General features: G+C 43.5%; 2 protein-coding genes across 2 annotated transcripts; one reads left to right on the top strand and one right to left on the bottom strand.

Moving 5' to 3' along the window:
* Window positions 1-25,433: 25,433 nt before the first annotated feature.
* CDNF (cerebral dopamine neurotrophic factor) lies at window positions 25,434-57,137 on the bottom strand. The gene is made up of 4 exons (XM_072147310.1): window positions 56,950-57,137; window positions 42,302-42,429; window positions 27,631-27,772; window positions 25,434-26,444 (listed from the first exon to the last, which is right to left on the bottom strand). Exons 1-4 carry the CDS (start codon window positions 57,080-57,082, stop codon window positions 26,266-26,268), a joined length of 582 nt encoding a protein of 193 aa, XP_072003411.1. The 5' UTR covers window positions 57,083-57,137; the 3' UTR covers window positions 25,434-26,265.
* Window position 57,138: 1 nt separating this feature from the next.
* HSPA14 (heat shock protein family A (Hsp70) member 14) lies at window positions 57,139-70,825 on the top strand. The gene is made up of 14 exons (XM_072147309.1): window positions 57,139-57,303; window positions 57,744-57,824; window positions 57,910-57,992; window positions 59,732-59,780; window positions 61,375-61,480; window positions 61,591-61,681; window positions 62,264-62,368; window positions 62,556-62,717; window positions 65,510-65,665; window positions 66,670-66,772; window positions 66,965-67,180; window positions 68,437-68,613; window positions 69,012-69,082; window positions 70,634-70,825. The coding sequence occupies exons 1-14, from the start codon at window positions 57,247-57,249 to the stop codon at window positions 70,710-70,712; spliced, it is 1,536 nt and encodes a 511-aa protein (XP_072003410.1). The 5' UTR covers window positions 57,139-57,246; the 3' UTR covers window positions 70,713-70,825.
* Window positions 70,826-71,173: the final 348 nt, after the last annotated feature.

The raw sequence follows: 71,173 nt of genomic DNA, 5'->3' as shown, positions 1-71,173 counted from the left end.
GTATTATGTTCGAGATTAGTATGCTGTTATCGTTGAACGTGGATACGAACGGGATTCTAGGGGTACCTTCCTTTTTTTGGGCCGGTAATAGAAGTTCCTGTCTGTCTTTATTTTGTGCAGCAACCAGATTTTTGTCAATAACTCGTCTCGGGTAACCCCTTTGTCGAAATTTAGTGACCATTTGTCCTATGTTCTTCTGGTACTTATCGCTATCCGAGGAGATTCTTTTTACCCGTAAAAACTGGCTAAGGGGTAGTGAATCTAGCATGGGGCGAGGATGACTACTCTCGTAGCGCAGAAGGGTATTCCTATCGGTCGGTTTTGTGTATAGGTCTGTGGTGATACCATGGTCGGTAAGTATGACTTGTACATCCAAGAACTGTATCATTTTGGTAGAGTGGACTAATGTAAACTTAATGTCTTGGTCAATCGTATTTAGAAAATCATGGAACTCAAGAAGTCCCGTGAGTGGGGCAGTCCAGAGGAGGAACACGTCATCTATGTATCGCCACCACGGCCGGACATGTTGGAAGTGGTAGGACACATAGACGAACTCCTCCTCTAGCGCAGCCATGACGATGTTTGCGTAGCATGGGGCCATGCTGGCCCCCATGGCGACCCCTTTCTGTTGAATAAAGAAGTCGTCGCCAAAGAGAAAGTAGTTGTTAAATAAAACCAATTGGAGTAATTCAAGAATAAACAGTGCTTCTTGCTCATTAAAGCGTGATTGCCGAAGGCATTTTTCTACCACTCTTAGGCCGAGTTGGTGATTAATAGACGTATACAAAGAAACGACATCGAATGAGGCAAGAATGATAGTGGATGTGTCTTCTATCGGAGTGTTCTGTAATTTACATAAAAAATCAGATGTATCTTGTACATATGAGCGGCTGGTCACTGCGAAGTCCCTGAGTACCCGGTCTAGAAAAATTGTGATGTGAGAAAAAATGGAATCATTACCGGACACAATCGGGCGTCCAGGGGGATTTTCTAGGTTTTTATCTATTTTGGGCAAAATATATATAACCGGGGTCACCGGGTCAGTGATCAGAAGGTATTTGTGTAGCTCTTCGCTAATTATGCCTGAGTGCAAAGCCTTATCTAGGATGGATCTGATCTTTCGTCCTAGTTCAAATTTGGGGTCTAGAGAAACCTGCTTATAGGTAGTTGCATCAGCAAGTTGGCGACGAATCTCAGATATATATTGGACTGCCCCACTCACGGGACTTCTTGAGTTCCATGATTTTCTAAATACGATTGACCAAGACATTAAGTTTACATTAGTCCACTCTACCAAAATGATACAGTTCTTGGATGTACAAGTCATACTTACCGACCATGGTATCACCACAGACCTATACACAAAACCGACCGATAGGAATACCCTTCTGCGCTACGAGAGTAGTCATCCTTGCCCCATGCTAGATTCACTACCCCTTAGCCAGTTTTACGGGTAAAAAGAATCTCCTCGGATAGGGATAAGTACCAGAAGAACATAGGACAAATGGTCACTAAATTTCGACAAAGGGGTTACCTGAGACGAGTTATTGACAAAAATCTGGTTGCTGCACAAAATAAAGACAGACAGGAACTTCTATTACCGGCCCAAAAAAAGGAAGGTACCCCTAGAATCCCGTTCGTATCCACGTTCAACGATAACAGCATACTAATCTCGAACATAATACGTAAACACTGGCGGATTTTGGCCAGTGACCCCTCCGACATTCCGGAGTTCAAAAATCCTCCACTTCTGTCATACAGACGGTCCAAAAACATCAGGGACCGCCTGGTAAAGTCAGATGTTGGCCCTTTGAGGAAAACTATACAGAAAACCCTAACTGGCGCATCCAGAGTGGGTAGTTTCCCCTGCCGCTCATGTGTCAATTGCTCACACATTATTAAAGGAAACAATTTTACTCACAATAATGTCACATACAAAATCAAACATTATCTGGACTGCAAGAGTGACTTTGTGATTTACAAGTTGTCATGCCCATGTAACCTTATTTACGTGGGAGAAACCACTCTTGACCTAAAAACCAGACTGACACAACACAGATACACCATCCGGAAAAAGAGACTTGATCTACCAGTGAGTAGACACTTCTCCGAAAAGGGCCACAAAGAATGTGACTTGAAATGTCAAATAATTGACCACATCCCCCCCCCCCTAGGAGAGGGGGAAATAGGGAATCCATATTAAGGAAAAAAGAACTAGAGTGGATATACCGCTTACAGTCATTACAACCACAGGGGCTAAATATTGAATTTAACCTAACCAATATCATCTAATATGCTTAACTATACAGGTTGATGTCCCTCAGTACACCTTGATATGTCCTTACTTGGCTTCTCCAAAAGTAATAAGTGAATTTATGTAGGGGTTATCCCCCTCCTGACCCTACTATACTAATCTTGTACTTTTGTTTGTTCTACTCTAGATCCTCCTACGGTTGGACCCGGAGACCCCACACGTCTGCAAAATTTCTCGACAATTCAAATTGGTGCCGGCTGCATCGAAAACTTCCTCCCGGAATTCTAGTGACCTCTTCTTCCTACTGTTCTTCTCCTCCTTATTACGCTCGCTGATAGTGAGAACCGATGGGACGATAAGGAGACACATGCGGAACTGCCAACTCGCGGCTCTGTAGTGCTTCATTAGTCCCAGCATCTACACACTGTTCACACAGTGTGTGTCCGGTTCTTGCTGCGACTTCTACTTATACAGACCTGGTCTCATGTTTTCCTCTTGCAATAAGAACCGACGGGACGATAAGCGGGTACATAGGGAGCTGCCACTTAGCGGCTCCTCAATGTCCCACTTGTCCCATAATTACTCACTGTTCACACAGTGGGTTCCGGTCTCCATAATAATTCTTTTATACTTACCTATATACAGCACTTCTATTCTTCTTTTTGGTTCCCTGAACCAACATGGCCGCCCAGCTCCGATGAGGTGCCGTGCGCATGCGCGGCTTGCGGCCGATCAGGTGACACACCTGACTTCCGGTTTCCACCGGAAGTGACCTACGAGGCGCTGTTTTCCCGGTTTGGTATGTTTTCCTTAGCAGCTACATCCTAATTTGCATGAATTTGATCAATGACGATGGGGCGGTCCTATACTAGTAGCGAACTACTACTGTTTTTAAAATACACTGCACTTTAATGTTTTCACTGTAGCACTTGCACTTTACTTGTATATATCCATCTATGATGTATCACATTATTGTATAAAGAAAATTATATCTGTATTTATTCATGGCACAAACAATTGTCTGACCAATCAGAAAGTGGGTTGGTCCATATATAGAAACGCTGGTCACTATGTTGTATGCTTGAAAAAGGTGGATACACCGAAACGTCGCATCTGAAATAAAGATCACCCTGATTTAAAATCTACCTACTGGAGTGCTGCTGCCTTCCTCGTAGATAGATAGATAGATAGATAGATAGATAAAGTAAAAAGCGGGCAGCACTCCGTGGTTCAAATTTCAAAATAAAAGGTGAACTTTATTGAACAAGTGGCGACGTTTCGGTGTGTGACACCTTCATCAAGCAACAGACAAGTGACCCACATTGGATATATATAGCAAAACATAGTAAGTGATTAGCATAAAGAGGCGTGTCTTAAAGTGTCTGTGCAATATTGTGTTATTCATCATTGTACAAAAATATATATAAAAATACATTCAAAGATAAAGTGCATCGGTTTCAAATACATGTATATAACAATGTCGTTGTTCGCTGTACAATTATACAGTACAAAGTGTAATCATAAAGTGTACAAGTGCAAAGACTGGCATGTAAAGAAGGGGTTAAAATTACCCAAACCCCCCCCAGACGAGGTGGTAACTGTGAAAAAAATGAACTGAACTGGACTCATAGATCAAAAAATGACACTAAACTGGATTTTTAGACTAAACCCCCTCAAGCTGCATTAGTTTAACCTGGATAATGTTTTATAAGGAATGTATATAATCCATTTGTGATTGATGTTATATCCATGTAACAAGTGACTGAGATACAACATGAGTATTGATCTTTACTTCTTCAGATTAATTTGTTTACCATCTATATATGTTCAGATGATATTGAAAAAATTCCTTTGCCCAATCGGATGGATGACATCTCTTGGTGGACGATACTTAAATTTTTTTTATATATGAACCATTATGATGTTTTCTTTTGTTGTTGGTTTCTCTTTTACATCTTGTGCCCTGTGCCGGCTGGTTGACAACTATAACATATATCTATATAATATATCCATGGTTGTGTAGGGATTAAGCGCCAAATTGTGCCACAAAATACCCACATATATGTGGGACTGAGTAGGTTGCCAGCTGCAGTGGTTTTGGATGCCCACGCTGGAGGGTGTGAGCGTGATATATGCTCCATCTCCCCTGTGGGATCTTGCCACCTCCTTGGGATGTGATTATACTCACTAAATATCCCACTGACACGCATTCTTATGTGCTGTACCTATCTCTCATTAGGTGATGCATCACCATAGTGGGCACCTGGCGCAAATCACCTCGAATCTATGTATATTGCGTAGAGGTGTATATTACTATCTTGCCGCCATGGTAATGAAAGCGATCCTCTTATCCCCAACACTTGGGTTAATGTGTATGTGCTCATTTTTCCCTTTTAAGCTGTTGTCACAGGTCATTTGTTGTTCATTTTCTTGGCCTCAGTGCACACTGCATTGAGGGCTTGGTTGCCCTTTTCCAAGATGTCTTCTCGGCAGCCTCAGGGCACCACTGCACATGTGCAGGTTGGATTCACACACGCTAAGATTGTATCAGCTGTGGACCAGAAGCTCCCACCAAGAAAGTTCTCTCCAGAGCCTTTTGGGTAATTTTAACCCCTTCTTTACACGCCAGTCTTTGCACTTGTACACTTTATGATTACACTTTGTACTGTATAATTGTACAGCGAACAACGACATTGTTATATACATGAAACCGATGCACTTTATCTTTGAATGTATTTTTTATATATATTTTTGTACAATGATGAATAACACAATATTGCACAGACACTTTAAGACACGCCTCTTTATGCTAATCACTTACTATGTTTTGCTATATATATCCAATGTGGGTCACTTGTCTGTTGCTTGATGAAGGTGTCACACACCGAAACGTCGCCACTTGTTCAATAAAGTTCACCTTTTATTTTGAAATTTGAACCACGGAGTGCTGCCCGCTTTTTACTTTATTTATCTACAAGAGGATCAGGCCAGAACCTTTGGGGGCGCTGCACCCCTCCTTATTAGGAGTCCATAAGATTGTGCTGACTTGGATTTTACTTCTTCTAGATAGATAGATATACAGGTGATAGATAATAGGACTTGGATAGATAAATAGGTGACAGCTTCTCACATATTAGCTACTTCCCTGCTAGTCAGGGACAGGGGCCCCTTTGCAGGACAGCAGTGTAGCATGGGGGGACAGTGAATGGTGGAGAGTACAGGTGGAGGACTGCATCAGGAGAGATCAGAGCTCAGCCTGTTACTTGTGTTATCTCTGCAGCCTCCTGTGTGACCTGACTAATGGTGGAGGGAGGAGAGGGCTGCCATATTGCTATGATCCATGTTGGGAGAGGACTCCTCTGAGCTGCAGATAGTCATGTCTGGCTGCATTTACCTTGTATCTGCTGCTGTAGGCTCCTGTGACGCTGGTAAGCAGTGGACATCACAGCACAATCTCTGCCCCTCCTCCTCTCTCGCCTCCTATTGGCTGCAGTGTGTCAGCTGATCTCTCAGTGTGCAGAGGAGCTGTGAGCCCTGTAGTGGAGAACAGCTGACTGACTCCCTGTGCGCAGACTCGGCCAGATCAGCTGTTGCTCAGGAGGGGACACAGCTACCACCTGGGGGCGCCAGCAACTAGGACAAAAGGAGTTATCTCAGTAAGGCTACATTCACACTGCCGTTGCCCGCCCGTACCGTAAGTACTGTAAGTAAGCAAGTACTTCTTTTCAGGTGCACCTTTAATATACAGAGTGCAACACAATTCTGATGAGTCGCTGTATTAAATGTGTTGCAAACTCTGACTGAGCACTAACACGCCCCCCTTGAAAAAACTACTTGAAAATATTTGGCACCTTGTGAGCACTGTACATATTACCTTATATACTCGAGTATAAGCCTAGTTTTTCACTACAAAAATATGTGCTGAAAACCCAAACTCGGCTTATACTCGAGTAAACAAAATATAGGTTTTACCAGGTTTTTGTGGTAAAATTAGGGGCCTCGGCTTATACTTGGGTCGGCTTATACTCGAGTATATACGGTATATGTGCATTAACTGAATAATTGGGGACTGCATGAAACTCTCTAGGCAGAGCATCCCACATTTATCTATGGACAGCATAGGGGAGATTCACCACACACTGGCCCAGGGGTAGCAGTCACCCCCCCCCCCCCCTCATCGTGACGAATACATTAAGAGGCTTAGGTCCCTTGATGTATCTGGCAGGTAGTGCGGTTGGACCTGGCGTAATTTTTAAAAATTTTAAAATTTAACTTCAGCAACCAGGTTAGGTGGTTGACATTTTGGGGAGATCTATCCACACCTTGCCTACAACATTTTATCACAAAGGCATGTGTGTGGTGGGGGCAGGTCATAAATTTATCATAACATACAACAGATTTCTGGAATAAACTATGGGGCTTATTTACTAAGGGTCGCGCACTGCACTTTTGTCGGACTTTGCACCGCTTTCGAGATTTGCGCTGCATTGACGGGTATTTAACAGGTGTCTGCGCTGGGATTGTGTCACAAGCGATCAGATTTTGGCGCAGAAATCGGGTCCATGCCGTCATACGATCCGACTGATTCGGACTGAGCGTGGGATTTAACTTTCAAATAGTGTTGCAAGACAATGCAATTACATGCACCAGGAACAGCATCAGCGGACAATGCACTTTCTGCAAACTCCGTCGGACGAGTAAGTAAATGCCCCTATGACTAGAACGTACACCACCTGCAAGCTTGGACCCAGCTCCAGCTCCTGCTTACCATTTCTTCTTACCATCTCTCGGTCACAAATTTCTGTGTAATCTTAATTGTTTATGTGTTATTTTATAATGTTATATTTATCGTCATAATAAAGAAATAGTATTTAGAGAGAATTTCTATTTAACTAGTACAAATACTTATTACCAAACATATTTATGAATAAAATTATTTGCTATTCTATGATGTTATGTTTAACGTCATAATAAAGAAATACTATTTTCACTTGAACTATAACTTAACCTGATTACCAAACATATGGAATATTTAAGTTACATAATTTTTTTTTTATTGAAATCAATATTACTTTTGAACCGTGTAGTTAATAATGAAAATCCTTTTTTTCACACATTGTGACTTACCGTTGGCACAGTAATGATTGTAGGCCTGGGAATGTGTGTATGGATAGATACTACATCAGTGTCCACTTCAGGTCCTGATGCCTTAGCGTCATCATAAGAAGCTCTTTGTAAAGAACAATTCTTAATGCCATTCCTCTCTGAATGACAACATTGACTGAGGTTGTCCTCTGGAACACAGCCCATCTTTCTGTTTTGCCCACTAGATACATTTGTGCTTGGCTGCTTGATGACAACAGTGCCCATATCTGACTTTTGCACCTCAAGCGAATTGTTGCCAGCTGCGTCAAATGCAACATTTTCCCTTTCATGTCCAAAGCAAGTAAGAAACCCCGAACAGGGAAAAGCATGCATCTTGTATGCAAGATGCCGTATCTTCACCTGAATGTGTTCTGTAAGTGTCGCTGCTCCCTGTCCACTTGGGGGTGAGGTATCACCATTTCATCTTCTTTGAACATGAACAACAACTTCCTTCATGTTGGCATCCCAGATTAGTAGAATTCAAAATTAGAGATCTTGCTTGAGAAAGATCTACTGCCGTTCTGTAATCCCCTCAGACTGTGAAACAAACAGCTGCTTTGTTTTATCTCATTCCCTAGCTTCAGCCACAACAGCACTACCATTGAGGTAACCAGTGGGAAAAGTACAGAAAATTCCTTTCATCGTGCTCCAAGCTCTTAACAGCTAGTAAAATAACCAGCAAAGCAGCTTGAAAATTATCTCCGACTCCAGTGGTAGTTCAGGAAGCAAGTGACTGCATATGGAGTTACCTTGCTCCATGAGGATAGGCAGTGTAGCCTGATCGTTGTAAGCCTACTAGTCTCCAAGTGTGTATCAGTGACATCATAACAAAAGAATAACCTTCTCTTGTTACCCCCTTAAAATATGCATGAACAAAAATATATTGAAAATGATATTGGTAATGAAGATCAAGATTACACGTTTAGGGTCTGTCACAGCCCTGAATAATTAACCCCTAAACTGGAGGACTTGCATCAGGTTTCACAGTGCTGTGTGCCATGTTCATGAAAACTTTCACTGAATCAGGAACCATGCTATGCCATTTAGTTTCATTTCATGAATGGTCGTTCCTATTGTACAAATTCTGTAATCGGGTTTTCTGTAGTGAAAACGTATAGGTGTAGATAAGCATAAAGAAAGATGCAAACGTACATAGAGTATCTAACCAGTAATTCATTCCATTAACATTAAGTCATTACCAGGGTCAAACATAACGGTCAACTATTGTAAAACAGAGGCCACTTTTCTTTGTAACTTTACTATTATTTCGTAAGGTAGGGAACGAGCGGTAGAGCACATTTACTGTAATTGTATGACAGCAGTTGCAAAAATATGTTAAGTTGCAAAACAATGTGTTACTTCATATACACTGGAGATCAAAATTAAAGAACAAGACACAATTTCCTAAATGCCAAGGTCATTGTGTAGTCCTGTGTGAATAAATCTTAAAGCTAGTAAATAGCATTATTTTAAGCTTATTTCATAAATCGTATATATTCTAATAATACACAGAACACAGAATAAAAATGTAAATGAGATCATTGTAAGGGTGCGTCCACACGTTTTTGCAAGTTATTGGTGTTAGCCTGGCACCTGGTGCTAATTTCCTTAATTATCTGAGAAATCCTATCTAGCTTACAGTCAAACTTTCCGGTTTTTACTGACTTTGCATATATGGTGTGTGGTTCCAAAGTGACTGAAACCTTCCGGTAGCAGGTTGTCCAAATGAAGGCCAAAGGGGTGACCCTATCAGCCATACCAGGAGAAGTTGGTTATTCCAAGTCTGTTTCTATTTATATATTCTAGAATATTTCTAGAATATTGCATCTTTACAACATTACAGTTTCATTCAAGAACCCCAAGAGGGCTGGTTGCCCTTAAAAGACAAATGCAAGAGAGGACAGGATAATGTGGAAAATCTCCATGGGTAATCATTGCTACAACACTGTAGCTGGATTATTCGCCAGTTCAGCACTAAACAGGGTAAGAATCTATATCATCATACAAAACATAAATCAACTTCTGAAATTATGTTTTTTTTCTTTAATTGTCATTTCTGTATAGGCCTCAGCTCTTTGTCATCTCTGTTAAGCGGCAGTCACCCAGTCTAACCACTGCACACAGACATTCAGGAATCTGAAGAGTTGTATTTAGTTACTTAGGACAATGATAATATACAGTAAGCCTTATTTGGGTAGGAGACATTTGCCTTTTTTTTTTTTACAAAAGCAGATATTTCACAATTATTTTCTCAGAGGTTTACCTGTCTACTTGCCATATCCAGTATACAGTTGAAATCAATAAAGGACATTAATTAATTTCTTTTTGTGTTTTTTAGTATTTCATTTTGTCTAGCTCAGGTTATGGGAGATTTCTGCATGCACAAATTATGAATATCTAAAACATTCACGTGAAATAACATTATTGTATTGTAGTTCCAATCTAGTCTATTATCTATTGTTCACAAGCAAGTTCCATAGTATCATCAGATATCCTGTACCAGGCGGATTGACGTATTTCACATCCAAGTTTTCCTTCAAGCCCTTCTAGCTTGTCACCACAGGAAAGTTATATTGTTCCTCTTTTCCACTATGTAAAACACATTTCATATCCTCCAAACAGATTTGTTTAGACAAAAAAAATCATAGGGCAAAGTTTGAGAAAAGCTAGTGCTAAACTTTGTGAATTGACTTTTACATTGATATTATTAAACCACTCGGGGACCCAGAGCCAATGAAAAAACACACTTGATAATGGATATCAACAAGTCACACATATATCATTCATTGCTCTAATAAAGGAAATTCATAATTTATTTTAGATATTTCAGTTAAAGGGGTTGGACACTCTTTTACATAAGTTGCCCATGTGTCTTTACTGTCTTAACAGTTATCCCTGAATGTTTATCAAATGATCATGCATTCCTGCTACTTACTTTTGCGCTGTCTGCAGACTCTCCATGATTCTGCCTGAGCACTGATAAATAAAAGTGGCTGCAGCAACAGAAATATGATTCATCCTGTCTGTGAGGGCGGACCGTGATAGAGAGGAAGTTATATATATATATATATATATATACACACTCACCGGCCACTTTATTAGGTACACCATGCTAGTAACGCGTTGGACCCCCTTTTGCCTTCAGAACTGCCTCAATTCTTCGTGGCATAGATTCAACAAGGTGCTGGAAGCATTCCTCAGAGATTTTGGTCCATATTGACATGATGGCATCACACAGTTGCTGCAGATTTGTCGGCTGCACATCCATGATGCGAATCTCCCGTTCCACCACATCCCAAAGATGCTCTATTGGATTGAGATCTGGTGACTGTGGAGGCCATTTGAGTACAGTGAACTCATTGTCATGTTCAAGAAACCAGTCTGAGATGATTCCAGCTTTATGACATGGCGCATTATCCTGCTGAAAGTAGCCATCAGATGTTGGGTACATTGTGGTCATAAAGGGATGGACATGGTCAGCAACAATACTCAGGTAGGCTGTGGTGTTGCAACGATGCTCAATTGGTACCAAGGGGTCCAAAGAGTGCCAAGAAAATATTCCCCACACCATGACACCACCACCACCAGCCTGAACCGTTGATACAAGGCAGGATGGATCCATGCTTTCATGTTGTTGACGCCAAATTCTGACCCTACCATCTGAATGTCGCAGCAGAAATCGAGACTCATCAGACCAGGCAACGTTTTTCCAATCTTCTACTGTCCAATTTCGATGAGCTTGTGCAAATTGTAGCCTCAGTTTCCTGTTCTTAGCTGAAAGGAGTGGCAACCGGTGTGGTCATCTGCTGCTGTAGCCCATCTGCCTCAAAGTTCGACCTACTGTGCGTTCAGAGATGCTCTTCTGCCTACCTTGGTTGTAACGGGTGGCGATTTGAGTCACTGTTGCCTTTCTATCAGCTCGAACCAGTCTGCCCATTCTCCTCTGACCTCTGGCATCAACAAGGCATTTCCGCCCACAGAACTGCCGCTCACTGGATGTTTTTTCTTTTTCGGACCATTCTCTGTAAACCCTAGTTGTGCGTGAAAATCCCAGTAGATCAGCAGTTTCTGAAATACTCAGACCAGCCCTTCTGGCACCAACAACCATGCCATGTTCAAAGGCACTCAAATCACCTTTCTTCCTCATAGTGATGCTCGGTTTGAACTGCAGGAGATTGTCTTGACCATGTCTACATGCCTAAATGCACTGAGTTGCCACCATGTGATTGGCTGATTAGAAATTAAGTGTTAACGAGCAGTTGGACAGGTGTACCTAATAAAGTGGCCAGTGAGTGTATGTGTGTATAACACAGGTACATATATATGCAGAGATATGTCTAATGGAACATTTTTATTGAAAAGCGGCCAATCTTAAAGGCGTTACTATTAGCTAATGAGCCAAGTATGGCAGTTATTTCTAATATGGCAGCCTGCTGTGGTTAAACTGTAGGAAATGGTGCTGCTTTTTCAAGAGAGTCATGTGTTCAGCTCCAGCAAATAGATAACTTGACCACTGATATCTCTAAAAGGTACTCCCTGCTTATTTTGGTCTACCCCACAGAGAAGATCAGGTGATCATTATAATTTAACTTGACAATGTTCCTCAATAGACTTGTTGAAGGTAGGAATAATGCTTTAAAGCATGAATGCTACTTAGCACAATTGTGATTTAGACATCCAAAGTGACATTGGTTGAAATGCTGGAGCAACAGAGCATGCAACTTGTAACAAGCAGTGATGAGTGACTAATTGATACGGGACTGTATGCTGGTCTACCTAGTCATGAAAATTGGAGTCCCCTGTACCTATTTAAAATGATCACACACATTGGTGCACCATTTAAGGTATATTGGACTGTAATTGATAGCCTAGTCACTAGAGATGAGCGAACACTAAAATGCTCGGGTACTCGTTATTCGAGACGAACTTTTCCCGATGCTCGAGTGCTCGTCTCGAATAACGAACCCCATTGAAGTCAATGGGAGACTCGAGCATTTTTCAAGGGGACCAAGGCTCTGCACAGGGAAGCTTGGCCAAACACCTGGGAACCTCAGAAAAGGATGGAAACACCACGGAAATGGACAGGAAACAGCAGGGGCAGCATGCATGGATGCCTCTGAGGCTGCCTAATCGCACCATTATGCCAAAATTATGGGCAACAGCATGGCCATGACAGAGTGACAGAATGAAGCTAGATAGCATGTAAAACATCCAATAATTGACCCTGACACTATAGGGGACGGCATGCAGAGGCAGCGGCAGCAGGCTAGAGAGTGGCATGGCGACATACCCTAATTGGACTCAGGCTTCAAACCAATGGGTGTCAGAGAGGAACCAAAGGAGGTGAGCAAGAAGCGCTCAAATAATATCGGTACATGATAAAAGTTTGCCAGTATATTTTGTGGATTACACAGCAGGGTGGCGACAAAGTTAACATGGAAGCCATGAAAACAACCCAAAATTCTGCCTGACACAGCTCGTTTGATAAGGGGACCATGTATGCTTACAGTTCATGCCAGTCGCTGCACTGGCTGCCAGTCTCCTTTCGAATACAGTTTAAAATAATAATAACCCTCATCCATAAAGCTCTGTATAATGCTGCACCCCCCTACCTCTCCTCTCTTATCTCAGTCTATCGCCCAACCCGTGCTCTTAGATCCGCCAGTGATCTTAGATTAACCTCTACCCTAGTGCGGACCTCCCACTCGCGTCTCCAAGACTTCTCTAGAGCTGCACCAATTCTATGGAATGCTCTGCCCCGGACTATCAGACTAATACCTAACCTCCAAAGTTTCAAACGTGCTCTTAAAACCCATTTCTTTAGGCAAGCCTATAACACTCATTAACTGCATGAAGTTTTAACTCTTCTACTAACCCGTCCTGTGTCGTCCTCCCATCTGTTATCCAGCAACCAACAGGCACCAGACTTCTCTGCAGTCCCATTCACCCTGGACCTGGTATATAAGATGACGGCTGAGTGGTTCAAGCGACAGCAATTCCATTTATTATATTTTTTTCTATTCCCTAAGAAGAATGGCTTGACCATTAAATATTCTTTTACCTCGTGTTACCCCATCATCTTCATAAACCGTAAGCTCTGGCGAGCAGGGACCTCACTCCTGTTGTTCCATACAAATGTTGTGCTCTGTTACATTACATTTGTATTTGTTTCCTATGATTTGTAAAGCGCTACAGAATATGATGACGCTATATAAATAAAGATTATTATTATTATTATTATGGAGGCAGTGAACTAGTAGTAGATTAAAGGTGCTGCAACTATGTTAGTTGGATCTTGGGATGGAGCTGGCGCTCTGCAGCCAGGCGAGCTTTCGCCAATCCAAGCCCCTGTCTCTAGGCTACTCCCCAAACAGCACTTCTAAGAACCTTTTGTATAAGATCAAGTGTAGTAGCGTTCTTATAAGTTTAGGATATGGCGGGTGAGGGGAATGTAAACAGATGCGCAAGAAGCGCTGAAATAATATCCCTAAATGGTAAAAGTTTGCAAGTATATTTTGTGGATTACACAGCAGGGTGGCGACAAAGTTAACAACTTTGATGTGGAATGCCCTGTAATAGCTCTTGGGCGGTGTGCCTTTTATCGCCTAGGCTCAGCAGTTTCAGCACCGCCTGCTGTCGCTTAGCGACGGCACTGCTGCTGTGCCTAGAGCTACCGACTGATGGCGCCATGCCCACGGATGGTAATTCGGAGGAGGAGGAGGTGGAGGAGGGGTGGGAGGAGGTATAGTAGGCCTTTGAGACCTGGACCGAGGTAGGCCCCGCAATTCTCTGCGTCGGCAGTATATGACCAGCCCCAGGGTCAGACTCGGTCCCAGCCTGCACCAAGTTAAGTGTAGTAGCGTTCTTATAAGTTTGGGATATGGCGGGTGAGGGGAATGTAAACAGATGCGCAAGAAGCGCATGATGCGCATGGAGCTGGCGCTCCGCTGCCAGGCGAGCTTTCGCCAATCCAAGCCCCTGTCTCTAGGCTACTCCCCAAACAGCACTTCTAAGAACCTTTTGTATAAGATCAAGTGTAGTAGCGTTCTTATAAGTTTAGGATATGGCGGGTGAGGGGAATGTAAACAGATGCGCAAGAAGCGCTGAAATAATATCCCTAAATGGTAAAAGTTTGCCAGTATATTTTGTGGATAACACAGCAGGGTGGCGACAAAGTTAACAACTTTGATGTGGAATCCATGAAAACAACCCAAATTTCTGCCTGACACACCTCGTTTGATAAAGGGACGATGTATGGAGGCAGCTATATGGACGACTTTTGGAGGTAGCAATGGAGACAACGTGTGGAGGCTGCTATGGAGACAATTTAATTTGGATAGTGCCTGTATGTGGCAGTCCCAAACATTTTTCAAACCAGAGGAGCAGGTAGGTGGCCCTCCAGTAAAATGGAATAGATTGAGTGCCTGTATGTGGCAGTCCCAAAAATTTTTCAAACCAGAGGAGCAGGTAGGTGGCCCTCCAGTAAAATGGAATAGATTGAGTGCCTGTATGTGGCAGTCCCAAAAATTTTTCAAACCAGAGGAGCAGGTAGGTGGCCCTCCAGTAAAATGGAATAGATTGAGTGCCTGTATGTGGCAGTCCCAAAAATGTTTCAAACCAGAGGAGCAGGTAGGTGGCCCTGCAGTAAAATGGAATAGATTGAGTGCCTGTATGTGGCAGTCCCAAAAATTTTTCAAACCAGAGGAGCAGGTAGGTGGCCCTCCAGTAAAATGGAATAGATTGAGTGCCTGTATGTGGCAGTCCCAAAAATGTTTCAAACCAGAGGAGCAGGTAGGTGGCCCTGCAGTAAAATGGAATAGATTGAGTGCCTGTATGTGGCAGTCCCAAAAATTTTTCAAACCAGAGGAGCAGGTAGGTGGCCCTCCAGTAAAATGGAATAGATTGAGTGCCTGTATGTGGCAGTCCCAAAAATTTTTCAAACCAGAGGAGCAGGTAGGTGGCCCTCCAGTAAAATGGAATAGATTGAGTGCCTGTATGTGGCAGTCCCAAAAATTTTTCAAACCAGAGGAGCAGGTAGGTGGCCCTCCAGTAAAATGGAATAGATTGAGTGCCTGTATGTGGCAGTCCCAAAAATGTTTCAAACCAGAGGAGCAGGTAGGTGGCCCTGCAGTAAAATGGAATAGATTGAGTGCCTGTATGTGGCAGTCCCAAAAATTTTTCAAACCAGAGGAGCAGGTAGGTGGCCCTCCAGTAAAATGGAATAGATTGAGTGCCTGTATGTGGCAGTCCCAAAAATGTTTCAAACCAGAGGAGCAGGTAGGTGGCCCTGCAGTAAAATGGAATAGATTGAGTGCCTGTATGTGGCAGTCCCAAAAATTTTTCAAACCAGAGGAGCAGGTAGGTGGCCCTCCAGTAAAATTGAATAGATTGAGTGCCTGTATGTGGCAGTCCCAAAAATGTTTCAAACCAGAGGAGCAGGTAGGTGGCCCTGCAGTAAAATGGAATAGATTGAGTGCCTGTATGTGGCACTCACAAAAATTGTTTCAAACAGAGGACCGGGTAGGTGGCCCTCCAGAAAAATTAAATGCATGAAGTACTATAGCAAGAGCCAGTGGGCCCTGTCAAAAAATAGCCATTTTCCTCTGCTTTACTGTACAAAGAGGAGGAGAAGGAGGAAAATGAGGAGGAGGAGGAGTGGATCAATTATTCAGGTTGAGCTTCCTTCACCTGGTGGAGATTGGAAATTCTGAGAAATCCAGCCTTTATTCATTTTAATAAGCGTCAGCCTGTCAGCGCTGTCAGTCGACAGGCGTGTACGCTTATCGGTGATGATGCCACCAGCTGCACTGAAAACCCGCTCGGACAAGACGCTAGGGGCAGGGCAGGCAAGAACCTCCAAGGCGTACAGCGCCAGTTCGTGCCACATGTCCAGCTTTGAAACCCAGTAGTTGTAGGGAGCTGTGTGATCATTTAGGACGATGGTATGGTCAGCTACGTACTCCCTCACCATCTTTCTGTAAAGATCAGCCCTACTCTGCCGAGACTGGGGACAGGTGACAGTGTCTTGCTGGGGTGACATAAAGCTGGCAAAAGCCTTGTAAAGCGTACCCTTGCCAGTGCTGGACAAGCTGCCTGCTCGCCTACTCTCCCTCGCTACTTGTCCCGCAGAACTACGCACTCTGCCGCTAGCGCTGTCAGAAGGGAAATACTGTTTCAGCTTGTGCACCAGGGCCTGCTGGTATTCATGCATTCTCACACTCCTTTCCTCTGCAGGGATGAGAGTGGAAAGATTTTGCTTGTACCGTGGGTCCAGGAGAGTGAACACCCAGTAATCGGTGCTGGAATAAATTCTTTGAACGCGAGGGTCACGGGATAGGCAGCCTAGCATGAAATCTGCCATATGCGCCAGAGTACCAACGCGTAAGAATTCACTCCCCTCACTGGCCTGACTGTCCATTTCCTCCTCCTCCAACTCCTCCAACTCCTCTTCTTCTGCCCATACACGCTGAACAGTAAAGGACTCAACAATGGTCCCCTCTTGTGTCTCGCCAACATTCTCCTCCTCTTCCTCCTCATCCTCCTCCACCTCCACCTCCTCCGATATGCGCTGAGAAACAGACCTGAGGGTGCTTTGGCTATCAACAAGGGAATAATCTTCCCCTGTCTCTTGTAACGAGCGCAAAGCTTCCGACTTCATGCTGACCAGAGAGTTTTTCAACAGGCCAAGCAGCGGGATGGTGAGGCTGATGATGGCGGCATCGCCACTGACCATCTGTGTTGACTCCTCAAAGTTACTCAGCACCTGACAGATATCAGACATCCACGTCCACTCCTCATTGTAGACTTGAGGAAGCTGACTGACCTGACTACCAGTTCTGGTGGAAGTTGACATCTGGCAGGCGCTGCTGGTAAACTCTGGATAACATGGTCAGTGTTGAATTCCACCTCGTGGGCACGTCGCACAACAGTCGGTGAGCGGGCAGTTGGAGGCGGCGCTGCGCTGCCCTGAGAGTGGCAGCATCTGGGCTGGACTTCCTGAAATGCGCACAGATGCGGCGCACCTTCGTGAGCAAATCAGACAGATTGGGGTATGTCTTGAGGAAACGCTGAACTATCAGATTTAACACATGGGCCAGGCATGGCACATGTGTCAGTCTGCCGAGTTGCAGAGCCGCCACCAGGTTACGGCCGTTGTCACACACAACCATTCCCGGCTTGAGGTTCAGCGGTGCCAGCCACAGATCAGTCTGCGCCGTGATGCCCTGTAATAGCTCTTGGGCGGTGTGCCTTTTGTCGCCTAGGCTCAGCAGTTTGAGCACCGCCTGCTGTCGCTTAGCGACGGCACTGCTGCTGTGCCTAGAGCTACCGACTGATGGCGCCGTGCCCACGGATGGTAGTTCGGAGGAGGAGGTGGAGGAGGGGTGGGAGGAGGAGGAGGCATAGTAGTCCTGAAACACCTGGACCGAGGTAGGCCCCGCAATCCTCGGCGTCGGCAGTATATGAGCAGCCCCAGGGTCAGACTCGGTCCCAGCCTCCACCAAGTTAACCCAATGTGCCGTCAGCGATATATAGTGGCCCTGCCCGGCAGCACTCGTCCACGTGTCCGTGGTCAGGTGGACCTTGTCAGAAACGGCGTTGGTCAGGGCACGGATGATGTTGTCTGACACGTGCTGGTGCAGGGCTGGGACGGCACATCGGGAAAAGTAGTGGCGGCTGGGGACCGAATACCGAGGGGCGGCCGCCGCCATGAGGTTGCGAAAGGCCTCGGTCTCTACTAGCCTATAGGGCAGCATCTCCAGGCTAAGCAATCTGGAGATGTGCACATTAAGGGCTTGGGCGTGCGGGTGGGTTGCACTATATTTGCGTTTCCGCTCCAGCGTCTGGGGTATGGAGAGCTGAACGCTGGTGGATGCTGTGGAGGATCGTGGAGGCGACGATGGGGTTTTTGTGGCAGGGTCCTGGGCAGGGGGCTGACTAGCAGCTGACACAGGGGAAGGAGCAGTGGTGTGCACGGCCGGAGGTGAACGGGCTTGTTGCCACTGAGTGGGGTGTTTAGCATTCATATGCCTGTGCATACTGGTGGTAGTTAAGCTAGTAGTGGTGGAACCCCTGCTGAGCCTGGTTTGGCAAATGTTGCACACCACAGTCCGTCGGTCATCCGGTGTTTCCTTAAAGAACCTCCAGACTTCTGAAGATCTAGCCCTCGCCGCAAGAGCCCTCGCCACGGGAGCTTCACTAGTTGACACATTTGGCGCTGATGCACCAGCTCTGGCCCTGCCTCTCCGTCTGGCCCCACCACTGCCTCTTCCAACCTGTTCTGGTCGAGGACTCTCCTCCGTCTCAGAAGCACTGTGTTCACCCGGCCTCTCAACCCAGCTTGGGTCTGTCACCTCATCATCCTCCGATCCCTCAGTCTGCTCCCCCCTCGGACTTCCTGCCCTGACAACAACTTCCCCACTGTCTGACAACCGTGTCTCCTCATCGTCGGACACCTCTTTACACACTTCCACTACGTCAAGAAGGTCATCATCACCCACAGACTGTGACTGGTGGAAAACCTGGGCATCGGAAAATTGCTCAGCAGCAACCGGACAAGTGGTTTGTGACTGTGGGAAGGGTCCAGAAAACAGTTCCTCAGAGTATGCCGGTTCAAATGCCAAATTTTCCTGGGAGGGGGCAGACTGGGGGGGAGGAGGCTGAGGTGCAGGAGCTGGAGGAGTGGCGATTTCGGTGACATGGGTGGACTGCGTGGAAGACTGACTGGTGGTGGACAAATTGCTCGAAGCATTGTCAGCAATCCACGACATCACCTGTTCGCACTGTTCTGGCCTCAACAGTGCTCTACCACGAGTCCCAGTAACTTCAGACATGAACCTAGGGAGTGTAGCTCTGCGGCGTTCCCCTGCTCCCTCATCAGCAGGTGGTGTCTCACCCCGCCCAGGACCACGGCCTCTGACCCCTGCAGTAGTTGGACGCCCACGTCCCCGCCCTCGTCCTCTACCCCTAGCCCTCGGGTTAAACATTTTTAAAATGAGAGTTATAACTTTATTTTTTTTTTAACTTTTTTTTGTTTTTTTTTGTGTTTTTTGTTTTTTTTTGTGTTTTTTGTTTTTTTTTGAGTTTTTAAAACCAAACAATGCTATCCTATTGCTATGGCTATTTTCTAGCCAAGTATCAAAGCACACTACTATGCCAGATGAGATGACACTGAGTTAGTGCCTAATTGAAATCCAACCCCTACTAAATTTTCCCACTTCGGTCTTTGCTATGGATATGTGCGTCACTAAGCGCAGAACACAGCGGTCGCAAGTCTCACTACAAATTGCTCAGAATTGGCTAGTACATGCACTGCAGAAAGTACAGCCACCAGCAGATCAACCAGAAATCAAATATATAGAACGCTACTGTAGGCGTAAGTAAGCTCTTTGTATTCTCCTATGGCTATTTTCTAGCCAAGTATCAAAGCACACTCCTATGCCAGATGAGATGACACTGAGTTAGTGCCTAATTGAAATCCAACCCCTACTAAATTTTCCCACTTCGGTCTTTGCTATGGATATGTGCGTCACTAAGCGCAGAACACAGCGGTCGCAAGTCTCACTACAAATTGCTCAGAATTGGCTAGTACATGCACTGCAGAAAGTACAGCCACCAGCAGATCAACCAGAAATCAAATATATAGAACGCTACTGTAGGCGTAAGTAAGCTCTTTGTATTCTCCTATGGCTATTTTCTAGCCAAGTATCAAAGCACACTACTATGCCAGATGAGATGACACTGAGTTAGTGCCTAATTGAAATCCAACCCCTACTAAATTTTCCCACTTCGGTCTTTGCTATGGATATGTGCGTCACTAAGCGCAGAACACAGCGGTCGCAAGTCTCACTACAAATTGCTCAGAATTGGCTAGTACATGCACTGCAGAAAGTACAGCCACCAGCAGATCAACCAGAAATCAAATATATAGAACGCTACTGTAGGCGTAAGTAAGCTCTTTGTATTCTCCTATGGCTATTTTCTAGCCAAGTATCAAAGCACACTCCTATGCCAGATGAGATGACACTGAGTTAGTGCCTAATTGAAATCCAACCCCTACTAAATTTTCCCACTTCGGTCTTTGCTATGGATATGTGCGTCACTAAGCGCAGAACACAGCGGTCGCAAGTCTCACTACAAATTGCTCAGAATTGGCTAGTACATGCACTGCAGAAAGTACAGCCACCAGCAGATCAACCAGAAATCAAATATATAGAACGCTACTGTAGGCGTAAGTAAGCTCTTTGTATTCTCCTATGGCTATTTTCTAGCCAAGTATCAAAGCACACTACTATGCCAGATGAGATGACACTGAGTTAGTGCCTAATTGAAATCCAACCCCTACTAAATTTTCCCACTTCGGTCTTTGCTATGGATATGTGCGTCACTAAGCGCAGAACACAGCGGTCGCAAGTCTCACTACAAATTGCTCAGAATTGGCTAGTACATGCACTGCAGAAAGTACAGCCACCAGCAGATCAACCAGAAATCAAATATATAGAACGCTACTGTAGGCGTAAGTAAGCTCTTTGTATTCTCCTATGGCTATTTTCTAGCCAAGTATCAAAGCACACTACTATGCCAGATGAGATGACACTGAGTTAGTGCCTAATTGAAATCCAACCCCTACTAAATTTTCCCACTTCGGTCTTTGCTATGGATATGTGCGTCACTAAGCGCAGAACACGGCGGTCGCAAGTCTCACTACAAATTGCTCAGAATTGGCTAGTACATGCACTGCAGAAAGTACAGCCACCAGCAGATCAACCAGAAATCAAATATATAGAACGCTACTGTAGGCGTAAGTAAGCTCTTTGTATTCTCCTATGGCTATTTTCTAGCCAAGTATCAAAGCACACTACTATGCCAGATGAGATGACACTGAGTTAGTGCCTAATTGAAATCCAACCCCTACTAAATTTTCCCACTTCGGTCTTTGCTATGGATATGTGTGCCACTAAGAGCTAAACACAACGGTAGCAAGTCCCCCTGCTAATTCCTCACAAAATGGTACTAGATGCAAATTAAAATAAAAAAAGTAGAACGTTATTGTAGCCCTAAGAAGGGCTGTTGGGTTCTTTGAGAATCACTCCTGCCTAACAGTAAGCTAATAGAACACCCTAACGCTTTCCCTGACCAGCAGCAGCTCTCTCCCTAGCGGCATCCAGACACAGAATGATCCGAGCAGCGCGGGCAGCGGCTAGTCTATCCCAGGGTCACCTGATCTGGCCAGCCAACCACTGCTATCGACGTGTAAGGGTACCACGTCATGCTGGGTGGAGTGCAGAGTCTCCTGGCTTGTGATTGGCTCTGTTTCTGGCCGCCAAAAAGCAAAACGGCGGGAGCTGCCATTTTCTCGAGCGGGCGAAGTATTCGTCCGAGCAACGAGCAGTTTCGAGTACCCTAATGCTCGACCGAGCATCAAGCTCGGACGAGCATGTTCGCTCATCTCTACTAGTCACCTTAACAGTCTAATAGAGATATAATAGTGACAGGATGCATATTCAGACATCTCTCTATTCAATCATAGGACAACGGACACCCTTTTTCTTGATTGGTGAGGTGTCAGCATTTGGACTCTTAGTATTCACGGACCTATCACTATGACATTAAGCTTCATCTTAGCCAGAAGGCCCATAAGCGGATAAATATACAGCAGTAACAGAGTGTTTTAAATTTTCAAATAAAATTGGTTATCACTATATAATTAAAGGGTACATGTCAGCTGAAACTGACCAAATAATAGTCTACCAGCATGTTATAAAACAGATTAACACCCTCCTGAGCACGTTGTTTTCATAACCTAGAATAGGGGCATCTCCCAGAAAGTTAACTTTGAAGTGAGATATAAATTGTTGTATAACGTCATGGAGGTGGAGACTTCAAAATTAAAGCCAAGCTCTCGCCACCTCACAACTTCCTCACTGCTGTTATTGACATCATGAACTACACTTCTGGAGATCTGGTTAGTGATTACAGGGAAGGGGGTATTCTAAAATGAAGAGAGCTTGACTTCAGAACTAAATGCTGTGCCTTTATACATGCAATGAACATCTCACTTCAAAGTTGATTTCCTGGATGATGCTTCTATGCAGGTCCATGAATGAAATATGATCTGGAAGGTGCTAAGCAGTTTGACAACATACTGGTTGTGGTTTCATAGGTTAATTTCATCCGACAGGTTCCCTTTAGGTGTCACAGGTAGTCTTCATGTTCTCAGATAATACAAAAACAGGATACACAGTGAAGACCTTTTGACAAGGGTTGTCCTCTTATGGAAGATGTAGATGTAGAGTGGAGAAGGAGTTGTTATCATCTCAAAAAGGTGGTCTTTTGTTTGAATATGTATGTACGTTTCTCACTTCTATAGGTGTAGAATATTGAACATAGTTCCTGAGTCCAATAATCAATAATGGAAGTTCTATAGTGAGTATATAACACATTTATTTAAGCTATATTTATTTATTCCCAGAGGACACCTATAACTGCTTTTATCTGCTTCCAAATCAGACTTTCTCATGGAATGTGAATTATTAGTATCTATTAGTAGACTGGAGACCCAGACATTGTGCTCAGGCATGCACTGTAATTTCTTCCTAGGTCTTACTCAGCAAAATCTTTGTGCCTGGCAGACTGCATAAAATAAGGATTAGACATGAATCATAGCAATGAATGCATTATCATTACTCAGCCACTTACACTTAAAACAAATTATGCAGCATAAAAAATCCATATTCCAATATGGAATGCAAAATATGTCAGGGACACTCAAAGATCAAGGCAATTCTTTAATTGGTTATCCATGGCCTCCTTCCTCCTAAAATCAACTTTTAAAATAATGCTAATGAGCTTGAAGGGCACCTAATGGTGTTATCAGAGCCCCTCCATGCCGCAGCTTAACAGGCTTTTACAGTGACAAGGAGCACTTCCCCCCTCCAAGTGTGTGCTAAAGCGTTCTCTGCTGCAGTGAGATTACATCAGGCAGAGAGAAGGGTGAAGTGCTGAGGGAGCAGAGGGTGAGGGAGAGCCAGTTGGACAGCCTTTGAATCTAAAGCATGGATGGACTCTGGTAAGAGCCCAAGAGCTAGTCTGCCTCATTAGCATAATTTTAGTTGACTCAAGTTAATTAAAGTTGATTATTAGATGGAGAAAGCCAAGGATAACAAATATAAAGATATTTTCACAGTCACAGTGCCTGAATCTATGAGTAAGTGATCCTGGTTATCATGCTTGATTTTTATGGTAGATTTCCTTCAATAAAATCAGTTGTGCGGCTTTTAAAGATAACATACCTCCCAACCATTTCAGATCCAGCGGGACAATCACAGATTTTGGGCGGGCGGCAGGATAGCAGCGGGGAGCGAGAAAAGGTGATGCAGATTATTATTTTTTTTTTCAACAAAAAAGGGGCAGAGAGAAAGGCATATTAAGGAAGCGAAGCAGAAAGGAGGGGCACAATAAGAAGAACAGCAGAGAAGGGGGCGTAATATTAAAGGGGAGCAGAAAGGGGGAGCACAATATGAAGGACAACAGAGAGGGGGCGTAATATTAAAGGGGAGCAGAAAGGAGGGGCACAATAAGAAGGACAACAGAGAGGGGGCGTAATATTAAAGGGGAGCAGAAAGGGGGAGCACAATAAGGGAAGCGGAACGGAGGGCACAATAAGAGGGGGAGCACAATAAGAAGGGGAGCACAATAAGAAAGGGGGGTCACTCATTCTTCAACCTCATTCTTCAACCCAGAGGGTGGAAGGTATGAGATACCATAATACCATGGATTGTTACATTATTTAACCTGAATTGTGAGGTAAACATAACTTTCAGTATAACTATAATTATGTATAATATTCCACTGACTTACTGGTTTGACTTTTATCCCATGTTATGTCACTAGGCTTCTTGAAAGTCTGACATTGATCTATGTGGAAATAATGTAGTTATTCCACACTCCTGAAAGGATGGGATGTTCTGGAATGGTTCCATAGATCCAGGCACACACATATAGAGCTTTTGAAAGTATGTAGAACTCAGTTCTCAAGAAAGATGTGCAATACTATACAGCGCCAACGGCATAGATCCGACTTCCTTCTTCTCTTTCTCCAGTGGTAACATGTTTGGCAAAGTCTGACTTAAACTGAAACATTGTGTATTTGTTTTTCCGCAATAAAAGTTTTACATACTTTCACAACCTCTATATGTGTGTGCCTGGATCTATATTAAACATTGATCCATGTGGAGTTTATATAAAGGGGTTCTCAAGTGACATACAGGTCCTGCAGATAGGGGCTAACTTGCTAATCAATGGGGTTCTCAGTAATGGGACTCTGATGGATTATGAGAATGGGGGTCCATTGTACACCCATCGTACCCCAGGATGAAGAGAGCAGCCAGTCACCGCCATAAAGATGAATGGAGCAGCTGGCTCATGTGTGACCATCAGGGGTACAACAGACCCCTGTTCTCGTGATCCATGGGGGTCCCATCACTGAGACCCTCACTGATCAGAAAGTTAGCCCATATTCAAACTTATATGTCACTGGTGAACATCTTTTTTTTTTTTTTTTATATCGCTTTATTGGCACAGAAATGAAACGGTGCAACATCACAACACAAGGAGCATTAGCTGAGGTACATCAGATATAACAACATATATCTTTACACAATCATTTGTTATGTGTGATAACATCTGTACAAAAACAGCGATCCAATAAACCCCTCCCCAACCCATACATAGAACAGTAACCAACCTGGTCGAGTGGTGTCAAGAGAGAAATGGAGTTAAAGAAAAGGTAGTAACAATGGTTAGGCAACGAGGTAACCTACCACCCTATTTCGGGAGAATAAGGAATCCCTCCTGTCGACAGTGCACAGAGGAGTGCAGGAAGGGTGCCCAACTGTATTATGTAAAATTATAGTAATATCACCTACAGCGAGGTGAACATCTTTAATGGGAACCTGTATTTTAACTACCTTATATACTCGAGTATAAGCCTAGTTTTTCAGCACAAAATTTGTGCTCAAAACCCCTAACTCGGCTTATACTCGAGTCAACTAAAAAAATAAAGACAAAACTCACCTTTCTGACGTCACCCGTAGGTCCTCTTCTGTCTGAGACAGTCTGAGATCTATGGGGGACATCGGAAAGATGAGTACAGTGTTATTTTTTTTCCTACTACAGGGGTTGGGTAGGCTGTTTGCTACAGGGGTTGGGCAGGCTGTATGCTACAGGGGCTGGGTAGGCTGTATGCTACAGGGGCTGGCAGACTATATACTGGGAGGCTGTAACCAATGCATTTCCCACCCTCGGCTTATACTCGAGTCAATAGGTTTTCCCAGTTTTTTGTGTTGAAATTGGGGGTTTCGGCTTATACTCGGGTCGGCTTATACTCGAGTATATACGGTATACATTATTACCATATATTTTCAACAAGGTAACAGTCTTATTAAACAACCATAGTCTCATTAAAGAAAAATGTTCCTTTGTTTAATTCTCAATTTTTTACTGTATTTTGTAGTGTGATTTTTAAATTAGTTTTCCCTACAGTACAGACACAAACAGCTGATAAATAATTCTGATTACATGTAATTGCCAATTGAGGATGCACAGCCCAGTTTACATTAGTCATTATTATTCACTAACCTTTCTTACAGCCTTGGCTGTATATACATTCAGTGGTCATTTATTCAATCAAATATGTCCTTCCTAAAACCAACTTTATTTATCCTAAACCAAATCTCTAAAGAAGACAATTGCACATAAAATCTTAGTGTGGTTTGTTATAGAAATAATTTGTTTACAGAAGCAGTCCAGTCCTGATCTAGATTCTGTTTCCATATTACCTAGAGTAGATTCTTTAACCAATGTAAGTTTCAGAGATCTGCCTTTTGACTTTTTACAGCATACTTTGGAATCAGTTCCTTTATGAGTAGCACATAGTCAGTTTTCTCGATGCAAGCTATGCAAGCTTCTCCCCATCGGTCTAGTATCTTCTTCAAGTCTGCCACCTTCAACTTAGCGAGGTCCACAGAGTTTAGATCTATAATCTTATCTATGTGACATAATAAAAAGTGTAGGAGAAAATATTTAGTATCCATACCACACAGAATGTAAGATTGTACTTATATCTCTAAAATGAACAGAATTAATTATTGCTCCTTATATATATCTTATTCTCACCGATGAAGCCTGTATCCAACTGCATAGTGAAAAAGTGAAATTTTTAAAAGGAACCTATCACCAGGCAAATAACTATGAAAATAAATGGAAGCTTCCTACATGATGACAATAAGCAGAGATCTAGAAAACCAGGAACACTTACTTATAGATGCAGGAACCGTGACTGTAGTAATCTTCTTATATTTTTTTATCCATGGCCTACATTCTTCTAAAATCAACTTTTAAAATTATGCTAATATTCCTGAAAGGCATGAAGAGCCTCTATGCTGCAGCTTCTCAGGCTGTCTCCCCCTGCTCCCTCAGGACTTCACTCTCTCTGTATGTGATGTAATCTCACTGCAGAAGAGGAAGTTTTAAGCGCAGAGTGGGAGTGGTAAAGTACCCCAATATAGTGTAACAGCCTTTGAAACTATAGCATGGAGGGGCTCTGGAAATACCCCCAGAAGCTCTTCAGGCTCATAAGCATAATTTTAAAAGTTGTTTTAGAAGGAAGGAGGATAACAAATATAAGAAGATTACCAAAGTCATGGTGCCTGAAATATCATGCTTGATTTACTTTCATTTTGATGGGGCATTAAAAAAAATTCCTTTTAGGATAATTTCCCTTCACATATTAAATAAACTACCATACAATAGCACACACACACACAAATTGTGTTATTGTGTCTGTGCTATTGTATAGTATGTTTTTCAGTTTTGATATATGGTACAAACAATTTTGTATGTAGAGATGTGGCTGATGAATGTGGATGGAGCTTTCCAAACTGAAGCAAAAAATTTACTAAAGCCCCTGCGCCAGTTTTCTGTCAGACTTTGCACATTCTTTTATGTGCAAACTTCTTGCACATGTTTTTAAGAAGTGTCCGTGTCTGAGGAGGGCGCTAGATTCATTCAGAACAGGCGCAACAATTTCGGAATCCCTGAAAGAAGATAAAATCCACATCAAACTTTGGGTATATGCACATGTGTGCAGTGAATTTAAAACAGATTCTGAGGTAATCTCTACTATCATTATGCAAAAGTTTTAGTGCACCACAAGTGGCTGCCATGATACGCACCATACTTTAATTCACAGATCTGAAGGTCAATCTTCCTTAGTTTGTCACAGATTTTTTGTGCTGGAACGTGGGCACTCATTGGACGAGTAACTTCACTGAGAATCTTTGTAGCTGCATCATTTGTGGCCCCTAAATAATAACACTTACAAAATAGAATATTTGAATTAGAAGCCATTCATATCAATCAAATCATTATATAAATGAATAAGGAATAATAAAGAGGCATAATTACATCATTATATGTTGTAAAGAGACAGATAATTTATCACCATACGCTTAAAAGACTAACTGGTAAACCACTTGGTCGTGGGAGTTATAAATTAAAAAATAAATGAATAAATACTCATCCAACTCCGATGCTTTGCTCCTTTTGCACTGCCGCTGTTACCTTTGCCTATGGATCCCAGTAAGAATGGTGGTGTATTAGTAGGGACGTCAATGTTCTTGCACATCAGGGCCAGATTGTTGCTTTGCCAAAAGTTCTTTTTCTCTTGGTCCTCCTCCACCACTTGGAAGTTTTTTCTAACGTTTCAACACCTTCTAAATTTGCATCATGATGCCAGCATTGATTGTTATAAAAATAGTTTTAGAATTTGAGCATTATTACAAAGTACTGTTATTTTGATATTTTATAATACTGAGGTACAGCAGCTACATGGCATAATGATTTAGATCTTCTGTAATAGTATTATGTGGGCAGTGTAAACAGAGACCTGGCAGTGACATACGGCCCCGCAGGTAACTATAAGATGATTATTGTTTTACTAGCCCCCCAAGATCATAGATAGCATTTTTGAAGTCCCATAAAGTAGCTGTCTCCTCTGGCTGTGCTGGTTATTTCTATGAATTGGTAGAGTTGTATACAGGATGGTTTCACAGAGAGGAGGGGTTGCTGCACTTTGCTCACTCAGGGGGGAGAGGTCATGTGTTGCTCTATGTGTAGCTGGCAGTAAAAGATGAATATGTTCAGATCTGTGGATGCAGAAGTCTCCTACAGAAAATAGTGATTTCCCCTGTTACCCATTAGTCTCTCCATCCTAGTCTGTAATTCTACAGAACCTCTTTTGTCTCTTGAGACCTCAAACTGTGTCATATCTGTATGGTATCTTCATGGATTCCAAGACAGCCCAGGACTTGTTGCGCTCAGTGCTATCTCAGCGCTGCCTGGAATAAGAAGGTGTGGGCAGATCTGGATTATCATTGTAGCTCCGGCTCCAGGCCTGAAAATTCTTTCTATTCTTCCTATTAAGGGGAACCTGAAATGATCTACTTCGTTCTACTGTATTGGTGTTCTCAGGATACTTATACGACTGAAAACTGTGACAGAAGTTACTGCTTAAACTGCCATGCAGGCACTTCGCGATAAATAAAACAGATTTTGGTTATAGTTTGGGCACTTAGTCCCTAAAAGGTTTGCCATCACTGCCCTTGGGGGTCTGAAAACATTTTTTTTTAAATTAATTTAAGAGGGGCGTGTCCGGATGCCGAGAGGAGAAGCCACAGGTTAGCTCGGCTCCTTCTCCTGAAGGTCCGTTAGCCGCTTTCCAGCAGCCTACCTCCGAGCCATTGGCAACAAGAGAAGGGCCAAGCTCCCCACTACCCCTCTGAACCGGTCCGGGATGCCACAAGCAACCACACTGGTGGATTTCTTCATCCGGGCATTCACCAACAAGATGGCGCCGACACGTGCAGCAGCGCTGCACACAGAGGACACTCTCCGGCAGACTCCACCGCTGTGCCTGCTACTACAGCCCTCATCACCAGACCAGCACCTCAGGACCTCAGCTACCACCCGCCCCGGGACTGCAGGTACAGTGGGAGAAAGCAGGCCTTACCATGAGGCCGAACCGCGGCCTTCAGTACCAACTCCACCCTCTTTGCAGCCAAGTGCTGAGCAAGGAGAATGCCATGGCAGCCAGAACCCACACCCTGCCCTATGGAGCCAGCCGAGCTCAGCTGTAGGGCTTCAGGCACCCCACCAGCCATTACTTATAGACCTGATCCCCCCTCGGGCCCTGTTGGCCTACTGCCGCCTGTGCATGCAGGGGCTGCAGCTGCTGCGCAGTCTACACTACCCCTGCCTCAGAGGGACTCTGTACCCCAGTGGCACACTCCCGCAGGCCCTGACCTAGAAGTGGCAGAATATGCTGCCACCCCGCTAACCCTGCTGCCATCATCACCCCATCGCAGCTGGTCCCCTGCCTCTGATGGATCATTTGCCACAGAACCACCTGCTGACAACAGGGGGAGAAGGCATAATATATGTGTCCGGGCAATAGCAGAAGCTACAGGTCAGGAGAATGTATTTTCTATCTTACAAGGACTCTTCAACTCTATTCTGGGTAACCCCCCGACGCCCCCGCTAAAAATGGACAGGGCACATAGGGCACTGCCCCCAAGTCAGCGTCTAACCATCCTAGAGACATTATCTGCTGTGTTACAGACTTCCTGCTCAAAGAGGAAATCATGACTAAAGTCAGGCGGCTGCCAAGTGTGGACTATCATGGAACACAGGTCCATCTATTTCAAGACCTCTCTTGGGTCACCCTGCAACGGCGTAGGGCCCTACATCCACTACTGACGACTCTACAAGAACGTAACATCCCTTATGGCCGGGGTTTCCCTTTCAGTCTCAGCGTCCATAAAGACGGAATCACCGCAACCCTTTGAAGCTCGAAAGATCTGCCAGATTTCGGCAGGACACTGGACATTCCGATCCCTATGGCTACTCAAGTGGAACCCGTGTCTTCAACCCCTCCTTTGCCGCCAATATGGCAACTTGGATCAGCTCGGAGAACTTTTCACCTCCTCCCCGTCGGGCGCAACCCACCCCACGCTATGAACTTTGGCTATATTTTCCTTCATCCTCAACCTAATGTTTCTCCTTTTCTTTTCTCCATCTCCCTTTAAATAGCGTAAATGTGGTGTTCTTTTCTTCAATGCCAGAGGTAGGCACTACCATTTTGCATACATAGGGATTACCGGGGAGCTGGCTGCATTAGATACCACTCTCCCGGGATTTGCCATGACCCCCCTTGGCGGGCGTACTGGATGCCTTGGTGAGACCCCGATTTTGAGAGGTGCCCCCACCGCATCACGAAAGAGATCTGGGTACGCTTGTCTGCTGGACATTGACTGGGAACCACCTCAGAGGGGCCTCCTTAAAGGTCTAAGTTATGTCAAAACTTTGTGTTTCTTTGTTTACAGTTATTTAAATGTGTTTTTAAGTTTTTTCTGTTTTGTTGCATTCTCTAAATTTGGATCCGGTCTCGCTGCGGCACAACTGGTGGACAATGAAGGAGCAGTCTGGCATAGCGACACAGGGGTTTTACCGCAAGGTTACATTGATAAGCGCCCTTTCAGAAACTGTCTGATATGGTGAGATTGCTGTCTCTAAAATGCCATTTACTGTTGCAGGAGTTGAAAAGGTTATCCCCAGATATTGCATTCCTCCAGGAGACTCACTTTTCTAGTTTGGGCTCCTGTAGATTTGCAAGACGACAATATACCCAGACTTTCCTAGCATGTTCCCCAACCAAAAACCCCATAATACATACACGCGCATTGACTATTTTTTCGGTGACATTCCTATCCTTAGATCTTTAAATACATCATCCATTGAGCCAATCACATGGTCAGACCAAGCCCCTGTACTGCTTGACCTGAGCCTTACCTCTTCCCCAGCTCACCCTCTTCAATGGAGACTAAATGAAACATTGCTTTCCGACCCTGCACTGCGGGCTGAACTGCACCAATACCTGCAATATTACTTTGCAGAAAACTCTCCTTCTGCTCCCTCACACATGATACTGTGGGAGGCGCAAAAAGCTGTTATCCGCTGTGATTGTGATCTATGTTGCTTCCAGGAAAAAAGAGCTAGATTGCGTGAACATCTGCTTATGAGTAGCGAGAAACTGCTCTGCTACTCTCACAGACGCTTTTACGAGTATGGCAATAAGGCCCACACCCTACTGGCTAATCAACTGAGAACCCAGGCAGCTGATAACAACCCCTATGGCATAAAAGACCCCTCTGGGGAAATCCAATATAACCCAACAAAAGTAGCTCAACTCTTTGAGGATTTCTATAGCAATCTATATGCACTTCCCCCCAGATCTCCCGGGGATTGTACGGATGCGACTGACTGACTACGCTAATACCTAGCCCATGTGCTCTCTCTCTCTGCCCTCCTTGGGGCTTGTGTGTATGTGAAAACTAACCTTAAAAATAAAAATAAAGAGTTGATAAAAAAAAAAAAATTATTCAATCACCCCCCCATTTTCCTAAACAGTAAAAATCATAAACATGTCAGATCTGTCAAAATATAATATTGTTTATTCATTGCGTTTAACCCCGTAACGGAAAATAGCACACAAAGTAGAAAAAACTTGTAAGTGTGCACATATCCTCATATTTCAAACATTAGAGTAACATATTCAAATAGGACAATTGATAAGATATTCCAACTGATAAATTGAATGTTGTGTAAACAAGATGCCGAAGTTCAACAGCATGAAGGCTTATATTGATAAAAACCGCTAAGAATACGATAAAAGCTATTCAATTAAGGAAATACATTGGACTAAATATAGAAAGCCAGATACCTTCAGCAGGCTATAAATGGAAAAGATAAAGTGCTCTAATTTTAGAAGCAGGTTTATGTTTATTGTAGTGATTGCCAATGTTTTTGAAAGGTTTAACAATATATTTATTTGTATTAATATTAAATCTAACAACAATTATTATGTATTTTATCTTTATTAAAATATTATTTATAATAAATGAACTAAAATATGACACAATTACACGCATTAAACTAATGCAATCATTGAAATCTAAGGCTGTAATATATACTGTGTTATGTTATAATACTTAGCTAAACTAAAAGCTTTGTGCGCTGTACAAGACAATAAGTAGATTTATTATGTTTATTATAAAATTTTCAGCTTGGAAATGTCACCTGGGTCTAAGTATTCTATAAATAAACACTACAGGAAAGTACCTGCAACATACATAGTCTGTATTTAATTGACTACTTAACTGTACTTAGGATTTTATCAGAGGTTTGGTTATGTTTGGTCCATAAATTAAGAGCAGAAGTAAAGTAAATTAGGAAATAATATTTTTTTACAGTTTATGGCTTAAAGGGTTTTACTAGGATTAATACTGATCATCTCTTCTCTAGAAGGGCTATCAATGTTTGATTGGTTCCATGCTCTGCCATAGACGATCGCATGTAAACAAAATCAGCCTGTAGCAGGGTGCCGCCATCTTTGTTTACATCCGATATCGCGAGGGAAGATGAGGACGGCGAGCATCGGGGGAAAGATGGAAGGTGAGTAAAATTTTATTATTTTATATATGACTGTATATACCGTATATACTCGTGTGTAAGCCGAGTTTTTCAGCACAAAAAATGTGCTGAAAAACGTCCCCTCGGCTTATACACGAGTCTATTACCCCAAAAAAATTACCCACTTAAAAAAATAAAATTAAATACTCACCCTCCGGCTCCCCGATGTCGGCGCGACTTACCGATGTCCCCGATATGGGCGCGAGAAGAGTGAAGAGGAGCCCAGGAGAAGAAAGAAGACGGGACGCGCTGACATCGGGGAGCCGCGCTGACATCGGAGGGTGAGTATTTAAGTTTATTTTTTTAAGGGCCGTGGGGGCAGGCTGTATACTACTAGGGACAGGCTGTATACTACTAGGGACAGGCTGTATACTACTAGGGGCTGCCGTATACTACTGGGGGGCTGCTGTATACTACTGGGGGGCTGCTGTATACTACTGGGGGGCTGCTGTATACTACTGGGGGGCTGCTGTATACTGCTGGGGGCTGCTGTATACTTCTAGGGGCTGATGTATACTACTAGGGGCTGCTGTATACTACTAGGGGCTTGCTGTATACTACAGGAGGGCTGCTGTATACTACTAGGGGCTTGCTGTATACTACTAGGGGCTTGCTGTATACTACATGGGGGCTGCTGTATACTACATGGGGGCTGCTGTATACTACTAGGGGCTTGCTGTATACTACTAGGGGCTTGCTGTATACTACAGGGGGGCTGCTGTATACTACTAAGGGCTGCTGTATACTACTAGGGGCTTGCTGTATACTACTAGGGGCTTGCTGTATACTACATGGGGGCTGCTGTATACTACTAGGGGCTTGCTGTATACTACATGGGGGCTGCTGTATACTACTAGGGGCTTGCTGTATACTACTGGGGGCTGCTGTATACTACTAGGGGCTGATGTATTCTTCTGGGGGCTGGCAGGCTGTACTACTGGGGGGGTTTGACCAATGCATTTCCCACCCTCGGCTTATACTCGAGTCAGTAGTTTTTCCCAGTTTTTGGTGGTAAAATTAGGGGTCTCGGCTTATACTCGGGTCGGCTTATACTCGAGTATATACAGTAGTTATTATAGGGGGATTGTATATATTTATTATGGGGGGCTGTATATAGTAGTAATATAGTCTGCATATAGCTATTTATTATAGGGAGACTGTATATAGTTGTTATAGGGGGACTGTATGTAGTTAGTTATTATAGGGAGGCTGTATATTCTTATTTTAGGGGGTGTATACTGTTATTATAGGGGTTGTATATAGTTATTATAGGGGGACTGTATATAGTTATTATAGGGGGGTGTATAGTTATTATAGGGGGACTGTATATAGTTATTATAGGGGAATGTATATAGTTATTATAGGGGAACTGTATATAGTTATTATAGGGGGTGTATATAGTTATTATAGGGGGATGTATATAGTTATAGGGGAACTGTATATAGTTATTATAGGTGGCTGCATATAGTTATTATAGGGAGGCTGTATGTAGTTATTATAGGGAGGCTGTATATAGTTATTATATTATATTAAATTTGGAAAAATTATCGATTTTCTGAATTCAAAATGTTCTGCTTTTTTTGAAACAGCAAATACTAATAGCTAATATTTACCGAATGTCTGATTTATGTTGCCATGGTTTTTTTGCATCCTCTCATTTTTGTGGGATGTTATGGGGCTTTTCACATTTTCATAAAAAATGCTAAATCATTGTTTTAAGGGACCTGCTGTCACGGGTGCTCCCGCGATCCCTGTCTCGGATTGCGATCGCACCCGTGCTCCTATAAGTGCTCCCGTGGCCCCCGCTTCCCCGGACTCACCTGTCCCGGCTCCTGATCTCCGTCGGACTGCCGTGCGCGCGCCTCCCCGCCTCCTAGACAGGGTCGGCGCTATGGGTAGGCAAAGTGGGCAATTGCCCAGGGCCCCCTGAAAGATGAGAATGTCTTCTTTCAAATTAATCTTGAATTTTGTTTTTAGGGGCAATGGATCCAGAGATATTCAAGTTTAAAGTGAGAATATCAGGTGCCATTTTTATATATAAAAATCACTCCCGACGGCAGTTTAACAGTTAATATCTCTGTTTTCCTTACACTTAGAAACACAAATTTGGATTCATATTAAAGAGGAGACTCTCTTCTTTCATAGACAAAAAGAAGTGAGGTTCTATGTGTCAGAGAGCCAGAGATATAACCCGACAGCCGACAGCTACAGGGAGAATTTGCTGCACATAACGCACATCTAAACGTGACTTTTATTATCTCATTAGCTTGGTTTATGGATTTATCGTTATTTATTTGGGTTACCATTGTGTAAAGGAGAATACAATGATAGATCTGTGTGATGCTGAGTGCAATTTTCAGCAAAAATAGTTTGGTGTCCCCTGTGAATTTAACGTTCCCTTTGCTGCATATTTTGGTGAATATACACATGTGGGGTCTGTATGATCTCCTCACATCTTACTGTTTTAGGAAAGTATATTTTATCTATATAAGTATTCTGGATTTGTACATATTTTAGAGGAAATTTTGAATGATAATTGCCAAATGCATCGCCTGGTTGTCTGCTTTCAAAATTATATAGGTTTTATGGCGCCTTTACTTTTTATTGTCACGGTTACACCCGCGATCCTCGGTACGGATTGAGGGTGTACCCATGCCTGCTGCCGCGGTCCCCACTCCCCCAACTCTCACTTACCTCTCCTGGCTCTGGCCTGCACTCTTGCTCCCAGAGTGTAGGCCGCATGCTGTTTCCATGCAGTCGCTTGCTCCTGCTCCTGCGCAGACTTCTCCCAGCCTTAAAGGGCCAGCGTCCTCCTTATTGGCTCTGGCATTCCTGGCTCGGCTATATAGCCTGGCGACTCCCAGCATCCCCTGCCGGATCTTCATGTCCTGTTACTGAAGAGAAAGCCCTCTGTGTTCCCGAGTGTTTCCAGACGCCACTGTGGATTCTGTGATTCCCGTGTTCCGTGGTGTTTCCGTGTTCCTGGTTTCCTGTGTTCCCTTGTTACGTGGTATCCTATTGTGATCCTGTTATCCTGTGGCGGTCCTGCATTCCTGTGGCGGTCCTGCATTCCTGTGGCGGTCCTGCATTCCTGTGGCGGTCCTGCATTCCTGTGGCGGTCCTGCAATCCTGTGGCGGTCCTGCAATCCTGTGGCGGTCCTGCATTCCTGTGGCGGTCCTGCATTCCTGTGGCGGTCCTGCAATCCTGTGGCGGTCCTGCAATCCTGTGACGGTCCAGTATCTTAGTGTCCTTCAGAGGTCCTGCCAGCCGTTCTTCAGAGGTCCTGCCTGCCTGCCTTCCCGTGGTCCTGCCTGCCTGCCTTCCCGTGGTCCTGCCTGCCTGCCTTCCCGTGGTCCTGCCTGCCTTCCCGTGGTCCTGCCTGCCTGCCTTCCCGTGGTCCTTGTGTCCCTACCTTGGCTGCCACCGCGGGCCTAGTCGCACCCGCAGAGCGACCTGGTGACCCCCGCCGCAGCAAGACCATCCCTTTGCGCCGGACTCTGGCGAAGACCAGGAGTTCACTTAGACTCCGCTCCCGGGTGCGGCTAAGGTTGTTATCTCCCGCGGTGGTCCAGGGAGTCCACTTACTTAGTCCCAAGGGACTAATCCCCATAGACTGTGACATTTATTCTGTTTTATTGCTATATTTTGCAGGTTGTGACTGTCTTAAAATTTGTAGCTGAAAAGCAGATATCTAGTTATTACAGTTTTAGTGATATTACCGTATAAGCCGACCCGACTATAAGCCGAGACCCCTAATTTTAGCACCTGGGAAAACTGGGAAAACCTATTGACTCGAGTATAAGCCGAGGGTGGGAAATGCATTGGTCACAGACCCCCCCCCCAGTATATAGCCAACCAGCCCCCTATAGTATACAGCCAGCCCAGCTTGCCCCCAGCAGTATACAGCCAGCCCAGCCTGCCCCCAGTAGTGTACAGCCAGCACAGCCTGCCCCCAGTAGTATACGGCTTGCCCCCAGTAGTATACAGCCTGCCCCCAGTAGTAAACAGCCTGCCCCCCAGTAGTATACAACCTGCCCCCCGTAGTATACAGCCTGCCCCCCAGTAGTATACAGCCTGCCCCCCAGTAGTATACAGCCTGCCCCCCAGTAGTATACAGCCTACCCCCCGCCCCCCCCCCCCCCGGTAGTATACAGCCTGCCCCCAGTAGTATACAGCCTGCCCCCAGTAGCATACAGCTTGCCCCCAGTAGTATACAGCCTGCCCCCAGTAGTATACAGCTTTCCCCCCAGTAGTATACAGCTTTCCCCCCAGTAGTATACAACCTGCCCCCAATAGTATACAGCCTGCCCCCAATAGTATACAGCCTGCCCCCAATAGTATACAGCCTGCCCCCAGTAGTATACAGCTTGCCCCCAGTAGTATACAGCTTGCCCCCAGTAGTATACAGCCTGCCCCCAGTAGTATACAGCCTGCCCCCAGTAGTATACAGCTTGCCCCCAGTAGTATACAGCCTGTCCCCAGTAGTATACAGCTTGCCCCCAGCAAAAAAAAAAAAAAACTTATATACTCACCCTCCGGTGGACCGGATGTGCAGCGCTGCTCCCCCGAAGTCTGTGCGGCTCGTCTTCAGGCTTCCGCGCCCGTCTTCTTTCTTCTGCTGGGCGCCGCCATTGCTCTCTCCCGGCCGGCGCCTAGTATGACGCGCCGCTGCTGATGTCATGCTAGGCGCCGCCCGGAGGGAAAACATGGCGGCGCCCAGCAGAAGAAAGAAGACGATTGTGGAAGCCTGAAGACGAGCCACGCGGACATCGGCGGAGCAGTGCTGCACATTCGGGCCACCGGAGGGTGAGTATATAAGTTTATTATTTTTTAAGTATTTTTTACTCTTTATAGCCGGATATTGACTCGTGTATAAGCCGAGGAGACATTTTTCAAGACATTTTTTGTGCTGAAAATCTCGGCTTATACACGAGTATTTATGTGAACATATAAATATGGGACATTTGTGAACTGTACACATGTCCATCTATTACATTTAGGAGATGTGTAGGTAAATATTTTCTGTTTGGAGCACATTTTTTGCTATCAAAGTAAAATTTTAAGTATTTTTTATAAAATGTTTCAGTTTAAATCAAAATTGCATGAAGGCGCCTATTGAAATTTTGAAAATGGGGCAAGTGTCTGCTTTCAGAAAATATATGGTTTGTTGGGTTTACTTTAATTCTTTTTGCGGTAATTACATTTTAATTGTCAACATTTAATTTTTGAATGTCAACATTGTAAAAATTGCTCTGGTCAATAACGCGACAAAATATCCAGAAATTCCGGGCGCTGAAAGGGTTAATACCCTTGGTTAAATTCCCGGGTGAAGATGCTTATTATCTATCTTCTGTCTATATATCGGTCATCTATCTGTCTAGTTACCCATATCCTATAATCTGACCATTTATATATGTCGCTTTTTCTCTATCTATTTACTAATCAATCTTCTATTTCTCTTCTACTGTATTTATCTCTCATATCCATCTACTGTATATATCAACTACTATAAAGTTCTGCATCTAGAAATCTCTATCATCTTTCATATTTATCTTCTATTATAATGATTATAATTAATAATTCTTTATTTATATAGCGCACACAGATTACACAGCGCTGCACAGAGCTGCCAGATCAATCCCTGTCCCCATGGGGCTCACAATCTATTCAACCTACCAGTAATTTTTTAAAGTGTGGGAGGAAATCAGAGGACCCGGAGGAAACCCAAGCAAACACAGAGAGAACATACAAACTCTTTGCAGATGTTGACCAGCACTGCAAGGCTGTAGTGCTGACCATTGAGCCTCCGTGCTGCCCATAAATCTCCCTATCATCTATCTCCTATAAAATTCTCCCATATTACAGTTTGTTTTACCATACTAAAGGCAGCCTCTTACTGACTGTGACTGGTCATAAAATTAGTTTTATTTTGGGGCCCCACTTTTAGTTTTGCGTTCCTGTGTATTCCTGCGCTCCTGTGTATTCCTGCGCTCCTGTGTACTCCTGCGTTCCTGTGTACTCCTGCGTTCCTGTGTACTCCTGCGTTCCTGTGTACTCCTGCGTTCCTGTGTACTCCTGCGTTCCTGTGTACTCCTGCGTTCCTGTGTACTCCTGCGTTCCTGTGTACTCCTGCACTCCTGTGTACTCCTGCGCTCCTGTGTATTCCCGCGTTCCTGTGTATTCCCGCGTTCCTTTGTATTCCTGCGTTCCTGTGTATTCCTGCGTTCCTGTTTGTTCCCGCTCCTGAGTCCTGTGTTGCCGTGTTACCTAAGTTCCTCCGTGTTGCTGTGTCCCGTGTGCCTGTGTTCCCGTTCCCACCTGCCTGGACCTCCTGTTGCTGACACCGGACTTGGACTTGACGTTGCAACTCTGCCGCCTGCCCTGACCCTGTGCCTGGACCTGACTACGAGATTGTCATCCGCTAAAGCAGTGATTTTCAACCAGTGTGCCGTGACACATGGTCGGGTGTGCCGCGGGGAAAGTTCCCCAAACTATGGTGCCCCCTGTGTTTTGTTTCCCGACAATGTGCAGCGATGCGCAGTCACGGCTTCTTACAATGTAGGAGACGTGTACAATAACACAAAAATGACGTCACCGAGGCCGGCGCATCATCCTGAGAGCGTAGAGACTCTCGCATTTGCCCACCGCCAAGGTAATGCCCACCAAAAATGCTGACTATATGAGCTTTTGCCTGAGTTTATGAACTGTTGGCAGAATACTCAGCATATGAGCTGGTACTTTTAGTACTTCAGCAGTATACTGCATATAACAACGAGAAATGTAAATTGAGAAATACTATAGTCATGAGGCTGGAGTACTACAAGTACCAGCTCATATGCTGAGTATATGAGCTGGCACTTGTACTCTGGCCTCATGGCCATAGTACTTCTCATTGTACCCCTTTATATTGCAGTATATGAGCCACATAATAATCAGCACCATATACTAAAAACAGGGAGAAACTGAGAACTGTTGAGGAAGAGCTTCGTGTGTGTCTTTCCACCATTCCTGCCAGGATATCCCTTTTGTGTTTATCGAAACAGGCCCAGGTTTCACAATGAGTGAGTAAAATAAATTTAGAATCTATATTATCAACTATATGTATAATATGACTGTTTTAGTGTCATTTTGTGCTATTTTGGTTGGTGGTGCGCCCCAGGATTTTCTAAGTATAAAAAGTGTGCCGCGGCTCAAAAAAGGTTGAAAATCACTGCGCTAAAGTACCTCGACCTCGACTGCCACCGCAGGCTAGTGGCACCTGGGAACGACCTGGTGGTATCCTGCCGCAGCAAGTCCAACCCGCTTTGCGGCGGGCTTTGGTGAATACCAGGTTTCACCTAGACTCTGGTCCCAGGTGTCGGCTAGTTCCACCTCCCGCGGTGGTCCAGAGGATCCACTGATCCTAACACCTGCCTTAATAATAGTAAAACCCCATAACTTACCCCATTATAGAAACTACATCCCTCAACGTATGTAAAACAACTTTAAAGAAGTTTTTTTAACCCTTTAATTGTTTTACAGGGTTTAAATCAAAATCATGTGCAATTTTGAAATTTTAATTTTTTTTGTCTAATGAATGTATTTTACAAAAAATGTACACATTCTCAGTGGATAAAATACCAAAACACTCCAAAAAGTTTGATACCCAATTTCTCCCGAGCATAACAATACCCCATATGTGGTGGTAAACTGCTGTATGGGCAAACACCAAAATACACTTTAAAAATATTTCATTTTAGTGGATCATTAGCTTATTGATGAGATTTTATCTTTTATCTTTACATCTTGAATGTATGGAGGAAAAGAAAATTGTGAATTCTGGTTTCCTTTCGTTTTGTATTTTTTTGGGCCATACCATAAAAATAATATGTTATGTGTATTCTATAGATCACTACGATTACGGTGATACCATACTTACATAGTTTTTTATATATTTTTTACAATTTTACTGAAGGCAAACTAATATAGAGAAAATCTCATTTATTTTCTTATCGCCATCTTTTCAGAGACAGAACTTTAAGTTGACAGAGCTGGTTTAGGGCTTATTTTTTATGGTTGAGTTGTCCTTTCAGTGGTACCATTCTGGCACAAAAATAAACTTATTTTGATCACTTTTCAGAACATTTTAGTGAAGGGATTTTATTAAATATTTTCATTTTTGGCAAATTTTTCGGGTTTTGTTTTTACGTCATTCACCAAGTGGGTCCAATAATGTTTCCGAGTTTTTGCTCAGATTAATACGGACGGGTGCGACGATACCAAATATGCAGGGTGAATTTGTGTTTTTTTTGTACTTTATTTGATGTGTATAGGGAATGTTGGTGTTTGGGGGACTTTTACATTATTTAATAATTATTCTTATTAAAAAAAAACTTTATGAAGTGCTTTAAACATTTTCTTTTTACAGTTTGGCCTGAACAAGTGATGCTCTGATCAGGGCCGGCTTTTCCAAATAGATTACGCAGCCCCAGGGCACTGGCAGACCCCCGGGGCTGCCATTGGAGCCACGGAACCCCCGGTAAGCGCCATGGGAGGGGAACGATCCACTCTAGAGGCCCCTTACAAGCCGTGTAAGGGGTTAAAGCCCACAGTTGGAGGAATCTCTAATTGCAGGTGTGATAAATAGAGGCTGTATAGTGAGGGGGGGGGCATTATATTCATCAGTGTTGGTAGTCACTGGTTGGTTAGGTGGTACTTTCAAAGGTCCTGAAATGTCTCTTGTGAACAAGTGTGTTGGGAGCAGGAACAGATGTAAGAGGATTTCATGGGAGAAAGGTCCATCTCACTATCAAGTTTGCATTTTCCACAGTTGTTCCATTTTCTTACAAGCTTTGTTTTTACTGTTTTCACCGTGCTTTTTATTTTTTGGATCATTATGGTCGCAGAGATACCAAATTTATAATTTATACCAAATTTATAGTTTTACTTTAGTTTAGTATATACCGTAGTTCAGTTTGACCACTGCACTTAAATAGTCAGCACGGACTGCAGATGTTGGTGGTATGAAACAGCAGATACCCACTATGTGCAGAGAGGTCTCAGCCCCATGGTGCATTTTTTTAAAAGGTTAATTTGATATAAAAAATATTCTTCCTTCTCTCAGCATGAGGTAGTGCTGTAAGAACTTGTACCGTGTGAGGTCATTGTACCTGCCTTAATGTTACATCTGAGAAAGCATGTCATTTTCATACAAAGCAGGAAAGCAGTTTGCATATTCCACTGCTGATCAATGTGTTCTGTACATGGGCCATGGGCCAAGTGTGCTTTGAACTCCAACCATTCAGATAGATGGGATCAAATATAGACATGATTCTTACCAGGCGGTTTTCTTTTCCTGTAGCATCTCTGCATGTGTTGATTAATTCTCTCTCTATGGTAGCTGGAGTAAAGTCAATATTTCCTTCTAGTATAGACTGGTAAAATCTGTGCAGAAATTCCTTACAGACTAAAGACAGAGATAAAAGAAAGACATTAGCCATGATTTTGCTACCCATCAATCTGGGAAGAATTATACAGTCATTTCCACATAATTTCACAAAACACAGTTTCTACAGTGACAAAACATTACTCACAAGTGGAAAACATGCAGCACACAAAAGTTGAACTGTGATTATACCCAAAGAATTATTTTATGGTTCCCCTAACCCTAGATAATGCACTGTGCCCATTATAATAGCAGTAGTAGCAGCAACAGTACCACTGCTTGTGTAATGAACAGGTTGGGAGTGAAAAGCAGAGAAAGGTAGAAAGGGTGATTGCCACTTGCTGCACCAGGCTGTGTCTGTGCCATTTTATCTTTAGTTCCCCTGAAATTAGCTTGAACTTGATATACTTATTTTCAGGTCAAGAGAGGGAGAGTGAGTACTGATACAAAGCCCTTTGCTGTCGCTGCCTACTTGACGACCACCTCAGATGACAGGCATAAATAAGAACAAGGGAAAAGTACATCAGAGACTAAATTGTAGTCACAACCAGATGACAACAAAGTACAAAACCAAGGGGTAAGTTGTGGTCAGTAAACAAAGCAGAAAGCTAATAGGTAAGCTAATAGCTGGCAGTGAAATCAAGTGCCAATGAGGTTTTATAGCTGGCCAATAAATTTACTGTTAGCAACTCAGCCAACCACTCATGGTTTAAACCCTCACTTGCCTCTCAGAGCATCACTACAACAGGAGATCTGATACAGGGAAATAGCAGGTAACTGCCACATGTATGTAAGCTAAATAACTGGCAGGGAAATCCAGTAGCACAAAAGCTTTATAGCTGGAAAATAAAATTATTGAGAGCAAATGAGCCAACTGTCCAATGTTTTAACCCTCATTTTCATTTCAGAGCAGCAGTCCAAACAAGAGATATGATATATGGCAATAGCAAGTAACTGCCACTGCCCTTTTTATTATCATACTACAAATAAAGTGGTTGTTAAAATAGAACTACTGTGTATTTAGGAATTGTTGCATATTTTGATTTTCTATGCTGAGCCAAAAATGAACCTTTACTTAAAGGGGTTAACAGGATCTTCCCTCAGACATGCAATGGTGTGCTGACCTTGGGTCACTCCTCCCAGGAGTCGGGGATCTTCTTGAATCCTGCGACATCATGGATCTCCTCAGCAAAGCAGGTAGAATCCAGTCCCCTACGCACATGATGTACCAACTCTCAAGAAGTGGAGGCCACATGACCCAGAGTCAATATTTCATTTCATCTCTTTGAAAAGATTCTGCTTTCTAGTCCATGTTCAATTGTTTTAAATTCTAGGGAAGACTTGGATCGGACATCGATCTGCAGTAATTACGGTGCTGTGTTTTGATGTTTCCCCAGATACAAATTTGGGGTTTTATGACATCTGCAATACTTCACAGCCACATATCCACAATGTAACAATTAACTATTTTGAATGATTAGTTGCTATGTGAGTTTTTATGTGAGTGCGATTGCATGTCTTTCCTTGTCCAATGATGTTTACTTCACAAATCACAGGCAGATCTACCTAGTGCACTGCCCAAAACTGACCATCAATGTATATTCATGAAGTGGTGTCTATAGTGTGGTTGAAGTAGTGGAGAAATGTATTAATTAATGATGTGGTAATCCTGATTCACATGTCTGAGGGTCATGCACTAATTACAGCTGTTTAATGGGGCTTTGGGGCCATCAATATATGCATTACTGAGTGTTGTTATTAGCTAACTTGGTTATCGCTTCTTAGTTGCTCTAGGATTAAAAAAAAATGTCTGGTCTGGGGGATCAGCATGCATTGCCATTACACTGCCGTGAACTGATGCTCTTTCTTTCCTGGTGTGAGAAAAACTTAGGCAGACATTAAAACCTCTTGCCCCAGTGGGGCAGATTTATCAAGCTGTCTGAAAGTCAGAATATTTCTAGTTGCCCATGGCAACCAATCACAGCTCAGCTTTCATTTTACCAGTGCTCATGAATATTTAAAAGGGAGCTGTGATTGGTTGCCATGGGCAACTAGAAATATTTTGACTTTCAGACAGCTTGATAAATCTGCCCCACTATGATAAATCTGATATGCAAAACGCACCCATAGAACTGCATAATGATAAATCTGCCTGACTCTCAGTCATGGGGTTTAACCAATGTTAAAGTTGGGAGCCCAGGACCCACCAGTGAAATTTATTCTGGGGGTTCACCTGCTACTACATGGAAATATTACATGTATATTTTAAGGCTGGGTTCACACAATGGGGCACATTTACTTGCGCCGTAGTCCGCCGAGGTGCCCCGGAGTTCATCGTCTTCATCGTGATGCATGTGAGTATGGTCCGTGCGACCAATTTTTTTTTTAAATGCGGCGGTTTTTCCGAATCCGTCGGGTTACCGTTCGGCCACGCCCCCCGATTTCCGTTGCGTGCATGCCAGCGCCGATGCGCCACAAACCGATCGCGTGCGCCAAAATCCCAGGGCAATTCAGGGAAAATCACGCAAATCAGAAATATTCGGGTAACACGTCGGGAAAACGCGAATCGGGCCCTTAGTAAATGACCCCCAATGTGTTTACATTTTAAAACAAAGCGCATCCCAAAAAACATCATTATTAATGATGGTAAAAATGCAGATGTGGTTTGAGTTGCCTTTTTACCAATATGTTTGCAATGCATTTTAAAACATGTTCACATAATGCTCTTAAATTGCATTTTGAAATATATTTCAATTGCATATGAAGTTACTCCTCCCTGAACATGAATGCATTTGGAGATGAATACTTGTGTTCTATAAGAAGCAACATGTGTTTTGTCGTGTAACAAACACTTATTGCTACTTTCCAGACGCAGTCTTTTTACTCTAAATACATATGTGTTCAGGGAGGAGTAACTTCTGATGTGCTTGAAATGTATTCCAAAATGCAGTTCAATCACATCTTGTGAATGTAAAGATTTTCCTTATTGCATGATGTCAAATCTCCTCAAAACAGTCTTTGCAAATGCTGCTTTTAAAATGCAATGTAAACCCCAAGTGTGATTGCAGCCTTATGATCTAGGATTATACAGGACTAGAGATGAGCGAGCACTAAAATGCTCGGGTACTCGTTATTCGAGACAAACTTTTCCCGATGCTCGAGTGCTCGTCTCGAATAACGAGCCCCATTGAAGTCAATGGGAGACTCGAGCATTTTTCAAGGGGACCAAGGGTCTGCACAGGGAAGCTTGGCCAAACACCTGGGAACCTCAGAAAAGGATGGAAACACCACGGAAATGGACAGGAAACAGCAGGGGCAGCATGCATGGATGCCTCTGAGGCTGCTTAATCGCACCATTATGCCAAAATTATGGGCAACAGCATGGCCATGACAGAGTGACCGAATGAGGCTAGATAGCATCTAAAACATCCAATAATTGACCCTGACACTATAAGGGATGGCATGCAGAGGCAGCGGCAGCAGTGGCAGGCTAGAGAGTGTCATGGCGACATACCCTAAATGGACTCAGGTTTCACCAAAGGAGGTGAAATGATTTCCTATGTGAACAAAAGGTTGACGGTATATTTAGTCGATAACACAGCATGGTGGCGACATAGTGACCAAGTTCCATAACGTATCTGGTGAAACACCCGAAAAATGAGGCTGACACAGCTCTTTTGATAAGGGGACGACATGTGGAGGCAGCCATGGAGACGACTTCCATGATTAAGAGCGACAGTATGGGGCATTCATATTGCGCTGCTATGATTGCAACTTCAGGTCTCCAGCATGGCGGCGACAGATGGGCCGAGTTCCACTATGTATCTGGTGAAACACCTGAAAATTCTGCCTGACACAGCTCGTTTGATAAGGGGACCATGTATGGAGGCAGTGAACTAGTAGTAGATTAAAGGTGCTGCAGTTAAAACTATGTTAGTTGGATCTTGAGATGGAGCTGGCGCTCCGCTGCCAGGCAAGCTTTCACCAATCCAAGCCCCTGTCTCTAGGCTACTCCCCAAACAGCACTTCTAAGAACCTTTTGTATCAGATCAAGGGTAGTAGCGTTCTTATAAGTTTAGGATATGGCAAGTGAGGGGAATGTAAACAGATGCGCAAGAAGCGCTGAAATAATATCGGTAAATGATAAAAGTTTGCCAGTATATTTTGTGGATTACACATCAGGGTGGCGACAAAGTTAACAAGTTTGATGTGGAAGCCATGAAAACAACCCAAAATTCTGTCTGACACAGCTCGTTTGATAAGGGGACCATGTATGGAGGCAGTGAACTAGTAGTAGATTAAAGGTGCTGCAGTTAAAACTATGTTAGTTGGATCTTGAGATGGAGCTGGCGCTCCGCTGCCAGGCAAGCTTTCACCAATTCAAGCCCCTGTCTCTAGGCTACTCCCCAAACAGCACTTCTAAGAACCTTTTGTATAAGATCAAGTGTAGTAGCGTTCTTATAAGTTTAGGATATGGCGGGTGAGGGGAATGTAAACAGATGCGCAAGAAGCGCTGAAATAATATCGGTAAATGATAAAAGTTTGCCAGTATATTTTGTGAATTACACAGCAGGGTGGCGACAAAGTTAACAAGTTTGATGTGGAAGCCATGAAAACAACCCAAAATTCTGCCTGACACAGTTCGTTTGATAAGGAGACCATGTATGGAGGCAGCTATATGGACGACTTTTGGAGGCAGCTATGGCGATGACGTGTGGAGGTAGCAATGAAGACAACGTGTGGAGCCAGCTAAAAAGACGACATGTAGAGGCTGCTATGGAGACAATTTAATTTGGATAGTGCCTGTATGTGGCAGTCCAAAAAAGTTTTCAAACCAGAGGAGCAGGTAGGTGGTCCTCCAGAAAAATTAAATAAATTGAGTGCCTGTATGTGGCAGTCCCAAAAATTGCTTAAAACAGAGGACCGGGTAGGTGGCCCTCCAGAAATATTAAATACATAGAGTACAATAGCTAGAGCCAGAGCCAAAAAATAGCCAGTTTCCTATGCTTTAATGTACAAAGAGGAGGAGAAGGAGGACAATGAGGAGGAGGAGTGCATACATTATTCAGGTTGAGCTTCTTTCACCTGGTGGAGAATGAAAATCCGGAGAAATCCAGGCTTTATTCATCTTGATAAGCGTCAGCCTGTCAGCGCTGTCAGTCGACAGGCGTGTACGCTTATCGGTGATGATGCCACCAGCTGCAGTGAAAACCCGCTCGGACAACACGCTAGCGGCAGGGCAGGCAAGAACCTCCAAGGCGTACAGCGCCAGTTCGTGCCAAATGTCCAGCTTTGAAACCCAGTAGTTGTAGGGAGCTGTGTGATCATTTAGGACGATGGTATGGTCAGCTACGTACTCCCTCACCATCTTTCTGTAAAGATCAGCCCTACTCTGCCGAGACTGGGGACAGGTGACAGTGTCTTGCTGGGGTGACATAAAACTGGCAAAGGCCTTGTAAAGCGTACCCCTGCCAGTGCTGGAAAAGCTGCCTGCTCACCTACTCTCCCTCGCTACTTGTCCCGCAGAAGTACGCCCTCTGCCGCTAGCGCTGTCAGAAGGGAAATACTGTTTCAGCTTGTGCACCAGGGCCTGCTGGTATTCATGCATTCTCACACTCCTTTCCTCTCCAGGGATGAGAGTGGAAAGATTTTGCTTGTACCGTGGGTCCAGGAGAGTGAATACCCAGTAATCGGTGCTGGAATAAATTCTTTGAACGCGAGGGTCACAGGATAGGCAGCCTAGCATGAAATCTGCCATATGCGCCAGAGTCCCAACGCGCAAGAATTCACTCCCCTCACTGGCCTGACTGCCCATTTCCTCCTCCTCCAACTCCTCTTCTTCTGCCCATACACGCTGAACAGTGAAGGACTGAACAATGGTCCCCTCTTCTGTCTCGCCAACATTCTCCTCCTCTTCCTCCTCATCCTCCTCCACCTCCTCCGATATGCGCTGAGAAACAGACCTAAGGGTGCTTTGGCTATCAACAAGGGAATCTTCTTCCCCCGTCTCTTGTGACGAGCGCAAAGCTTCCGACTTCATGCTGACCAGAGAGTTTTTCAACAGGCCAAGCAGCGGGATGGTGAGGCTGATGATGGCGGCATCGCCACTGACCATCTGTGTTGACTCCTCAAAGTTACTCAGCACCTGACAGATATCAGACATCCACGTCCACTCCTCATTGTAGACTTGAGGAAGCTGACTGACCTGACTACCAGTTCTGGTGGAAGTTGACATCTGGCAGTCTACAATCGCTCTGCGCTGCTGGTAAACTCTGGATAACATGGTTAATGTTGAATTCCACCTCGTTGGCATGTCGCACAACAGTCGGTGAGCGGGCAGTTGGAGGCGGCGCTGCGCTGCCCTGAGAGTGGCAGCATCTGTGCTGGACTTCCTGAAATGTGCACAGATGCGGCGCACCTTCGTGAGCAAATCAGACAGATTGGGGTATGTCTTGAGGAAACGCTGAACTATGAGATTTAACACATGGGCCAGGCATGGCACATGTGTCAGTCTGCCGAGTTGCAGAGTCGCCACCAGGTTACGTCCGTTGTCACACACAACCATGCCTGGCTTCAGGTTCAGTGGTGCCAGGCACAGATCAGTCTGCGCTGTGATGCCCTGTAATAGCTCTTGGGCGGTGTGCCTTTTATCGCCTAGGCTCAGCAGTTTGAGCACCGCCTGCTGTCGCTTAGCGACGGCACTGCTGCTGTGCCTAGAGCTACCGACTGATGGCGCCATGCCCACGGATGGTAATTCGGAGGAGGGGTGGGAGGAGGAGGAGGCATAGTAGGCCTTTGAGACCTGGACCGAGGTAGGCCCCGCAATCCTCGGCATCGGCAGTATATGAGCAGCCCCAGGGTCAGACTCGGTCCCAGCCTCCACCAAGTTAACCCAATGTGCCGTCAGCGATAGTGGCCCTGCCCAGCAGCACTCGTCCACGTGTCCGTGGTCAGGTGGACCTTGTCAGAAACGGCGTTGGTCAAGGCACGGATGATGTTCTCTGACACGTGCTTGTGCAGGGCTGGGACGGCACATCGGGAAAAGTAGTGGCATCTGGGGACCGAATACCGAGGGGCGGCCGCCGCCATGAGGTTTTCGAAAGGCCTCGGTCTCTACCAGCCTATAGGGCAGCATCTCCAGTCTAAGCAACTTGGAGATGTGGACGTTGAGGGCTTGGGCGTGTGGGTGGGTTGCGCTATACTTCCTTTTGTGCTCCAGCGTCTGGGGTATGGAGAGCTGAACACTGGTGGGTGCTGTGGAGGATCGTGGAGGCGAAGATGGGGTTTTCGCACGGGAGGTGTTTGGGCCGTGGTCCTGGGCAGGGGGCTGACTAGCAGATGACACAGGGGAAGGAGCAGTGGTGTGCCCGGCCGGAGGTGAACGGGCTTGGTGCCATTGAGTGGGTGTTTAGCATTCATATGCCTGCGCATACTGGTGGTAGTTAAGCTAGTAGTGGTGGAACCCCTGCTGATCCTGGTTTGGCAAAGGTTGCACACCACAGTCCGTCGGTCATCCGGTGTTTCTTTAAAGAAGCTCCAGACTTCTGAAAATCTAGCCCTCGCCACGGGAGCTTGACTACGGGCAACATTTGGCGCTGATGCACCAGCTCTGGCCCTGCCTCTCCGTCTGGCCCCACCACTGCCTCTTCCAACCTGTTCTGCTATAGGACTCGCCTCCGTCTCAGAAGCTCTGTGTTCACCCGGCCTATCAACCCAGCTTGGGTCTGTCACCTCATCATCCTCCGATCCCTCAGTCTGCTCCCCCCTCGGACTTCCTGCCCTGACAAAAACTTCACCACTGTCTGACAACCGTGTCTCCTCATCGTCCGACACCTCTTTACACACTTCTTCCACTACGTCAATAATGTCATCATCACCCACAGACTGCGACCGATGGAAAACCTGGGCATCGGAAAATTGCTCAGCAGCAACCGGACAAGTGGTTTGTGACTGTGGGAAGGGTCCAGAAAACAGTTCCTCAGAGTATGCCGGTTCAAATGCCAAATTTTGCTGGGAGGGGGCAGACTGGGGGGAAGGAGGCTGAGGTGGAGGAGCTGGAGGAGTGCTGATTTCGGTGACATGGGTGGACTGCGTGGAAGACTGACTGGTAGACAAATGGCTAGAAGCATTGTCCGCAATCCACGACATCACCTCTTCGCACTGTTCTGGCCTCAACAGTGCTCTACCACGAGTCCCAGTAACTTGAGACATGATCAACCTAGGGAGTGTAGCTCTGCGGCGTTCCCCTGCTCCCTCATCAGCAGGTGGTGTCTCACCCCGCCAAGGACCACGGCCTCTGACCCCTGCAGTAGGTGGACGCCCACGTCCACGCCCTCGTCCTCTACCCCTAGCCCTCGGGTTAAACATTTTCAAAATGAATGTGTAAACTTAAAATTTTTTTTTTTGTGTTTTTTTTTTTTTAAACAAAACGATGCTATCCTATTGCTATGGCTAGTTTCTAACCTACACTGACAGCACACAACTGGATTTTGGCCTAAGTAAGCCGTTGGGGTTCTCCTATGGCTATTTTCTAGCCTACAGTGAAAGCACACTGCTTTGCAATATGACTTTGAGCTATAAAAATAAATAAAGGTAAAAAAAAAAAAATCAACAGACTCTTGCCTAATTCTAATCAAACCCCTAATAAATTGTCCCACTTCGGTGTTTGAGGTGGATATGTGTGTCACTAAGAGCTAAACACAAGGGTAGCAAGTCTCCCTGCAAATTCCTCACAATATGGTACTAGCTGCACTACTAATGCCAGCAAGCCCAGCCACAAGCAAACAAAAGAAAGGAAAATATAACGCTATTGTAGGCCTAAGTAAGCCGTTGGGGTTCTCCTATGCCTATTTTGTAGCCTACACTGAAAGCACACTGCTTTGCAATATGACTTTGAGCTATAAAAAGAAATAAAGGTAAAAAAAAATAAATCTGCAGACTCTGCCTAATTCTAATCAAACCCCTAATAAATTGTCCCACTTCGGTGTTTAAGGTGGATATGTGTGTCACTAAGAGCTAAACACAACGGTAGCAAGTCTCCCTGCAAATTACTCACAATATGATACTAGCTGCACTACTAATGCCAGCAAGCCCAGCCACAAGCAAACAAAAAAGAGTTAAATAAAACGTTATTGTAGCCCTAAGAAGGGCTGTTGGGTTCTTGTAGAATCACTCCTGCCTAACACTATTCTAATAGAACAGCCTAACGCTTTCCCTGACCAGCAGCAGCTCTCTCCCTAGCGGCATCCAGACAGAGAATAATCCGAGCAGCGCGGGCAGGGGCTAGTCTATTCCAGGGTCACCTGATCTGGCCAGCCAACCACTGCTTTCGACGTGTAAGGGTACCACGTCATGCTGGGTGGAGTGCAGAGTCTCCTGGCTTGTGATTGGCTCTGTTTCTGGCCGCCAAAAGCAAAACGGCGGGAGATGCCATTTTCTCGAGCTGGCGAAATACTCGTCCGAGCAACGAGCAGTTTCGAGTACGCTAATGCTCGAACGAGCATCAAGCTCGGACGAGCATGTTCGCTCATCTCTATACAGGACCTATTATTAAAAGCAATCTGTACTTCCCTATCATATTGTGCCCCCTCATCACCACTAATATTGTAACCCCCTCATATTTTGTTCACTGAATCCTGATGCTTTAGGCATAAATAAAATACCTGAAGCAGCTGGCTTTATTTCAAACTTTTCCACATTTCACAACTATTAATTACAGAAGTCACTAAATACACAGATCATAATTAGAGATGAGCGAGCACTAAAATGCTCGAGTGCTCGTTACTCGAGTCAAACTTTTTCCCGATGCTCGAGTGCTCATTTCGAATAACAAACCCCATTGAAGTCAATGGGAGACTCGAGTATTTTTCAAGGGGACCAAGGCTCTGCACAGGAAAGCTTGGCCAAACACCTGGAAACCTCAGAAAATGATGGAAACACCACGGAAATGGACAGGAAACAGCAGGGGCAGCATGCATGGATGCCTCTGAGGCTGCCTAATCGAACCATTATGCCAAAATTATGAGCAACAGCATGGCGATGACAGAGTGACCAAGTGAGGCGAGATAGCATCTAAAACAACCAATAACTGACCCTGACACTATAGGGGACGGCATGCGGAGGCAGCGGCAGGCTAGAGAGTGGCATGGTGACATACCCCAAATGGACTCAGGCTTCAAACCAATTTAAAAAATTCCTTTCGGCGAGGATAACATGTAGTACTGTACGTATCAGTATTTGGCCTGGTTAAGGCGGCAGAGAGGAACCAAAGGAGGTGATTTCCTATGTGAACAAAAGGTTGACAGTATATTTTGTGGATAACACAGCATGGCGGCGACAGAGTGACCAAGTTCCATAACGTATCTGGTGAAACACTCAAAAAAATGAGCCTGACACAGCTCGTTTGCTAAGGGGACGACATGTGGAGGCAGCTATGGAGACGGCGTGTGGAGGCTGCTATGTAGACGACGTGTGGAGGCAATCGGGACGCTTATGGCACCTGAGGTGAACTAGGGAGGTGAGAAAAGAGGAGTGAAAAGATAGATTTTAGAGGTAAAAGGTTATAGTAGTAGAATAAAGTTGCTGCAGTTAAACGATGTTAGTTGGATCTCAACGTGTGGAGGCTGCTAAGGAGACAATTAAATTTGGATAGTGCTTGTATGTGGCAGTCCAAAAAAGTTTTCAAAACAGAGGAGTGGGTGGGTGGCCCTCCAGAAAAATTAAATACATAGAGTACCTTTATGTGGCACTCCCAAAAATTGTTTAAAACAGAGGACCGGGTAGGTGGCCCTCCAGAAAAATTAAATAGATTTAGTACTATAGCTAGAGCCAGTTGGCCCTGGCAAAAAATAGCCAGTTGCCTCTGCTTTAGTGTACAAAGTGGTTTGTGACTCTGGGAAAGGTCCAGAAAAAAGTTCCTCAAAGTATGCCGGCTCAAATGCCAAATTGTCCTGGGAGGGGGCAGACTGGGGGTAAAGAGGTTGAGGTGGAGGAGCTGGAGGAGAGCTCACTTGGGTAACATGGGTGGACTGCATGGAAGACTGACTGGTGGACAAATTACTTGAAGCATTGTCCGCAATCCACAACATCACCTGTTCGCATTGTTCTGCCTCAACAGTGCTCTACCACGAGTCCCAGTAACTTGAGACATGAAGCTAGGGAGTGTAGCTCTGCAGCGTTCCCCTGCTCCCTCATCAGCAGGTGGTGTCTCACCCTGCCCAGGACCACGGCCTCTGACCCCTAACCCACAGGTTCAACATTTTCAAAATTAAAGTCTATTTTATAGACAAAACAGAAATATAAACTGTACATTTTTTAATTTTTTTTTTTTTTTAAATAGAACAAAACGTGCAGAAGAAATCAGACAGCAACCACAGAAGATGATTGCTATCGCTAGTTTCTAACCTACACTGACAGCACACAAAAGTACGCTAATGCTCAGACGAGTATGTTCGCTCATCTCTAATCATAATCTTTTAGAGTCGTTTTTCATATATTACTTTTTGTATAGTGGTTTAATTCCATGTGCAGTCAAGCAAAGTGTTAATACTGCAGCGCCATCTGGAGGATAGTTTTGGTAATGAATTTCAACTATAGTAATATACAGTACCAGTGAAGGCATCATGGGATTTGTGATGGATCATTAAAGGAAACCTACCACTTGAAGTGGTAGGTGTAACAAGGCAATACAGTGAACCAGCTCAGGGAGCTTATTTTTGTTAGTGTTTTAAACCGCTGTACTGCGGTTTAAAACACTTTTTAAACTTTATGGCCGAAGCCATAAGCGTGTAGTTGCACGCATGGTGCGCCGAAGCAGCTTCGGCCATAAAGTTTAAAAAGTGTTTTAAACCGCGATACAGCGGTTTAAAACACTAACAAAAATAAGCTCCGGCACCAGCTCACCCTGAGCTGGGGCTCGGTATTGCCTTCTTACACCTACCACTTCAAGTGGTTAGGTTTCCTTTAAGGATTCATGATGCTGTAAGTTTGGGTCATATTCATATAGTTCTTTTATGTAATGGTAGCTGTCCAGAGTCATTCCTAGTACCAAACAGAAGGTGCCAAAGCCATTTGGAGCAGGGGGTATCTTTTTAATAATTCTTATATATAATTATCATTCTTTATTTATATAGCGCACACAGATTACGCAGCTCTGCACAAAGCATGTCAAATTGGTCTTTTAAGATGTGCCCATATAAATTTCCTAGTAGTTGTAATCAGCCTATGTACTTTCAGAAAGAAAGTAAATACTGGATCCATGCAGATGGAGGTCAAACTTCCCTTAGTCCTCATATAAAGTAAAAAACTTTAAAAACTGTATTTTATTAAATTAGTAAAAATTCCTGTAATTTAAATTGTAACTTAACTTTCAACACAAGTTTATAAATTCATAATACGGATGATAACGTTAAACTTCGTAATATATTTTAATAAAGAAATATGTTTCCGGTCCTTTTTCCTCTGCCTTTCTTCCTTATTTAATCAGTTTTGTGTAAAGAAGGTTTCTGTCCTGTATCTGAGAGATAAAGGAGCCTGATAATGGTTCTAATTACTTAAATACTGTGAGTATTCTACTATCAGAAGTAGATCTGAAGGTAGATTCCTCTTACCTACCTAACCTGCCTTTATAAAGAGGTTGGATTTGCTGTATATTGCAGCAAACACCCACTGCTAATACCCGTGATTGGTCTTAACTTTTCCAATGCCACCGACAGCATTTAAGAGACAGCGGCATGTGGGTGCCACCATCATCTGTTGCAATCAACGCTCCCCGGACGTCATCAGGGAGCAGTGATCAGTTGCCATTAAAGCCTCGGATCCCTGTCAGACTTCTGAAGATTCACTACAATGACCCTGTGGCTATTTTTTACTATGTAAAAATGCTATATACTGCAATACAGTAGTATTGCATTATATGGTAGGAATGATCAGACCATCTAAGATCTGACATAAAATGTAATAAACAGTAAAAATCACAAACATGTAAGGTGTCGGCGGGTCTCAAAATGCCTGATCTATCAAAATATAAAACCGGTTATTCCCAGCAGCGAACCCCACAACGGAAAATAGCGTCCAAATGTCCGAAAAGCTCCTTTAACCCTATTTTATATCACATAAAATATGTACTAAAAATTGATCAAAAGGTTGCAAATTGTCAGCTCATTTAGCAAAAAATGACACCTCACACAGCTCTGAACACCATAGTATGAAAAAGAGATTAGAGTCAGAAGATGGCGAAACCAATTTTTTTTCATACACATTCATTTCATTTTTGAAAACGTATTAAAATGTATGAAAACCTATATAAATTTGGTATCACTATGATTGTACCGAACTTAAAAAAATAAAGTAGACGTATCATTTGAAGTGCACAGTGAAAGTCATATAAACTGAGCCCACAGGAAATAAATTTAGCCTATATCCTTGCTGGCTTATTAACATAATTTTACAAGGTGATTGTTAGAGGGAAGCAGGCCATGGATAACAAATATAAGACAATTACCACAGTCACTGTGTCTGGTTTTATGATATAAGTGTCCATGCTTCATTTCGATGGAAGATTTTCTTTAAGGTCACATCCACACACTACAATTTGAAACACAATTGAACAGATTTGTTCTGATAGATGTGTTCTAACCTAAACACTTGTGATCAGGAACTAGCAACCCGTGTTTTACCCCGTTAACTGGCAAAACAAGCATTGCTACTTATAGAATAGAAGCTTTATGTGTAAACATATGTGCGTTGGTAGTAACTGCTCCCCCAATACAATTCAAGCGTTTCAAAACGCAATCCAGATGCAGTGTGTGTACGCAGAGAAGTCCTAATAAAGTGCAGTGAAAATAAAGGGATTTGAAAACCTTTAAATTTTGTTATAAAATTGCAACTTAACTTTTGACCCAAAACAAGAACACACCACACACAAGCAGATTTTATTTATACAGCTGATTACAAGTATGTAACATACTGAATCACAATCCTTACAGTGAGTGGAGGGGCTTACAGTTATAACTGCAGGGTCTTACTCTGAAACCTAAATCATAGTTCAGCTATCTGCTGCGGGGAAGTACTGTAGATGAAAGTATGAGGGATGAGCACAGAAACCGGTTTTCCCAGAACTCTGACCGTCATAAAAGACAACAATCATTTGTAGGTGATATGTTGCCCATTTACCAACACCTCTGGTAATAGCGAGGGCGATCCCAGGACTTGCTGCAGCCTCCATGAGGCTCATACATGGGGCCTAGAGACAGGGCCAAGTACCTACACTGCCTCTATTCCCTTTTACCTGGAGGAGGGTTTCTAGAGTTCATGAAAATCCCTTGAACGCATTTTTCTGATTCTACCAGAATGACCCGGCCATAGTTATATGCCTGGTATATGGCCCTATCCCCACTCACTAGTGACAGACACATGATACGAGGCAGAGGGCACACAGCTATTTCCATATAAGTGAACGGGAGCTGTGGACAATGCTGCCTCCCTATACGGACATGCGCATGCTGTCTGCAGGCCATGCAGCAGGGCGCACACCTGCCTCACCTTCACACTCAGCCTCAGGGGCTGCCCTCACTGATAGAGCCCACAGAAGGCCCAGGCCCAGCCACTTCACCAGCTCTGCACGTAACATACTGCTAGGCCGGCACCGGGAGTCTGCGCAGGCAGATGACGTCATGTATTGTAGCAAGTGTCACTCCGCCCCTTCAATGCTCAATCCGTTCGTGATTGGTCGGTTCTCGCGCAATGTGACGTCTCCTCCACGCTCCCATTGGCGGTTGCTTGTCACGGTTGTGTTCCCGCATTGGCCGGCGGAGGGTTTCCTTAGTGCCAGACACCGGTATGGCGGCGATCGGTGTCCACTTGGGCTGCACGTGCGCCTGTGTGGCAGTGTACAAGGTATGTGATGTGGGGGCGGTGGTCTCTTTCTTCTGGCTGCAATGTGCCGGGAAGGAGCAGAAGTGGTGCCCTGCGCATAGGATCCGCTAATGTAACAAGTTCGGTGGCAGAGGGGGTGAATGACTAATGGGTCATCTAGCGGGGAGCCACAGCTGCCTCCTCCTGCCATTGCATAGTGGAGGGAGAAGACTGTCAATCAGCAGCACGTGGGGGCAGACCTGACTATGGAAACCTGTCCATAACCATTTAATAATAGGCTACGTTTCCCAACACAAGGAGTGGATTTTTGCTTTGGCAGTATCTATAGTATAAGCAGAGCTGTAATACTGCAGGGTAAATAAATAAGTGCTATAATTTATCATTGACAATATATTTCATACAAATTGGTTGCATTTCTTTTCTTCTTCATATGTTTGATATACAGTGTTTTCACTCTCCAGGATGGACGCGCTGATGTGGTGGCCAATGATGCAGGGGACAGAGTCACACCTGCGGTTGTGGGCTTCTTGGAGAATGAAGTGGTAAGATTTCACTCAATTTGTTTCTTCTGCTTTTTTTAAACAGGTTTATCTGTTTTAATTTGATGTTTTTACTTATGTTCAACAGATTGTTGGCCTTGCTGCAAAGCAAAGTAGAGTAAGAAATGCGGCAAATACTGTAGTAAAAGTAAAGCAAATATTGGGAAGAAGGTAAGAGATCAATCAAGTCCATACATTTTGAAATTTCTCTGCATATTTTAAGATAATCAACCATCAAAATCCATCACGATAAAGCAGGGACATTACTCATAGATCCAGGCACCATGACTGTGGTAATCTTCTTATATTTGTTATCCATTGCCTCCTTCCTTCTAAAATCAACTTTTACATTTTATGCTTATGAGCCTGAAGGACTTTGGGGGTGTTACCAGAGCCCCTCAGTTCTGTAGATTCACAGGCTGTTACCGTGAGCATGACATGTCTCTCCATACTCCCTCTGCCTTTTTTATGTAGCAGCAGGAAGTGCAGGGGGAGGGGAAACATGTTCTGCTCATTGTAACAACCTGTGAAAAGACATCCTTGAGGGACTCTGGAAACACCCCCATTACCACAGTCATGTTGTTTGAATCTATACGCAAACGTCCCTTGTTTATCATGATGGATTTTTATGGTTGATTTTCTTTAAAGATTTGAAGCAAATTTACCCGTCCAAAATAAATCATTCATTTAAAAACTATGATTGAAAAGCATTGCCCTTATCCCTAAATGTTACCTCTCCATGGCTGCAATAATGAAAAAAATCATTTTGTAAACTTATATGCAAATCACCTAATGTGAGTACAATGACACTATGTGAGTTCAATGCAGCCCTGCATATTCATGAGTTACTTGCATTGCCTCTTCGTACCTGATTGACAGGTCTCACTGCTAGGACATGCTGCTGTGTGGAACGTTTATAGAGAGCACTGTTACATAATTGGCCACCTCATGTCATGTGACCAGGGTGATGTCATCTAAGGTCTTGTTACATTTGCAGTCTACCCCATGTATGTAATTGATCTCCTTAAGGGATGGGGAGGAGAGTCCATAGGAGCATGCTGTGATCATGCATGGGTTGGATGCTGCAAACATAAATTATATACAGTAACCCCCCCCCCCCAGTATAAAACAAATCTGGCAGCATAAAATATATACAGATCCTCAAGCCCCCCCCCCCCCCAGTATAAAACAATTCTGGCTCCATGTAATGTATACAACCCCCCCACCACCACACAGTATACAACAATTCTGGCTCCATGTAATGTATACAAACACCCCCCCCCCCCCCCCACACACACACAGTATACAACAATTATGGCCACATATAATGTATACAGTACAGGAAAAATAATAAAATCATACTCGCCCGCAGGCAGCTGCTCCCTCTGTGCGCGGGTCCTGTCTTCACGCGACTCTTCTGTGAGCCGCGGCTCCGCACAGTGACACAGGCGGCGTGACGGAAAGGCGCGATTTTTTTAGCTGGTGAGCGTTAACGGGCACCCGAATCGCCCACTTTAGAGCGGCGAATTTCGCCGCCCTTTACAGGGTTCCGCATTCTGCCGCCCATGGCACATGCGGCCCTGTTTATGGGGATCTAAGGGAACAATTTTTAGCTAAAAGAAGCATGTCAGTTAGTTAATGGGCCTCTATGGAAACCTGTCACTAGCTGTATCTGTGAAAATGTGGCAACAGGTTCCCTTAAAAAAAGAGGAGGCAATTGTTTAAAGGGCATCTACTGGGATGATTGTATGCAAATGAGCCTGAGGTGCACCAGGCTCCATAGGTGTTAATGGCGCACTTCATGCTCATTTGCATACAGTATTTCATTCTGGTGGTAGTTGACCTATAATATTGGGGCAGACAGTGCATTTTGCCAGTATAATGATGGACTCTATTCTGTATCATTGCAGCTCTGATGACCCACAGGCCCAGAAACACATCTCTGAAAGCAAATGTCCAGTAAGTAATGACTGTGGTTTATTTCATTCTTACTTTGATAATAACATTAACTAGTGCAAGTTCACATTCCTATCTCCACGCCTGGTTTTGGCTCATAATAACTAAAGCAACAAACTGATTAAATAACTGACAATTATTTTTTTTTTGGATGTTCCAGAACGGCCTATTGCGGGAGGGGGGGTATGAATAGCACGGGCTGAACCCTCTTCATACTCACCAGGTGTTTGCTACATAATGCAGCAAACACCCGTCGTTAACACTCGCAATTGGTGGGGACACCGATCCTGGGCATGAATGAGGTGACATTTGGAGCACACAGTTAAAGTTGTAAAGACAGAGCCCACAAAAAATGAGTTTTTTCACCAATTCCACCACATTTGGAATTTTTTTTCCAGCTTCCCAGTGCACGGCATGGAATATTAAATACTGTCACTAGGAAGAACAATTTGTATGTTTTAATAGTGGGCAGCAAAAAATGGAAATCGAATAATGAAAAAGGACAACGGCGTAAAGGCTACAAGGAAAATTGACAACATGTCCTATACAGATGTTACAAGCCTGCTATAACAACTCTGCCCTAGTGGGGGAGAGGTGGGAACGTTGCAGGCATTGAGGAGAGGAGGTCTTTGTGCAGGAGCAGCAAACTGTAAAATATCTTTTTTTTTGTTCTCTCATCACTATTAATGAACTAGAATGTTAAACATATATATATTAATATCTGGAAGCAAACTTTTGTCACAATGTGTATGTGAAACATTGTATGAAACAATGAGGCAGGAAGTTGAACTTTGTTGCAGAAAATGTAGAATTCTGTTTTTTCAGGAAAAAAACAAAATAATTCCACCTGCAGAATATGGAACAGGAAGCCTCATGGTTTGTCATTCTATAGGACTATGTAAAGGCAACAGTCCATGGCAAACAGACAAGCTGTTGGATAGTTCACAGGGCAGTGACTAAATCCACTGGTTAAGGAATGTTTGTTTCCTAGTAGCAAGATTAGTCCTGGTCTTAAAAAGATATACTGGTACCTATTATAGATGGTCAGTGGGGATCTTATTCCCACAACCCCACTGATCATCTGAAGAGAATGCACAATTTGATCAAGAGCTGCAGCCTCTTCTTTTTTCAGAGTTCACATGATCAATAAAATTGATAATATTTGTGTTGAGATTCTGTGGCATGACCCAAAGATGGATGTACTTAGAAGGAATCTCAATGGTAAACTGAATCACATATTTTGCTCCTCCTCACAATGTCTCAGGCCCAGTTCTCACTTGCTTCAGGGCTTTCCGGAGACTGTAACGGAAACTAAAAATGGAACAGCTTTTAATTAACATTCTGTTCCAAGTTATTTTCCTTTTATAGTGGGAAAAAAATAATGAAGACAATTGTTGCTAAAGTTGAATTGACAGGTTTTTACATTAAAGGGTTCACTTAATTTTTCACATTGTTATCCATAAAAGACACAACTGTGTGTGATATTTGTTTGGTTGGATTGTAGATATTTCAGGTGTTTTTTAATTCTCCTAAAATTAAGTCTCCTTTTTAATTTTCATGTAAAATGAATGTTTGCTTGGATTTATTGCAATTCCAGGTGGTTGAAAAAGGAGGGAAGCTCAGATATGAAATTGACACTGGAGACACAGTGAAACTTGTGAGTCCAGAAGATGTTGCTAAACTGATCTTCAGTAAAATGAAAGGTACCTATACCATAAACTGAGCAGTCTGTGGGCACTTGTCAGCCATTGTTAGTTATATGTCCATTATTATCTGTATCACACTGACTATGTACTTTTGTCTGGCTACCTAGAAACTGCTCAGTCTGCTTTAGGATCAGACGTGAACGATGTGGTTATTACTGTACCATTTGATTTTGGAGAAAGTCAGAAAAAATCTCTTGGGTGAGAAACTATTCCATAGTATATTTTTGTAATTTATTGGCTCTAATGTCTCCAGCCTTGTTTTCTGGCTTGGAACTGCCATGCACGTAAAAAAACTTCTTAATAAATGCCCACGATTAATGAGGAACTGTTCCAGCTCTTGGTGGAAGAGTGGAGATAACCCCATAGATATTAGACCCCAACAAAATCTGAGGAATAATGATCTATTGTGTAAAGCCAGCTTAGGCCCAGTTCACACCTGCACATGAGCATAATGGAAGGTGACGTGAAGGTCTTCCATTTCCAATAGGATGGTAGGCACTACTTTTTGTGCTAGAAAATAACTTCTAGTGTAAAGGAAACTGCTGAACACAGGTGTGAACTTGGCCTTAGCTGTTTAGAGAGGACCTTCACCACCTAAGCCAAATTCTAACTATTTGCATGGTTTAATAGAATGAATGGTGAAGGTAGTGAAAGTTCCTCTTTAACAGCTTGTTCGCCAGTCCTTGTAAACTTTGATTTGGTTGAATCATTTGTTATATATTTTAAGCATATAGTTAGATGTAATCTTAATGTTAATGTCATCATATTCTGTTAATCCAGGGAAGCGGCTGCAGCTGCTGGATTTAATATACTGCGTATGGTTCATGAACCTTCTGCTGCTCTCTTGGCCTATGGAATTGGGCAAGATTCTCCCACTGATAAAAGGTACACGCTTGCTAGATATTATTACATTGCACATTTTTGATAATCCCTGATTATCGTCAGTGCATCCCTGACTCTGTTTACTCTGTACAGAAAGTCTATGAAGATATGTTATCGTACTGAATGCTCTTTGGCACAATGTATCATCGTACTTGATAACTTGGATTCACATATTTTCTTTTATTTACAGCAATGTTTTGGTCTACAAGCTGGGAGGTACATCCCTTTCGGTCACTATGATTGAAGTTAATAGCGGCATATATCGAGTCCTTGCAACAAAGACGTATGATAATATTGGTGGAATACGATTTACAGAAGCCTTAGCGCAATATCTGGCGTCTGAATTTCAGAGGTAGAATACTGTTATTTATGCTTAATTTATGGATTTTGTAACAATATTGCAAATGAAGGAGGAGGATGTTCTTTGAATTTTTTTTTTTAAAGGACACAGATATCAGTCTTATTACAATGTAGAAGTGGCCACTTCATTGAAATTGTGTTCCAGTAGATGTTTATGACATTTTCAGTGTCAGATGGGTGCCTGTTTTATAGGGATCTAAAATAATTTAAAGTGTAACCGACATTTCAAAAAACTTTTGATATGTTGTAGGGCAGGTAATTTTAAGCCCTTTTGCAATTGGATTAGTTACCCGAATCTTGCTCCTTCCTCTTGTATTCTGCAGACTTCCCCTAGATGGCAGTGATCTTTCATATGTCTGTTACTATGGACATTCCGTCTTCAGAAAGAAGACTAAGGAACAGGAGACACGCCCCCCCTGTCCCTCACTGCAGACAGCTGATCACCTCATGGCTCAGTGCTGCAGCAGTCATGTGCAGGGAGAAGCCATCACAAAATGTAGTAACCAAGCACCATCATCTTCTCTCCCCTCAGCTTGCCCTACACTTATACACACATAATCCACACTGACAGAAACTGCAGCGTCCCTCCCCCCATCACCTTACACAAGGAAGTGGCAGGAGACTCTCCAAGTCTTCGTGCTGTGCCCCCATGTGCTGTGCCCCCATGTGCTGTGCCCGAGTATTACATAGACAAACAGATAAGAGATAGACGGATAGCTCTGGTCTCATTGGTCAGCAGCAGGTGCTTGTGATGAGGTGACATGGGGCAGGCCCTGCCCCTCCATCTTGCTGATTGTAGTTTTTTTTGAGAGCTGGAAACCCTGGTTGCTATGGGCCAAAAAGGTACTAAATGAGGACCGAGAGGGAAAATACTTTGAGGAATGATTCCCTGGGACACCGGGAGAAGAATTATGTATTTTAGTTTTTTGTTTTTTTTTTTTTGGTTCAGAATGACGGTTACACTTTAAGTTTTGCACTCTACAGGAAAATTAAGCCTGTTCCGTTTATTAGGTAGTCATGTCTGGTAGACTTGTGCTACGATGAGACTGCACAGGCTTTCCATATACCAGTGTATGATCATTCTGCACTTCACTCACAATGTGCAGCAAAGAAATGACATGGCCTTTTTTAAACTGTTAGAGAAATCAATGAAGATATTGTAGCATCACTGAAGAAAATGAGCTGGGCTCTATTGTTCTGGTATACACTCACCGGCCACTTTATTAGGTACACCGTGCTAGTAACGGGTTGGACCCCCTTTTGCCTTCAGAACTGCCTCAATTCTTCGTGGCATAGATTCAACAAGGTGCTGGAAGCATTCCTCAGAGATTTTGGTCCATATTGACATGATGGCATCACACAGTTGCCGCAGATTTGTCGGCTGCACATCCATGATGCGAATCTCCCGTTCCACCCCATCCCAAAGATGCTCTATTGGATTGAGATCTGGTGACTGTGGAGGCCATTTGAGTACAGTGAACTCATTGCCATGTTCAAGAAACCAGTCTGAGATGATTCCAGCTTTATGACATGGCGCATTATCCTGCTGAAAGTAGCCATCAGATGTTGGGTACATTGTGGTCATAAAGGGATAGACATGGTCAGCAACAATACTCAGGTAGGCTGTGGCGTTGCAACGATGCTCAATTGGTACCAAGGGGCCCAAAGAGTGCCAAGAAAATATTCCCCACACCATGACACCACCACCACCAGCCTGAACCGTTGATACAAGTCAGGATGGATCCATGCTTTCATGTTGTTGACGCCAAATTCTGACGCTACCATCCGAATGTCGCAGCAGAAATCAAGACTCATCAGACCAGGCAACGTTTTTCCAATCTTCTACTGTACAATTTTGATGAGCTTGTGCAAATTGTAGCCTCAGTTTCCTGTTCTTAGCTGAAAGGAGTGGCACCCGGTGTGGTCATCTGCTGCTGTAGCCCATCTGCCTCAAAGTTCGACGTACTGTGCGTTCAGAGATGCTCTTCTGCCTACCTTGGTTGTAACGGGTGGCGATTTGAGTCACTGTTGCCTTTCTATCAGCTCGAACCAGTCTGCCCATTCTCCTCTGACCTCTGGCGTCAACAAGGCATTTCCGCCCACAGAACTGCCTCTAGATCAGCAGTTTCTGAAATACTCAGTCCAGCCCTTCTAGCACCAACAACCATGCCACGTTCAAAGGCACTCAAATCACCTTTCTTCCCCATACTGATGCTCGGTTTGAACTGCAGGAGATTGTCTTGACCATGTCTACATGCCTAAATGCACTGAGTTGCCGCCATGTGATTGGCTGATTAGAAATTAAGTGTTTACGAGCAGTTAGACAGGTGTACCTAATAAAGTGGCCGGTGAGTGTATATCAAAATGTATAATGTTATTGATAATAAAGTAGAATGGTAATGTTATCCCTAGTTTGCACCTTATAATTTACCTGCAGTGGGGTATACTTCTGGAACTCTAGTTGGTCAAAAGAATAGGGTTCTTCCTGTTCAATGGTGTGTTGCTTGTGGTAGCTGTTAGACTGTGGAATAAGCCATTGCTGCATCTACCTCCAACACTTCTGTAAGCTTTGGATAGTGCAGCTACAGTGACCAATACACACACAGTGATCAGACAACTACAGCTATGTATTTGATCTCGGGAGAGCATCTTTAATTGAAGTCCTTAAGTTTCACTTGATTTATAGAATGCAAAAATAGAATTTTGGTGTGTGTAATATATATAATTTTTTTATTATTTATAAGGGGAACTGACATAATAATGTTTTCTTTTTTTTAATTATAGATCATACAAACAAGACATCACTGGAAATGCCAGAGCAATGATGAAACTAATGAATAGTGCTGATGTCGCCAAACATTCTTTGTCCACTTTAGGAAGTGCCAATTGTTTTGTGGATTCATTGTATGATGGCATGGATTTTGACTGTAATGTTTCTAGGTAAGATTTTTTTCCCCTTTGTTAGGGTGTATGGTGGGAGGCAATGGCAATACTGAATTTTAATCCTTTATCAGCTATATTGAATTGAAATTGATAATTTGGTGAATGTATACTCACAAGAGCCCACCATAACCCAGGAAGATCCTAGTATACAGATTTTACACTGCTGTATGCATTCCGTGAATACAGCAGTCTGTGAATTGCAGACTTTGCTGTGTCACAGGATGACCACACTCCCAGAGATGGTATTTCTTGCATCATAGTGATATATGATGCAGAGTTTCCCTTCTTTATTATTTTTTACTGGAGCTCATGTCTCTTTTTTTTTTTTAAATGACTAGGAACTGATCTGCAGTAACATTGTCTGACTACTAAGCAGAGAATGGAGCTGTGTACTTTATTCTATTCTTTGTTTATCAGCTGTTGAGAACAAAAGTCCCTTCTTTATTACATTACTGCAATGCTGTTTAACAAGGAAAAAGAGGTTTCTTGCATCATGCACCACTATGATGCAAGAAATCTTCCCCCTGGCAGTGTGGCTTGGCTGTGACTTACGGACTGACTATGGCAGTGGACCAACTCCAAATCTGCAGGGAAGGAAGAGCAAAATGTGAATTTCTGTTGGGGTTCAAAGGATGGCCTATCCTAGCAATAAAAAAAGCAAGGAAAAAATGTGGAGCAGCACAGCATGTACAATGGATGAAAGCCCAGTATGGGTGCAAGCCACCAACAATCCCGATCCAGAGGAGTGTTACAAATAAAAATCCAGAAAGAAGCAGAAACGGCACTCCTTGAAATTTGATGTTGTTTTATTCGTCCATGGCAAAAGGTGCACCTCAAGGAATGCTGCGCCTCAGCTTCTTTCTGGATTGGCATATCCTAGCAAGTTGTCATAAGCTCATTAAGATGGTATTTTTTGTTTATTGTGCATCTGATTCCTCATTTATAAACTGTTCTGTTATTTCCCAATAATATCTTTCTGATGTCTCTGATCTTTCTTGCAGGGCTCGTTTTGAGCTCATTGGCTCTTCGCTGTTCAACCAATGCATTGAGCCAATTAAACTTCTACTGGAGCAAGTTGGTGTTAAAGCAACCAGCGTGAATCAGGTATATATGTGGTCAGTGTTAAAGGACCTTAGAATAGGTCATAAATATTTTAGCTTGGATAACCCTGAAATTCATTGTTATAATGTGAAAACCAAACAAAATGCAAAATTTTTTCTATTACTTATTTTTTAAAGTATTTATAGTATTTGTAATAAATCACTGACTGATGACTTAATGCATCTTGTGTTGTAGGTAGTTTTATGTGGAGGGTCAGCTCGCATACCTAAACTGCAGCAATTGATTCGGGATTTATTTTCTGACGTGGAACTTCTCAGTAGCATCCCGCCAGATGAAGTTATTCCAATTGGAGCTGCTATAGAAGCTGGAATACTACTGGGAAAAGAAAATCCAACAACTGATTTAGACACCATTACTATTGAGTGCTCTGCCAGCGACATATTGGTTAAGGTTTGTATTTCATGAAATAGAGTGCAAAGAGAATCTTAAAGGTGGATCGCTGTAGTTATCTTGAAAATGGCTCCATTGAGGAGCTGAAACGTTGCACTATTCACATTGGGTGAATGAACACCTGCTATTTCTTGGAGTGCTGCCTCGCCTCTTTATTTTTTTGGTTATAGTCTGCTCACCTCGAGTCTGGCCAGCAGAGGCTTGCACCCACATCGGGACTTTAGTCCCTTTTTATACAGCGCTGCTCTACTCTCTACCTTTTTCTTCATCAGGGTTTATCAGCATATAGCACAGATGAATCATGAAGTGTCTTAAAAAGTTTTGAGGCTCTTAGGGAGATTTATCAAATACTGTATACCACGTTTTTTAGGTATCTACATCTGCATGTATATGACTCATGGCTCATTTATAATATGGAGCATTACACACCGCAATTTCTCAAGGGGGTCACATTTCCTAGTAGGCCTAAATGGGAGGCAGATATAGGACCAATTACTGATGCTCACTGGGATACTATTCTTTCCCAGTGCTCTCCCTCAGTGAAGGCAAGTGATTTTCACATTTGCTGTTATTACGTAGGGTTTACAAAACGCTCAGATTAAAACTTTGCAAGATGTAACATGCTTGCTTGTTTTCTGAGGTATTATCTTGATTTAAAAAAGCTGAAAATCCATGTTAGATGCCTCATTTTTAATTTCAGTTTTTGTTACAGTTGATGGTGGTTTGACAATCTATATGCAAACCAGTAACTAGTTAATTGTAATGGAAACTTAATTTTAAGTCTCACTTGCCAGATATAGGAATCCTGGAAATTTAACATGAGATCTGTGAGTAATGCACAGCACTTTTGCTACTCTATCTTCACAATTAAGTGAAATTAAATAGTCCATACATAAATATGTTGGAAAGTTGTTCTAGGTTTATTCAAATCAAAAGACAAGGGGGCACTGTCTGGAGAAAACAAGTTTTAATCACCAGAGGAGACAGGGCTTCTTTACTGTGAGAACTGTCATCTGTGGAATAGCCTGCCTCAGGCGCTAGTCACAGTAGGGACAGCCGAGAGCTTCAAGAAGGGCCTAGATGCCTTCTTACACCTAAATAACATTGATGATCATGTTATAATATAGAATAGTTTTCCTTACATCTCTTCCATTTCTTGGTTGAAAAACAACATATGTCCATAAAGTTCAATCGTATTAACTATGTAATCTCTGAACTGTATAGAGTACCGTAAATGTATTTCTGTGTCTTTACAGGAAGCTGATGAGTCGGGAGCTGATAAATTCTCTGTGCTACTACCTTCGGGTACACCACTCCCTGCCCGGAGACAGCACACATTACAGGCACCTGGGAGCTTTACCTCTGTTTGTTTGGAACTGTATGAGTCAATTCAGAAATCAAGTACACCTCAAGAAAATTCAAAATTTGCACAGGTAAGATATGGAAAAGTACTGGAGCATATAATGGTGTTTCAGGTACTAGGGAGCACTGCCTGATGTAAAAGACCAGCACTAACCAGGCATTCGAAGAAATCATTTATTTGTGTCTGCACATTGTTTCAACGCTCAAGTCGTAGATAACTAGCCTTATTGCCATGCATGCAATGCAGCATTTCCATCTGCACTGTGCATAGCAACACATGGATTCCCTATGTCTCCAAATTACAAGTTTGAAAAAAGTGGCCAGCTTGTATCAAGGATCACACAACATTACTATTTTTAAAGCAAAATTGCATATTCATTATTAACTTTTATTAATTGGTGATCACACATCAAAAATATACAGAAGGTGTAGTAATAATGACATAACGTTCACATTTCATTTCTTTCAGATCGTACTTAAAGATCTACAGAAGAAAGAAAATGGTGTGCATGACATAGTGACTGTACTGACAATGAAGAGGTAACTTTCCTGTTCTTCTTTGATGATTATAGCATAGAAGGGTTTACCGATTGCACTTCATTCCACTGCATAGGGACTGTAGCCAGAAATAGGATATTCTCAGCCGATGGGAGGAGGATCTAAACATTCAGAAGTGACCCTAGAACAGAATCAATTAGCCTAGGACCCTCCTCCTCCACCACCATTGCAACATGTCTACACTTAGAGATAAGCGGTCCTTGTTACGTTTCCTCATCACCACAGCATGGTCTTGGATTCGGGTTCTGTGGAAACAAGCCTCACCACCTACCTCCTTTTTGCTCTTCTCTCCTGCTCTCAGACCTGTCTGAGCGCTTTGCCTTTTCACTTAGTGACTTTCTATTTTAAGCTATTGCTTTTCTGTTTCTGATCCCTATTGGGCCCCTAGGGACCATTGGGTTCGTTGTTCAGTTATACAACATATAAAATGTTGAGTAAGCGGATTGGGCTTGAATGTAGACTTTTATTTGACTTGTATAAAACATGCCGATAACATTGTCGTTTTTGATATATTACACATTGTTTCTGTGCATGTCTAACGCTGCAATGCAATATCAGAGACTGCATTCTGGTTTTCTGCCTGTTGCTGATCACCAATAAAAGAAAAAGAAATAGTAGGATATTTTTCCTTTTACCACAGTGCCAACAAACTAGCCATACGCTTTAGATAATTATTAGGGCCCATGGAGTCTGACAAACATAGTCTTGTGTCGGCTGAATTCCTGGACTGATACAAATATAAATATTACAAAATATTTTTGATTCTATGGGGCACATTTACTTACCCGGTCCTGCGCAATCCCTGCTGTGCGTTGTTCGACAAGAATGAACTTTCCCGCGATTCACAAAAATCGTGCGCCCGATTTCCTGCATCTGTCGCTTCCCCGCTCAGGTCCACCGGAGTTCACCTTCTTCTTCCCGATGTATGTAAGCACCTTGGTTGTGACACAATTTGAATATTGACTCCCGCGCTCAGTCCGAATCAGTCGGAACGTCTAACGGCCCACCCCCGATTTCTGTTGCATGAAAGCCAGCTCAATTACGCCACAATTCGTTTGTGTGCGACACAACCCCCAGCTAAATACCTGTCACAATGGCGCAAATCCCCAAAAATTATAAAATCCAACAAAAGTACGATCCGCGGAGCCTTGGTAAATAAACCCCTATGAATTCAAGCCCAACCATTGCTCTTCTGCTTTTGAAACACAGCATGACTTGCTGTTGTCATTAATTAAGTGGACTTGCCACTCCATTGAATTGCCAGTACAGCCCTCGGTTATCTCTGGAATGTGTGCTCTATCTATTAGAGAGAAACTGATCCGTTTTTGTGATTGTGAGGTCCCAGCAATCAAATGGATAGGTGATAACAATATACATTGGTACAACCCCATTTAGGGTTTCCTGTAAGCTCTGTAGACAACAGTAACTAGAGTGCTGCAGGGACAAAGACTTTAGGGCTTGTAGAGCACCTTCTTTAACTTGTAATCCCCCCCTCCTCCTTACAAACTTAAATCATTATTTATTTTTCAACAGGGATGGCTCCTTACACGTTACTTGCACTGACAAAGATACAGGACGAACAGAAATGATCACTGTTGAAGATTCATCCTAATGTTCTTGAGCATGGACCAGCCACATTAATAGAAGGCAAACAACAAGTTGTCATATATTTAAAGTGATGGAAATGTACATTCTAAATGCAAGGAATTAACTTTTTAGTATTTACTTTTGTATGGAGCTTTTGATTGATTGTCTCTTTAAGTGCTTGTATATACATGGTCTATAACATTGCAATTTTTTTCTGGTGTTTAAAATAATGACTTCTCATTAGAATTTGTTATAGGTTCATCCCCACTGATCTGGTGATCCTATTGTTAGCCGTACCAGAACTGCACACTGTTTGAATATTAAAAAGATCAGTCTACATAGTGGTAGCTCTGTAGTTCCAACACCACAACTACTGAGAATGATTGTGCTTGGCCACCAATGAGCTGATATAACCAATCCTATTCATGTCATCAGTATTTAAAGCTATAAGACCTACTTTAATAGTAATTCATTTTTTAGAAACTA

The sequence above is a fragment of the Engystomops pustulosus genome, chromosome 4, assembly GCF_040894005.1.
Source record: "Engystomops pustulosus chromosome 4, aEngPut4.maternal, whole genome shotgun sequence".
Classification (NCBI taxonomy): domain Eukaryota; kingdom Metazoa; phylum Chordata; class Amphibia; order Anura; family Leptodactylidae; genus Engystomops; species Engystomops pustulosus.
The sequence above is the reverse complement of the archived record's forward strand: the minus strand, read 5'-3'. Positions and strand labels throughout refer to the sequence as shown.

What these genes read in the sequence shown, in the direction of transcription:
- CDNF (XM_072147310.1), bottom strand. Translation starts at nt 57,082, where the DNA reads ATGACGTCATCTGCCTGCGCAGACTCCCGGTGCCGGCCTAGCAGTATG. An exon ending in CAGGAAAAGAAAACCGCCTG is followed by an intron (nt 27,773 to 42,301) that starts GTAAGAATCATG and finishes CTATTTTGTAAG; the next exon opens with TGTTATTATTTAGGGGCCAC. An exon ending in GATCTGTGAATTAAAGTATG is followed by an intron (nt 26,445 to 27,630) that starts GTGCGTATCATG and finishes TATGTCACATAG; the next exon opens with ATAAGATTATAGATCTAAAC.
- HSPA14 (XM_072147309.1), top strand. Translation starts at nt 57,247, where the DNA reads ATGGCGGCGATCGGTGTCCACTTGGGCTGCACGTGCGCCTGTGTGGCA. An exon ending in AAGCAACCAGCGTGAATCAG is followed by an intron (nt 66,773 to 66,964) that starts GTATATATGTGG and finishes CTTGTGTTGTAG; the next exon opens with GTAGTTTTATGTGGAGGGTC. An exon ending in ACTGTACTGACAATGAAGAG is followed by an intron (nt 69,083 to 70,633) that starts GTAACTTTCCTG and finishes ATTTTTCAACAG; the next exon opens with GGATGGCTCCTTACACGTTA.